Source organism: Sabethes cyaneus, chromosome 2 (genome assembly GCF_943734655.1).
Source record: "Sabethes cyaneus chromosome 2, idSabCyanKW18_F2, whole genome shotgun sequence".
Classification (NCBI taxonomy): Eukaryota; Metazoa; Arthropoda; class Insecta; order Diptera; family Culicidae; genus Sabethes; species Sabethes cyaneus.
In genome coordinates this window covers 639329-695915 of record NC_071354.1, presented here as the reverse complement: position 1 = coordinate 695915, position 56587 = coordinate 639329, and the positions used below count along the sequence as shown (strand labels likewise).

Genomic DNA, 56587 nt, shown 5'->3' with positions numbered 1-56587 from the left:
ACAGTAACAGCAATGGTTAACACAGAATAGAATTAGAAAGGACATTATGTGTCCATGTCCGCCGGTCCGGCAGAACAAAGGGATGAAATCAGAACTGCTGCTTTTACCTGTCACCAGGACAGGTTCTCGTCTACAGCCCGGATGTCGTTGGCTAAGCTCCGACGCCATGAGCCTCTGGGTCTGGGTTTGCATGATAGATTTAGTGAATACTCCAAAAGTTCTTGTACTGATTTGACTAAAACACACTTACCTTCCGATCCGTGAACTTTGAAATCACTGAAAAGCGACTATTAAAGCATATTATTGAAATTACGCAACTGACTTTATTGATAAAATTCGTCGTACCGTTTTAAAATCCGTCCAACAAAATTTTTCATCGACCGAACTAAAAATCACAACAATGTTTACGAAGCTAACGCGCATGTATTTGTGTAGGACGGCATGACAAATGTTATTCTACAAAATTTCTGCAGGTCAGGCAAGTTTTTCTGGCTGTAGAATAACGACAATGCCTTGCGCGAGTTATTTTCATTTATGAATGACGGAAATTAAAACGATTAGTCGACATTGTCTTCTTCGTCGCACGAAAAAACGTAGGAAATTTGGCTGGTAGGACTTCTTTAATGATAAAAAGCATTTAAATAGATCTCAGCTCACTTTGATTGATTGCGTATGATAGACAACTAACTAAAATATTAGGGAATAACTAGTTTTGCATTGTGTGTCATAAAAATGCTGATATTTTTAATAATTTGTGTTGGATAGGACGGGAATAGGCAATTACGACGATGTAGCAACATACCCTAGGTATTTCTCATTTGTTACTTAGATTGCCCGAAAATGTCACCTGTGTAAAAAAAACACGTTTTGAGATCGAGAAAAATCTCAACCTGAAAAGTTCATCGAGAAACGTTAGACACATCGAGAACTAAATCGACATAATCAAGAACTACATAACAATTGAAAAAAATATAAAGAATCTATAAATTATAGGCTATCTTTGTTTTCGAACTTATTAATTTCTATGTCATTGGATCTTTGAAACTTACCGAAACTAATAAAATTGTGTGTCAAGAAATGGGCTTGGAATCAAATAATTACTAAAGCTATCAATAATCAATAAAGCTAAACCTCCACGTGGTATAAAAAATGTTTGTTTAGATTTTCAAAATTGGTTTGCAGTAAATAATTTTCTCTATATTTGATTTTTTATTACGTTATGACTGGATGGGAACATGAAATAATACACCAGAGACAACATTTTCCTCTATACGATTAAGCCAACGATGGCATCATAGTAGACAGAAAATTCAGCGGGAAATTGCAATAGATCATCTTTCGAGTGAAAAAAATTGCTGGGTCGAAGCTTAGAGATGGTTTGCAAATTGATAAACAGCGTAACTTTTTCCGGGACACGCTACATGCGGCAGCCCTATGACCGGAACGGCGATGGCGACTTTAGAATTTTTATGTGCATATGGTTTGGTTTCCTTTCTATGCTTTGGCTTATTTAATAAATTTGGCTGTATAATCGAAATTGATATCAGTAGGCAACAAATTATTTCTGCTTGAAAATATGTATTCTTTAGACTATTTCTTTAGGGAGAAAGATTATAGCTAAATTAGTATTACAAGCACAAGCATCAATGAATACTGGGATATTGTAAGGTAACATTTAACGATAATGTAACATGCGGTAACACATGTAAGGTGATGTAATGTAATTTAACACACACATTAGTATTCCTTAAAAGAGTTTCTTACTCACTGGAAGTGCAATCCTTCGTCATACATAAAGGAAAGTTCTGAGCTTGTGGGAGAAGAGGCTAAGTAGCTTCACTCCCAAGGGTTTTCCTTCTCCTAATGAATAAATAAAAAAAATGCAGGATGTATACTTTTGTTTCAATTATAGTCATTTTAACAGATTAAATCATTCGTTAGCTACGATTGACTTTGTGTTTGATTCTAAAAGTAGAAAACAAAAATGTGTATAAAAGGAAAGTTGGAACTATTTTCATACTTAAATTCTACTATTAATTGCAGCTATTAGTTGAATCATCGAGCAAATTTTGTGTCTGATGCAAATATAATTGTCCATTGACCCAAAATGAGCCACTGCTCTGGCATATTAGTTCGAAGAATGGAGAATTCTAGGTGAAAACCGAAAGATTATATTTTAACAACTGCACAGCATGACCAGCATCTTCCTGGGAAGCAAAATATATTCTAGTATCATGTTTACGAGCTTTCCAGCCCTAATTTCCTTTTCTCCTTTTATCTGTTTTTCGGAAAGATAAAAGATGAAAACGCACTTTTATCGAGACACAAGCATTCCATCATAAGCGGAAAACGCGCAAACAAAATCACCCTCGTTGGGTATCGGTGATTGACGAATAATGAATGAGGATATAACAAACCATTTTAAATTAATACATCTGATTATCTAGTATGGTATAAAACATTAAAGACGGTTCAAGCAATACGAATTTTATTTTGATGATAATATGTACTATTTACGAATACCAAAAAGCTTTCGGTTTTGTTTCATACACAGAATCCATTAATTTTTTTGATAACGTGCCTCGCAAGATTAAAGTTGTTAGCCTACAGAGAGACTGCTATCGATTCACGAATAGAGCAGAGCAATTGTTGTTTAGGACACCAATTTTGCACACACCAAAGGTTTAATATTTGAATACATTTGCTGATGGAAACTGGACGTGTGCCTATCAACATATATCATGACCGTAATTTTAAAATATGTAATAACTAGTCACTCCGATAACTAGTCACTGAAACTTAATTTTTTGAGCATAGAAGTTTATTGTACATTACAACTCGAACACCACTTTTCCAATATACTCTTTCCCATGGTAGTGACCGATTTAATTTGAGCGATAATAAATCACTTTCCGGTTAGTCATACGATAGGGACACACGAACATACTCCCTTTGCAAGCTTTCAAAATATTCCTGCAAGCATTGTTATTTCAAAATGAACTAAAATAGGAAAAGGGAATAGAGAGCATTAGTATTTTAAATCGAAGTAAATCAGACACGACCTGGCCCTTACGATTGTTACTACACGTTATACTTGGAAGTAAAAGTTGTACCTACACGCTCCAGAGGTCCGTTGATAACGTAAGCTCGTTACCAAGAAAAGTTCCACATTTCATTCATTATCAGAGAAACAAGGACAAACTGAACGTTTAAACGGAAACGTGCAACATTTGGTTTAGATTTATTGACTCGTCATGGAATTCATCAGGAAAAACACATAACTACGATTTTGTTATAGTAAATGCATTTACAACACTGGGTAAAACATAAAAAAGAGCATTAATTAAACGATGCATTGAGGTAATTCATCATCAGAAGAGTAAAGGAGGGTGCGAGCGTTCGGCAGCTGTTCTAATTTATTGGACATATTTCATAACAACACGGGATAAAGTTATTCTATTCTATAACAATTTATTTGTCCTATTCTATAATAAAGTGTGTGTGGTAATTTAATGTATAAGCAAATGGGAAGTGATTCCTGGCGAAGGAAACCCTAAAATTGCATCGATGACTTATCATTATTTTTATATCAAATGTGATAAACAATTTCGGGACACACTGACTTGGTGAATTTTTCTCTTCTACGATTTTATATTCTAATAACATGCTCACTGGATTTGAATGGTATAAAATCGACAAAAGGCACTTAATGCGGTAACGGGGTGGACCCACGTGTATGACCGGCGACTTTTCCTCAAACGAAGAGAGCAAGAATGTCGTAAAGCTTCTATTCGGGATACTAAATTTCCTTTATGTTCGATTTTAGCATAAGCACTCTAGAATGAGAATTGGAAACTTGGGTGGTTATAATTCTCTGAATACTAAACATGATTCTGATTTCGACAGAATGCATCAATTACTGTTTTATGTGCTGCATGTTGACAACAAACGGAAATATTAAAAAGCAATATATCTTGTTAGGAAAATATGAAAAATTTGACTATTCGGATGACGGTAAAGTTTGTCATAGATTTTTCCATGCCAACGTTAGTATCACCCTATGGCAATATGGCGATAGCTTGAACCATTGGTGACAGCACTTTCCCCCAAATATTTGGATTGAAACGAAGTGTGGTCGATGAGTGCGGTTTATTTTGTTTTGTTCGATTGCTGATTTTCTCTAGAGTTCGAATGCTGGAGATGGTTGCTTGCTGAATGAAAAAGTAGCCGGAAAAATCTGTTGAGCTTGCAAGAAAATGATAGTGTTACAATTTTATGGTCCACCATTGGTAAAGGAAATTGAACCAACATCATCGTTGATTTTTTTTCACTTGCTATATGCTTCGAAGCTGCTCTGCCCTGGGAAAAGTTATTTTCCACTTTCTCTGCTGGTTGGAGAATTCGTCGAAGCAGGACGGCAAATATATCAGTGATGTGACTTTGAATCTAAGTACCTTTAGCATCCGTTCAGATCTAGTTCCGAACGAGGAAAGGTCTTATCAGTAATCCTTGTGCTATGATTTTTTCCGTTCTTTCAGAGCTTCCATATGACGTTTACTATGTATGAAGTAGCACTGCTTGCTTGAGCTCATCAAAAGTGCATCAACGTTCAGTATTGTACAAATAAAATGCTATGAAGTGAAAGAAATTATATTAACACCGTACATTTCTGACTCACTTTGTTAGTGAGCTTATTTACTTTGTGCATGTGGTGTATAGAACATGAAAAGTAAATATGATTATTTCTTTCAATGGCGTATTTTAGGGGAAGCTTTTACTTATTCAATTGTACCAGTTGGATATCGGCAATTATAATTAACCGATTAACTACCAATACTCTCAACAAAGGATCATTAGTACCTAATTGAAAGGTGTCGTGGTGAAATCATTTATGCTCCGTTTTTCTTTGTGTCTTATATAATCGCGTTACCGTTATTGTCAATGGTTTCCACGATTCCTTCCAGATTAATTCGCCTAACGACCTTTATCTTAACGTGAGGGTTGCTAGGTGAATAATTTAGATTCAGCAGTAAACTCTTTTGTATCTGGTATCCATTCGCAGCATGCGCCCAGCCAACTCTTTTGTATCTATTCGTTGAAGGATTGCTGTACCTGTTTTATTTAGTATGTTAGAAAAAAAATTAAAGCAAAATATCATCGCATATAAAACATCTAAAAATGAAAATTGAATGTAAATTCAAATTACGTAACTAAGTGCAGCTTAGAAATTTTAATATATGATATATTTAAAGGAAAAATGATTAATCTAACAAGGTTATAATTATCACAAATGTGGCCGCTAGAAGTAATGTACAATACAATTCCTTACATTTTTCTTATTTTACAATGTTATGATTTCCGCTTTAAACTTGTCAAAAGTGTTTTGACTGTTTATGGTAAATTAGGGAAATATTGGAACATTTTCAACGTGTTTCTATTAATGAACGTTCCCCTTCTGATATAACCTTCAAGAAATCTTTTCACTACAACCAACATCAAGGAGGTGACAGCTAGATGGAAGATTTATAGGATCAAAGTTCGCTCCACAATCAACCAATGCATATAATAGAAGTTTTCTTTTCACCTATGTCGCCTTATGATCAATTTTATTTCTAACTGTGGCGTACAGCAAGCGTGTCCCTTTTTGGGGAAGCAGTGAAAACGGCTTTCTTAGAATGGTCGTAAATCATGTGATTAAGTATTTGTTATGGCTTTTTATCCTCTCCATGCCATATTGATTGATTTTATTCATATTGTCATATTGAGGGCGATTTCTTTCGGTTATCGCATCATTTGGGGGGCCAAACGCTGATTAATGATAATGATTATGATAACATTCAAATCAATCAGTTTTCCTTTCAATGGATACTGTTTGAATGTTGTATGTAGTTTTCTAAAGATGAGTTTAAATTTTCGTAAAAAGCTATATGCATATTTTCAAATATTATTGCAAATTCAACGGTGCTAAACTAATGTTACCTTTGAATATTACTATTGATAAAACATCAGCCTATAAGATACATGAAATTATCAGTGAAATTGGCAATGAGTCTGTGCAGCTTTGTCCAGTCGAAGCTTTTGTGACAATTATTCCTTCTGCTGTTCTGACTTCATTTTATACCATGGTAAATTTAATTTCCAAAACTGCAGAAGCTATTTTGTTACAGTTACAGTAACTAAAACGAAGCGTACCATCAATAACATTATAGGTACAATAAATTACCTACTTTTCCGTGCTTTCTTAGTTAAACCGCTTGATTGAATCACAATGTTTACTGCGAAACTATCATTTGAAAAAAATGATGGACTGCATGCGAGAACCTTTATAGGAGCGGAAAATTATATTCGTTACCAGTGAGTTGTTAGAGATGGTGCAGTAATATTAATTATATAACCTGGTCAACCAACCTGCGATAGTGTACTACAAAGTATAGTAGGTACGTAACGTATAAATCTATTACGATTTTGGAATTGTAATACCTATATTAGGATGAGTGTTATCTTCAGATACATTGTAACCACTTCTGTTCCCATTCTATTACCGACCACTTCTCTCCGTTCAAGTCTTCCGGATTTAGAGTCATGTGCAAGTAAACTTCAAATTTTCCGCAGAAAACCCATCGTGTAAAGTGGTCGGTACTCCATTCCATTAGAGCTGCTAACTTTATTACTCTCTTGGCACTCTTTGCTTGCTACAGGCAAAGGAAACTCTATCAAGGGCAAAATAAATTTCACTTCCCCTTCCGCCAGACGATTTGAACAAAGCCAACGCATCGTTCTGAGTAATGAAATTATTTACCTTTTCTCTATGGTATTAGCAAGTTGAAGAAAAAAATGTGATGCACATTGAAGTGAAAACAACAAGTCGAACTTTAGTCAACAAGTCATTGTTTACAAATGAGTTTTCACAAGCCGAGTAGGTACTTTGAAATTTGTTCGAGGTGCATCAGGAGCAAAATTTTAATTATAATTCTGTTTTGTAGCCAAAGCGTACTCGAATATTGTAGATGACTTTTTTAAGTTGCGCAAACCTTTTCTCAAGTTTAGAATGGAAAATTTTGTGACTTTTTACGCATTTTAGAATAAGTTTTATGTCTTTTTTATAGTATGACAAAAGTGAATCAATATTACACATCTACCCTGTTGCATAAGTCGAAGGCATATACTCACACATACCTTGTTATAATTCGTAACACATCACTGGTAAAATGCAGTTTCATGGCATGATTATTCCTGGATTCTGAATGTGTTGCAAAACAAGACAGGTGCAGTATGTTTATACACAGCACCGAGAGGCGAATTACTACTTCAAACAATCTTACATAGACTTTGTTTGAATATGAAATGATTCGAGATTCAAATCCATGTTGGTCTTGATAGCAACACTACATTCTCTCTAAGCGAAAATTCCTATTTCAAAGTATCCCCATGATTCGCAGCAGTTGGTTCTCTGTGAATTTAGTATACTGTAGAACACTGAACACAGCACCAACGACAACTTGAATTAATGCTTAATGCCGCCGAAACATGATACATTTAGTGCGTATTTTCCAGAGCGCTCTGGCTACGCTGTAAGGGGTATGTAGTTGCTTCTCATTGTTAATCATAAATTATGCACAGTGAAGTTTGGTTCGATAGGGTTGGCTGGAAATAACTTTCAGCATTCATTCCACTCAAAATAAAATTTATCGAGGGCAATGTAAATTCCATTTCCTCCTCACCACTATCTTTTCAGAATTGACCACATGCCGGCAGCGCATACATAAATTATATGCAAAAAACTGACCTAGAGTTTAATTTTCTGGGTTTAAAGGCGGTAATTTTTAATTTCAGTTATTTTATTATAATAAAACGAAATCATTCCTCTTATTTGTATAATGTCAGGCAAATGAAAGCGTAAGATTTATCTGCTTTTGAAGAAACCGACGAAATGTTTTCTACAGGTTAGAATAACATATTCAGAAGCAATTAACATGATTGAAAATATTGTTTGTGCAGTGAAATAATTGGATTCAATTTCTGTTATATTGTGTAATTCACCGTTTTTATATCGCACAGTAATACAATATAAAAAGAATTAATTTCATTTCCTATGGATAGGGACAACCCTTTCTGTAGTCTTGGAGAAATAGGAGTGCTCTCAGTTGCATTTTCATTACAAAAAAAATGTACGGGTTAACCGTCCTGGTGTTGATATACGTTGCCTTGTTGGGTGTTGACCGAAAAGTAAACGGTTCGTGCCCACTTGAGTTTCCAAGAGAGAACTTGCAGATCGTCGTTACACAAACATTGGCTCGCATGCTGGCATGCCAAGACCAACTTTGCTTCTGTCTGCTGCGAACGCTGTCTGTGGTTTTAATGTTAATGCTGATATCGGTTAGTGTGGTAAACGGAGGGGAAGATTTGAAGGATTTTTGGGATTATGTCACAACAAAGGGAGCACTAGGGGAAACAAACTGGTCGGCTTGAATATCGGTCTCGTCTTGAGTCATGGGGAATTTCTGAAGTTGTATAATGTATAATCTTGTTGACTATTCGGGTTAGAAAGTTCTTGGGCTATTGATTATTGATATTCTGATTCGCGTATTTGAGGTCGCCTAAACTAACTGGAATATTATTAGCAAAAGCAGTTACATTGTGGTCTAGAACCACGGTAGACTTGAAACTTGTTTGTTTGCATCAGACGCCAAATTAATTCATTTAGGTCAGTCGGTAAATCGTTCCCATGAAAGAACCAACTTTTGCCGTTATTTGTTAGTATATATCGTTATAAGGTTTGCTATGTTTGCTTTTTATTGTTTTTTTTATGTGAATTAGTGAACGATCGAAAAGATTTTGGTTAGAAATTCTTTGTTGTCACAACAGTATAACGTATTGATAGGTATTAAAAATGGTTTGAGTAAAAAGTATAATTATGTTTTCTTGGAACATACTGAGAGGCAACCTAACAGTTATACAATTCCGGTAATAATTTCCAAACTAATCGTATTTGGAACATTAAAACATTTTGATTCCATCCTTAAGTAAGTTAGTAAGTAAGTAAATAAAAAGTGAAAAATATTACTAATTATATTTGATTAATTCAGTCAAATATTAGCATAACATGAACTAGTCTAAAGCACATCTTAGAAAAAAGGATTAAATTGCAAGGTGAAACAGCCCTCTATTTATGAGCATTTCACATAAATACATAGATATATACACATTAATCAATTTATCGAGCAGAGGGTTCATAGGACGATTGTAACATAGTGTGTAAGAAATTTATTCGTTCTAATCTTTTGTACAAAAAGAGCTTATCTACTTTTAGCAATATTGCAGATAATAACTTACTCTACAAGTTTTTCAAATTGTGCTTGACTGAAGTGGTATAGTCAATAAAGCAAAAGCGAAGCAAAAATTTCGTGCCAAATCTGAGTATCACCGATAGTCTTTCTTCGTTTAACTTTAACTGACAATATTTTATGAAATTTGCACATTTTTAAAATTTGCACAATTTTTTATATAAGGATTTGAGATTTGTCCATGAGTTTTGATGATTTGAATGTTTTTGTTAATTACATTTTCAACTGTTTATTATATGACATTATTCCTTCTGAAATCCCATTTAATATTAACTAACACGTTCTGAGATTTACAAATACAGTCAACTGTTTTATTCATCCCTCTTTTTGCCGATCATATAGCTGAGTAATCATTCATATTTACATAGTTTCAACTTAAATTCAGATATATTTTGCATGTTTAGTCTCGTTTACGCAGCTTTACCATTATTTCTCTTTTCAGATAATGTTGTTGTTGTAATGGATCTGAAAGCCGGCAAAAATCTCGTGGCACCAGCGATAAATAATATCAGTTGTTCAAGTAACCGTTTCTCTGGTAACTTTTTAGCTCAGATCGGCCCGTTGGATGTGTTGCAGGCACTGTTTATTGTTTTTCTAACATTTCTTGTGATTAGTGCAAACCTAATGGTGATAGTTGTCATTAATAGTCGGCGGTATGCGGCCTACATTCATCCGCAGCCTCGATATCTGCTGACCTCCCTAGCATTGAATGATTTAGCGATCGGACTGCTAATCATTCCTTTCGGGGCACTGCCTGCCTTAGTCCACTGTTGGCCTTACGGTGAAATATTCTGCCAAATCCAGGTGAATTCACTGTTCGCGAACTTGAATTGAGTTCACAGTATCTTTTACTTTCGCCAGGCCTTACTACGCGGAGCTTTATCTCAACAAAGTGCTGTTATTTTAGTATGTATGGCGGTCGATCGCTATTTATGCGTGCTGCATCCTCGGATTTACTATAAGCGATCCAGTAAAAAGGTAAATTCCATCACAATCGCAACTATTTATATTATATAAATTATAAATATATTCTATAAAATACTAAACATATAAACCAGAAAAACTTGTGTTAATTAATAACGATATTTCACAAGTGAATCGTCGAAAAATTTATGTTAAATTATTATTAACACATTATAAAGATTTATTGAATATAATAAATGAAAAATATTATACAATGCAACGAGTGTCATATTCCAATAACATTTTGTAATCAAGTTCAATTTTTATTCTTCGTTCAATTAATAATGTGGTTTTCTATCAATTAGTTATTTTTTGCCCTGTTAGATTCTTCCAACGATAACACTTTGCAAACATTCTTTGCAATTTTTCTACATCTAATGTCTCAGGTGTAAATATCAACAATTTGGAAACTTCTTATCTTCATGCTGATTTTATTTCGCAACCGCCCCCGCGGCTCAAAGAAGAGATTCGAAATAAAATAGAATTATTTACTACTCCCAAATCCTATTTCATCTTCACCAATGTAATCTCTTTATCGAAATTGATGATGAAACAATAATATCACGTCTCGAAGTTTCGCTTCGCTCATTCTTAGGCGATGGGTCGCTCCGGAGCATGGGCCGTTTTACCGCCCCAGCTCGTGTTAGTCAGACAACTCCATTCGATAAAACATTATCGGGGTGAAATTAGATCACTTATCATCATTTTTGGTTACACCACATAACAACTCTGAGATTGGTTTCTGAATGTTGTCTTTCCTCTGCTCTCTTTTCTGTGCTCTAATGTCTGCATTCGTTGTCAAGTGATTCCTTGTACATGGCTCGTTTTTATGGTACATTGTGTGCTGCCATCCACTCGAACATCCTTAGGCTTTTCTTTGTCGCGTCTTCTAGCATATTGAAACTGAGCTTTGCTGCTTCGATTACTGATAAAATAATTTTTTACGGTCGATTAAGTTGTTCTTTTGAGCTGCTGAACTGCTTCACGCTCATAAATGATTGGTATAGCGAGCAAAACTCGAACTGTTATACAACGGTAAATATGATTTCTCTGCTTTGGATGACTTCAGTGCCAAATATTTCGTTTCCATTATATTGGCAGATAAATACTCGTTTGATCTTTGTCACATCATTAAAAAATAATCGCTTTGATGAAGACAGGTTCAGACCGGGTTCAGAAGACATTTCTCGTTTCAAACATATAGGAGTGTAATGTAAACTTAACTTGCTACCATGGTTTGCACGCTCGGTAATTGGAGGAAAGTTATTAAAAATGTGATTTATTGCCAATTTATCTGAATTGAGTAGTTCGTTTCATCATCAAAGACCTACGACGCTTGAACCGCAGACAGGATTATATAACCGTTATAACCAGATTGATATCAGTCAATATAATAACCAGATCTTTGGTTTTAAAATTGGAAAGATATTTTCTTAAAAAGGGATAACAGTTTGTCAAATCTAAAAAATCGAAATTTTTAATTGATTGCTTAAAAAGATTAACATTTTGAGCAAATGTACTTGAAACCGTTTGGATAAATTCCGAAAAATTAACAAATTTACAACTATTTATACCGCGAAAATCGAAACTAGCTTTTATCTCAAGTAATTCACTGGCTTCTTTCGTTTGTTTCAAAGCTTTTAAAATTATTTAGTGCCTCGCTCATCTTTTTTTCGATATTGCAATCTATGTAGTTTTTAGAAATGTTTAAATTAAATTTTTTGGCTTAATTTTCTAATGTCCGCCATTTTGTTGGGGAAAAGCAACTAGCAAGCAGCGTTCAATATAGCTCTGGTTATTCTACGCCTTGGAAATATTCCATTTTGTAATTAAGTAGCCGAGCTGGGATGTGCGGGATCGCATGGTTTTCGACTTCTAATCTTACAACTGTCCTTCCCCTTGATTTTACGGAGTAGAATGAAATTAGCTATCATTTCTGGTCCCTTGGGATTCTCTCTGCGGTACATACTGCGCAGTTGGCCTGGCTGTTGACAAGAAAACTGATAGATTCATGTAACCGCCATTTTCCAGGATGCTTTCATGAATTGGTTGCGTTAGTATGAGATTAGATTAGATGAATGTCCGCCATTTTGTAATGCATTCAAACTAAAAGAAAAAGGATGGATCAAATATGAGATAATTTAGTTTACTTTCATGCAGGGATGGTCCGATCACTTTGACTCAATTTTGATTCATTTGACAGTACCGTCTCAGCTCTAATGCTGTAGTGTCCACGGTATAGGCATGGTGCGGGTCGAATCAGATCTTCTCATTAGATCCGCGGCCCGGAATAATTTCTGACATTAATAAACCCATAGATCCCGTTCACCATCCATCAAATTAGTCCGCGGGTCGCACGGACCATATCCAACAGCCGCATGCGGCCCGCGGGTCACAGTTTAGCCATCACTGCTCTGGTGAGTGATATTATTCAACACGGCCCGAAACGAACCAAAAACATTCGCATAGAGTCTCCGGGGTTCCTCGCATAGCAATCGTTTAGAGAAATTCTGCCGAAGATTTGTACAGAATACCTTGCACACAGATCCACCAAGACACTCACATATAACTTGGATTCTAAAATCAGGTATCCTGGTGTGCTAGCAAGGAGGGTTTTGTGACAATAGTGAATAAAAGTTCACATTAAAATTATGAATATTTACTGTCGTTATATAGTTGACCACGCGTGTCCATCTAACCGCGTCAATGGAGACGCCGAGCAGCGTGTGTTGTGAAGGACATGTATAAGTGCAATGACACATTCCAACGTTACGGGACACTATCCCTACTATGCAGATCGGTTCCTGTTTTATCAAATCCCTGGCATTCTAGTGTAAAATGAAGTACTCTTTAAACAACTATTTTACAAGGTATTTGCTAAAAAATTGGTAAAACAGGAGGCGATTTACAGGGTACCAATGGGTGCTCATTGTGTCCCGTAACGCTGGAATGTGTCCAATGCATATACCTAGTATCCTACATGTTAATGATATATTTGAATACCAATATGTGACAATAATAAAATAATGTAATCTAAATAATAATGATTTCAGGCTGGAAAAAATGGATGGACATGAGTATGAATAAACAATTCGTTTAAAAAGTTTAATAATTAGCTCTTTCCAAAATGTTTCTTGTTTTTGTTCTTCAAAATTAGGTTAACACAAGGTTGACACAAGTTTTAGTAATTTCAAGTTTTACAAGGTGTTAATTAGAATTGATGTTGATGGATAATTATTTGGAAAATAGTCCAGAACAAAAACTAATTCGCTGTAATTGACTAGAATATTCATTTCATATCTGTACTACTGATGGTGCTATAAAATATTGACTATTGTAGACTATCTGCCAGAAATTGGTTTGAATATTTGCTTGTTTTTTTACGTGGATATGTTTTAATGTGTCAATATAGCTGTATTTAATTATGTCCTATTCCTTAGTCAACGATGACCACCAAACTAGTGGCATGTGCTCGAGCTACTACGGCGTCAATGACAAATAAAAACGTTGATGACACACTTCTATATTTATAGTATACCCACGATGTTCGACTCTTCATGTTATATTTTTTATGTCTTTGTTCCTATCTGGTTATCTCTTGATGCCTGTACAGTTGATATCTTGATCATTTAGATTCATCCAATATTGAAAGATTTTTATACGATACAACCAGACCTAATTGCTATTCTAGTTAAAAATATAAATCTGAAAATATTTTAATATAAATCAATGCAGTCATTTTTGCTAATCTTCTCATCGTTTGTACTTATAGATACCTCTGTAAAGTGCAAAACAAAAACGTTGTCTGGTGAGCCTGAAATCTGAAAGCAGTGAGAGGCGGCAACCAATATAGCAAGAAAAAAAAATATACTCAAGGAATGTAGGGACACAGCCATGCGTGAGCCCAGATGATGTTACCGTATGAGTGTTGTCTCCAAGAAGCAATTTATGGTTTAATTAAGCTGAAATGATTATATGGTTTTGTGTTTTTACTACACTGGCCAAGAAGAATCGGAAGCTGGAAATCTTCTGTCAGAGCTTCACTTGGGGAGGAGATTTTTTCCATATTAGTTAGCAGAAACCTATGAGCCCTGTTTATGTTGTACTCTCGTAAGTCACACTGGTTTATATGCTACGCTATAGCATTCTGTAAATTATAGCAAATCATTTATTCACGACCAGGCACACCAAATGATTCTTTATACAGTTTAATTACGGGAATGTGAATCAGTATCAGAAAGTGGTACGCGCTGTAATGAGCATTTATATCATAAAAATTAATAGTCATAAAGATGATGAGTTGAGTAGTCATATTTTGCCATGTTAAAAGTAATGGCATGTTAAAAAAAACATTTCTTTTAAGAATTAAGAGGAAATGTTTTTTCTAGCGTTTTTTTATTGCATCTTCTTCACAAATTTTGCGTTAATTTTTAATTATATGCTATGTTGAATCAACAATATTTTGTTGAACTCTGATATATATATAAAGCAAAGCGTAGGTGCTACATTCTGTTATGAAACTTGACCTTCTGCTTTTAAACGACAGACTTCGCAGCCAGTTGTTAGAGTGCAGGACAATTGCAGGGCCAGTTGCTACGATATATACATATTAAAGATATATACCGGCTATATATTAAATTGGAGGTTTAAACCAGTTATTTAATTTTACATTATAGAAGGATGAGCTGGAGAGGAAGGGCCATCAGGACGCTGGCCGATTATTTGTTCACTATCTAAAGCTTCATTTGATGTGCTTTGACTAGTTTTTATTGGAATAGCATCTGTTGTTGTTGGCCACCTTTTGGTATTCGCCCATAACTTCTGTTTTATAAGGAATTTTGGAAATCTAAATACATCGTAGCAAAGGTCTAAGAATATGGTCTCAAAAATCATGAACTGATTGCTTAAAAAATAATAAAGCTAAGGAATTAATTATAACAGTGGCCGTATCCTAACGACATCATCCTATGTACATTGTGTATGTATCTCAATTTACAAATTTTATAAAGATGCTGTCTAAAAGAGGTTGTAACCGATGTAGTTAACACTTTAACGAGAAAATCTACATATAGAACAAAATAATCGACCATAAATTTTTCTCAGTGAGTAATTGTCAAGCTTCATTCATTCAAATTTAGGATAAATCTGATTTGGAAAAATAAGTGGATAGAACGTTGGTTATAGTAAAAAAAGCTTATAGACTGTTATCTGGGTGTGGCGTAATCAATATGATTCACACTACAATTCATTCATGATAGCATCTTCTCAGCTTTACTGCCAGCCAAATAACCAAAATTCAATTAATATCCATGAAAAATGCAAAAAGTGCCTAACTAGAAAAATTGCTAGAAATATTTCCCATCGATTGGAATTTTGACGTTATAAAGCTGCCGATTTTTTATTTTAAAATCCTAATTCACATTCTAAAATTTCGATGTTAAAATTGCACTCTTTTACCAAAAGATGTAACCCTATATCAATACATATTTCGGGTACGCTTTTAAATAACATTTTATCCGTATAACGTACGAGATTCTGAGCACTTTTTAAACCGAATTTAAGCTTTCAGCGAGGAAGACAAAGTGTAAAATAGCTCAAAAACGTTGCAACAATGACGGAAAACACTGCATAATAGACTATACACTATCTCTTTACAATATCGTATCTGACTACATTGGTTGTATTAATCTGTCAGCCATGTCTCTTGCAGTTGGAGCAGATGTTTGTGGTGAAACTGACAAACGAGACAAGATGAATGAAAGTAAAAGAAATCCTGTCACAGGCCGTTAAACATAGCGTGTGTTTGCTTGATAGTGCTCCGAAGAGACAAACAGAAGGATAACATTATTCCTAGGGTCGTGCCTATATTACCTTAATCCAATGGTGATGTTTACTGAGCGCTAGTATATCCCTTATCACATCTCGATGATATATAGAGTAAAATTATCCAGTCCAGACCGAAAGATACGAGTTCAACGATACTGATGAATGTGTCAGCTGAATAGCATTAGGAACTTAACAGTAAAACAAAAACACTGTGATGAAAGATGTGCGGTTCTCGAGCATAGGTGAAACCAATTTTGGCATTAAGGCGAACAGAGCACTCATATTGATTATTACACACTGTTAAGCGAGGTTTTTGCATTGGTTAGCACTAACGCAGAGTATATTTTCCACTGGAGGAACATACCATTTTATCCAATCTTCTGGTTTTTGAAATGCGTTTTACAACGTTCGCACCTAGCTAAGTTGAATAATATATGATTTTCCTCGGATTGGTATGGCATTTTTTGACCGATTTATTTACCTTTATTATCGTACAACAACGGTAAAACATCCCATGGAATTTTTATAGTGTACACCATCTTTACCGGAAATCAGCGATCCATCTTACAACTTGTTCGGTACACATGAATCCATCGGCCGGAAGTGTGAATGGTAAACAAATTGGAGCAGCTGTGATATGAAATTGCCATGTGACATACTGTGACCTTCGACTTGAAATATTATACATATGAATTATGATAGAAGAGCAGCCCCGGTTTTGCGCCTGAAATTATGTGCAGATTTTTGCTAAGTAAAAAAATAATCAATCACAGTAAAACATATTATGTAGATTGTCTTGGTTGCTATTTATTACTGTGGCACTTTGATAACATAATCAGGGATCTTCGATATTTTAGTCGTCTTAAGTTGCTGTAGTCTTCATTACATTACATTGATGATTGATGAAAAATGATCAATTACAATGCAACAAGTCAATTGCCATGCTTTGAGAAACTTAATTTATCAGTAGGAATAGAATAACCCTAGGAAGAACCTACTTCAGAATTAGGGATAATCTAGTGCTCCTTGACTATCTTGTCGAATTTCAGAAATTTGTGTTGAAAATTCATGTCGAATCTTGTCGATGCCTACGATGTCATTATCATCGGAGCCGGGTTGTCCGGATTGTGTGCCGCCAGATGCATTCGAGACAGATGCCCAGCTGTCAACTTCAAAGTGATGGAACAATCCACAAAAGCGGGTGGTCAACTGGATGGCTTCAAGTCGCGGTGGATTACATCGAATAACTTCCACGCCACTGAGCTATGTCGAGAGCTCGGTGTAGTACTTGTAGAAATGGGACAACTAGTGCCGAAGCATTCCGATTGTGATTTATCTGGACTGCAGGACATAACGCCTTTTCCCGGACATCTATTTGGTACGTTGAGTAAAATTGAAAGTGAACAACTAGTGGCGGAATTCGATTCACTCTGCTCCAGTCGATTCGTCATTGAGGACCCAATGAATATGGATGTATTTTTGGAGAGAAAATTGTTGCTGAATGCCTCAAAGGAGTTCTTTCGATTTTTGATCAAAATAAACTGTGGTTTTAGTGCGGAAGAATTGAGCGTGACGGATTGGATAAAGTTTTGCCGGTCACTGTCGTCAACTAGCAGTGCCTATGAGATGCTTACAAAAAGCGATACTCATCTGATACCCATTGAAGGATGGTCTGAATTAGTGGCAAAGCTGGTCGAAGCAGTGGGAATTGAAAATATAACATTTTCGAATAAAATAACTCGAGTGGAATACAGTAGCGAGGATTTTGCCTTGGTATGGGACGAAAAAGGACGTTGTTCAATGGCTAAGACGGTTATCTGTGCTGTTTCATGTAATGAGCTGATTCGAATCGATTTTATCCCGTTTCGTCCAATATGCTTTAAAGCACCAAATTCAACAAGCAATTTCACACATGTGACCAATTTCAGAACGCAATATCAGTCATGTCTCTGGCGAAATCATCATTATTCTGGTACATTGTTTCGACCATCCTTTCGGATAATATGTTTCGAAAAAGATAACCAAACTCTGGAAGGTTCATTTTTTCACTTGGCAAATTTAAATGATTACGAAATCAAATGTGCTATTCTTAATATCATTAGCTTGAGCTTCGGCTGTCGTAGTCTCTTATATCCGAACACCTTTGAGATGGCTCGCCAAGAATTGCCGTTCCATTTTGAAGTTCCAGTGGTGTATAGTCGGAGATTAATTTTTTCTTCTTCAAACGCAAGCTGTTGGTATCGAGGATTCAATAATGGATCCGTACAGGCAGGTTATGCCTAAATTTCAAATTTTACTTTTTATAACATACTCATCTAAGTTATCATTGCAGGAAATAAAGCTGCCATTTTGGCACTCTTGGAAGTGCGACCACAGAGCGTTTCATACAAGGATGTCACTGACACGCAATGTGTATTATTCAAATACTCACATCAGTTGTCTACAGGCAAACGCTTTTGGAGAACCATCAATTTTTCGAGTGTTAGTCGATTTGCTGCTGCTTTTGCTACATTAGCTGCTTCACTAAAAGTAATACTTCAAATGGGCAAAAACCTCTCTGGATTGAATGAACTCGAAACCGAGTAAAGTAATTGATTGTTAGGCAAGACAACATCAAGCAATTAATAAATTTCTATAGTCAATCACAATTCTGGTTTTACATAAATGTTGTACCCTGTTCAACCTACTGGTCAGCTGATATATATAAATGCATACGAGCATACTTGCATACATCCATAGATGCAAGCATATATACATGCATACACACATACGTACATACAAACATTATCACTTAATTTTTAATCGAACTAAATTTGGTTCATTTATTTGGAAAAGATAGCTTTATTGACCTTATATCTATTGAATTAGTTTATGAAAAGAATTATGTCTTAATAAGCGCAGGTAAGCTCTGGTAATATTCGTGACACTATGTTGAATAAATAACATTACTGCAGTTTCGATCTGTCTATGGCTATATTGCTATATATTAAATTGTCATTAAAACCATTAGCATCGATGATAGCCACCAAGGGAAGTGGCGATTGCGTAACGATAAAAGTCTACCACATCGTCATGGTTCTCATCTAACTAACGGTTAGTAAGTCGACGTTTATAATTATTCCAATTAATTTTCTAGGCATTGCCCTGTATCCTACTTTTCCATTAAATCAATACTTTGATATAGGCACGTATTGCCGGCGTATCGGAGGTAAAAGTATAATGTGCCTCGTAAGTACAGCGATTGTGAAGACCGACGTTAGCGAAAGTGAAATATTATGATCATTATCAAGTACGTTATTATTTACCTCACTTGTTCTATATTGCAATGAAGACTAAGAAATCTATTAAACATTAAAGTATAGATTATTTTCGTAATCGATACTGTCATTTTTGAAGGTATTACTGCTTCAGTTTTACCTATCGATTGACTTCAGCTTGCATTCATAAGCGATGCATGTATAGACGTTTTACACTTTACTAAAGCTGGATACAATCGAGAAATGCTAATATTTGCAGTTCAATATCGATTTTCAATGAAGACCGATGGTCGGTTAACTAATTGACGATACTTTTGCTTGATATAGTACAGAGGGAACTACCAATTTAGGGAATGAGATGCAGTTTTGAATATTTGAAAATAAAGATTATAAATTAAAATTTTGAAATCGGTTGATAGCTCAATCGAATTATACAATGTACAATAAGATTAAATTTTATAACAATTAAATTGTGAAGTTAGGCCATTACAAATATTTTAAAAAGTTTTTGTCCCTCCGATGTTGTGCCACTAAAGGGGGGGGGGGGGCAAAAAAAAAACAAAGAGAATTATCTAATCGAGCAAAAAAAATGGATTTTAGGCATTTTTATTTAAAGTTTAAACGTGAAAACCAAATGTTGTTCTTGCTTTTAATAAATACGTTGTTATTTTTCATGCAAAAATCTACGAACAAACAGACAAAAAGGAAAGAAAATTTTTTTGGCCGAGTTTCGGAAATTCCACTGTTTGAACTTCCATTTCTATTTCGTGCTAGAAGCGTTAACTCAACTCGTACACTCATTTTTCGAGTTTATCAGGCTGTAGAGCCCACAGACAAGTGATTTTATAAAAAAAAATTAACTCATATCCAACAAATTTTTTTTTTGCCCCCCGATTTTTCAAGCCAATTTCCAAGGGGGGGGGGTGACAAAAACTTTGGAAATGATTTGCAATGGCCTTATTTTGATCATAATTAAATTGTGAACGGTGAACGGTGAAAAAACATTGTAGCTCAATTGCCTCACTAGAATTTTATGGCATGTATCCTATGCTATCCTATGAATTTTATGGCATGAATCCTATGCCAATCAAGTCCTAGGTATCAGGTTTCTTAACTAGAGATAGACAATTCACTTCATACCTAATGAGCGAAATGTGAGTAAACTTATTGATTAGTATTATAATTAGTGTTTGTCGCACCACAATACTTAGGTAGCTAAGAGCGTTACTTCATACTATATTTACTACGAGGAACTGCTTTCAATTTGAAAATAAAACTTCTAATCGCAATATCAAACATTGAAGATTTCATAATATCCTGCTATCTCAAATAAAAAAAAAACGGGGCAAGACCTTGGATTATAAACGTCTTTAAGACTTGATCCTTCTTTATCGACAGACTTCGCAATCGATTATTAGAGTATGGGGCAATTACGGGGCTAGTGCAACGGTTCTATTGACTGATTCGAACATACGACGACTGTCTTGTTAGGCCAGTATCGTACCTTGGAGCTAACTAAACTGAATGATGTTCAAAGCTTAAAAGCAATTAGTTTTATGGAGCTTATGTCTTCAGCTTCTCTTCACGTCACGTTAAAAGGTAACGAAAATTAAAAAAGTTTATTCTTTACTTAATTTTCGTCTAAAGATACCCCTTTCAAGTAAACGGATTCAAAAAAAATTTTAATAAGTAATTTTTACAGTTTTTTTTGCAATATCAAACCACAGAATTAAAATTATAAGACTCCTTTTGTGAATAACGCATTTTTTTCATGTAGATAATTTTATCCAGATCCAGAATTACGAAAATTGTCTTTTCAAAACGGCATACTGAATAGTCAAGTGACCAAAATAGTCACAGAGAATATGAATAACCCTCCTGTATTTATTCCTTTTGACCTTTCGTTTTTATTCGATAGACTTCGCCGCTCTATTAGCGTAGAGCCGAGGAGGATTGCGCTGTATCAAGAATTTGTTCCAATGTAATCGTTCCGAGTGTTGAGCGTCCAGAAACCCGCAAATCGGTTTCAACTTGGTCGAGCCATCTAGCACGTTAGACCCCTCTATTTCTAGTGCCGGTAGGTTTCTTGGAGAGAACAAATTTCGCTGCAGTCGTCCGGCATGCTTGCGACGTGTCCGGCCCACCGTAGCCTCCCGACTGTTGCTTGGTGTACTGGTGGAAAACTCTCCAAGTAGTGCCTGCAGATCGTGGTTCATGTGTCTCCGTCATTCTCCGATTTCCGTTTGTACTTCCCAAAAATTGTTCACAACACTTTTCGTTCATTTACACGTATATTTTCCGTAAGCAAAGTTACAGTCTCAACTTCGTAGAGAACTCCCGTTCTGATTAGCGTTTTGTATAACGTCATTGTGCGGCGATTTATGCTCCCCTACCTTGATTGAAACGTCTTGTTGAGGGAAAAACAAACCTGGCTTACAACTTGAATGCGTCGTTGAATCTCCTTACTCGTATTATTGTCGGCAGTAACCAGAGATCCCCGACGTTGTTTGCTACGAAAACTCTTCCTGTCATATTTATTGGGTTTGGATGCATTGATTTGTAGTTCAATTCTCCTAGCGTCTGTTTTTAGTCTAACGTAGATTCCCTCCCCCTTACTAGTAGTGATGTCGAGCATGCCCAACATTCTGGAGGATTTTTCAGAGTGTGAAAATTTAAACCGTAGTAGCACGGCACATCTGGTACTGTCCTATGAAAGCTTTTGCTAGGAATAGATTACTTTAGCTCCCAGTTGGCCTCGAGGTAAGACGCTGGTCTAATAGGCCAGTCGTCGTATATTCGAATCTCGGCTGGGAGAGGGTGTTAGAGTCAATAGGATCGTAGCACTGACCCCACATTGTCCTGTATTCTAACAGCTGGTTGCGAAGTCTGTTGTATAAAAAAAAGCAGAAGGTCAAATTTCGATAACGGAATTAGCACCCAGGCTTTGCTAGATGACTTAACAAGATTTGGGAGCACACTTTGTAGACATCGTTATCGCGGTAATTGTAGCAATCCAACCAATCGCCCTTTTGTAGCTGGGACAAACCAAACCTACCATCTCTCTCCTCCAGTAGTTTCTCTTCCTCTCAAATCCTGGGAATCTTCCCATGAGATACCGTTACAAGTAGTTGCCTACTATGTTTGTAGAGCCGGGAATCAGTCCTTTCTGGCGACTCTGTCAGTCGGATTACCTACGAATGGCCGAAATAACAAATGGCATAATATACCTAATAGCTGAATCACGAATGGCCGAATCACAAAAGGCCGAAACACGAAGGGCCAAACTTCATATTTGGCCGAAAATATTGACGGCCTTCATCCTGCACAAACGTTGGGTACACGCTGTCATTACTCGCTGCCGCTCGTTCGGACTTCACTAAGGGTTAACCCTTACTAGTCAGTAAACCTAGGAAAATGCATGCACCTAAATAGAAGTGGTTTCTGCGGGGGGCTGCCCCCCGCAGTGGCCGGCGCTTCCGACGGCGGGTCGCCGACGCACACTCGCGGCCTGCGGCCGTCTCGTCCTGAATCATCTAGGAAACATTTGCTGCTGACACGGTAAATAGGTCTCGCATTTGCGCTTAGGGGAAGAACGAACTTTCAATCATCTATACCCTATAGTAAATAGTTGTGTTGCTTATTTTGTTTTTTGTTTGATTAAAGTTAGTAATTAACTGTAGGTAGTTAATTCCGAAAAAAATCAGCCTTTCGAGATTCGGCCTTCTGTGACTGTTGTTGAAATTCGGCCATTTGGATTTCGGCCATTCGTGATTCGGCCATTTGTGTTTCGGCCATTCGGTACCAGGTCCTGTCAGTCTTCTGCTCTCCGATCGCTCGCCGAATCTCTACGAGATCGCACTTCCAGGATAACTTCCGTTCCACGTTCTTCTGTTTTGCCACCATTCGATATGCTTATCGAAGATACGTTGCGAATGATTGCCAATCAGTAATAAGATTAAAGCAAATAATGTAGTGACAAATTTTACTCATCTTTCGTGGGATAAATGTATGAAATTGGTTTTTATCTTCTTATACTACTCAGCGCCACTTGGTGTGCTCAGACCTAAACAGAAGGTGGAGCACCGACCATCCGGTTTACATCACAAGGGGTTCCAATTCCATACATTAAAATTTATTAACAAAGGGACACGTGTCGCAACATATCCCAGCCTGGCTGGGTACGCTAACGCTCAGTGCACTTGATAGTAGGTGTTGATTCCCCGTCTTCACCCGTTAGCGGTTATCACCGACTGGTCGATCAGTTTTGTAGAACATATTGACGAGTAGTACGCATTTCCAATTTCAATTTTTGTTCCTTGACACTCTATAATAAACCGGATGGTATCTCACTGAAGTAAAATGATTGTTTTTATCCTTTTACAGGGTTGTGTTGCAATTCTAAGCGTTACTTGGATACTTTGCTTAACTTGTTTTGGATTGCTTGTGCTGCCGAAAGGTAAGAAATGTTTCGATATCATTTGTTTATCGATGTCTTTTTTAGTGTAAGAATATACAGAGGTTAGACATACGACATACGACGACTGGCTTGTTAGACCAGCATCGTACCACGAAGCGGGTGGTAAAACTAATGGCATTCGATGTGGAAATTTTTCCAAAATATTCCGAGATCCGCAGTGCCCAGTGAATACCGGAAATATTCCGAATTATTCGGATGTACGTCAAAAATTAATTTTTTCGTTGAGGTATTTGTTTTTTCTAGTATTAATTTTTTTGTTTAGATTATAGTCACTTTGACCAGTTTTGTGTCATTCGTGACTTCTGCTGGCTTGGGATTTGAACCCGGGTCCTCGGCGAGAGGGGCGTGAATGCTAAACACTACGCCAGGACTGACCCTAGTATTAGAATTTATTTATATTATATTTTTTAATAAACTTGAATTAATTTGCAGTCCTCTGGTGAAAAGTGCACGGAAATCGGTAAGGGTATCCAAAACCCAATATTTTAACACATCAAAACATTTGAGACCAAAATCTAGGTCTTTTGAAATACATATTTTTAATTAATGTATATCGCTAGAATGCAATGGAGACACATGATGTTTTGTTTTTAAAAAAGCATAAATGGCAAAGAGATGGATATTTATAGCTTATCTTTGTGAAATCGCAGTGTTGTTGTTTTTTAAATTAAAGAATTTCGAGTGGTGGGTATAAAACCATACAAATGTAAAAACAAGCATGTGTGCAAGCAAAATGTGTATGACAATATTTCTTAAACAGTTTTCTCTCGTGTATCAGATCAGTTCGTCAGTAGGAAAAGCTTATTTTATTTATACGGGCTATTGTCTAAATGTCTTAGGGCAATGTTAGTATGCCGTCTACAGACTACAGTGGTAAGTATAACTTTGTGTATGTGCCATCACTCTTACCACACACTGACATCATTAGATGACACAGTAGCGGAGAGTCGTCAACAGTAAAACAGCAGGATCACTGAGACAACGTAACTTCGCAATAAAGCATTCATGATCCATGATATTTTCCTGGAAAGTGAAGTTTGTGAACCTACATCACATAATGTAGTTTTAGAAAAATATATTAATTTTTCAATATAGTTTTCAACAAAAGTCATTTTTAGGGGGAGTCAAAGGAAATTTTATTGCAATCATGTTCAGGTGATTTTCAACAATAAGCCGCATATTTAATTCGAATTAAATTTGCTCATGGCATCACATAGTAATGAGACTGTATTTTTTATAAAACATTCTTATTGGAAACAGTGAGACACAGAGCCAATGCTCAGGCCATGCGAATTTTTGTTAACTTTTTTTGTATTAAATTGTACATCAATCTATGTAGATGTGAAAATAGTCGGAATTTTCAATCATACAAAAAAGTAATATATTCTTTATGCACATAATAAACAGCACGGCCTACAAACTAGTTTTAATACCCACAAAATATGCTTTAAATTTAATTCAAATATGTTTCTCAGTATTCAATACTCGTTGTCTAACTCTTCCCACCCGTTAGGGAAGAGAGTGACAAAAGGATACCTTCACATTTGTGGTTGTAAATAATTTAGCTCATAACCAAAACGACTGAAACTTTTTTCAGACAACTAGAAGGATATAGCTTTCAAATGGATTGAAGATCTCGTTGATAGCTATCATCCAAAAAAATTAAAAGTTTTTTTGGAAAAAAGCGTCTCACTGTACTTGTCTCCCCCCTACATCAACAGATGGTGTAAGTCTTATAGAACCTTCTGCTTTGCCTAGTCTTGAGTTCTGTAGGTTTCGGTTAAAGTATTGTTTAAGGCTATGCCAAGACATAATAAAACAAATAGTAACACAGCATTTATTGTACGAGGCCATTATGCGATTTAACGGTCATAATTTTGCATAAATTGTCGTTAAAAAATATTATATGTGAATGTAAATGATTGTATCCAATTGCATTTTAGTGAATTATTTCACTTAACTTGAGAATTGCTTCTAAATGTCAACCAACAGTAACGGGTAGACTTGATAATTATTTCTTTTTTTTTTTCATTTATACGCGAATTCTAAATTTGTTTCTTACTGTAGACATTTGTAGCAAACATCGATACTTATTGAAATTTATTACCCAGTAAAGTTTTAACTTAGTAATAGTAGTTGGAAATATCGTAATCGATGGTTCGGAAATCCTGCGACGACCATATCATATTTTCTTCTTGTTCTTTCTTCTATGTTTCACCCCACCAGGTTACTACTTCAACAAATCTGGTTTACTGGCATGTGAGCCATTCTACAGTAAATCTTCCTACCGGATACTGTCCAGTTGTGCGCTGTACTTTCCCACGACGATGGTGTTGATGTATTGCTACGGGTCAAGTTTCCACGCCAATCGATATAGATCGTCGACGCCAACCGGTGCCGGAGTTACAGGAATAGCCGGAACGTCCACTACCTCTATGCAGGACCAGTCGGCTACTCTTGTAACAACTTCCGCAATGGGTGTGGGCGGGGCGGCGACTGCTACCACGACCGAAATCGGAACGGTCAACAATTCACCGTGTGCTGGTACGCCAACCGGCATCTCCGTTGCGACACCCTCAACCGTTTCGTTCTCGGAAAAGGTATGTGTTTTTGAAAATCCTCCATGCTAGTATAATTTAATCACACACATTGTTAAGCTTCCTGGAACCATATCCGCATATTTTCACCCAGACACATCCAATAGCTATGTTTGCTATTTGGTCGAATTAGCAGAGTGCCACAGCTTTTGAAATTAATACAATTTATTCGCTGTCTCCTGCACACTTTCGGGAAAACTATTTTGTCTCAGCTGTTCCATGCCTTTTGGTCGGCAACGAACGCGGCACAGCAGTAACTATTTCAAATTGCTTTGCAGGTGTACGGGTACAGTGGTAACTACTGTTGAAACAAGATCTAATAGCCAGCTAACTGGCTGCGGTATAACAGCGGGGTTTTTCATGAACGCTATACAAAATTTAGTCCGCACAATATATTACTATTGGAGAGTCGGTACGTTTTGAAGAAGGACATTCGACAGCAGGCAATAATTGCTGTGTAATTTTGAATGTAATTGTAATTATTGCTTTCTGTGTAAGCAAATCTATGCAAATGCAATAGACTTGATAGGGGTTACGGAGGACAAGAAGTGGTCATTGGTATGCCTGCAAAGTATTTTTATTGGCCAAGGAAAAGGCAAATAGGCTGAATTTAGAAACCCGATGAAAATACCCTTCCCGTACCCTAGTACAAGCGTCCAAAATTCGAAGGAATGGTTATGTTTACTCTTGGGTTTGTTAAATCATTAAATCGTCACAGAAAATGTTTCCAGGTAGCCACCGTGTTGGTTAAGCACATCATCATACTACTCATCATAATCACGGCTCACATCTTTGTTCCACATTATAATATAGATTTATAATTTATTACCCCAATTGTTTGTCATATTATGTGTCTCATAATTTTCAGTAAAATTTACTTACAAGCTAATCAGAAACTGGAAATAATCATTTGCAAACTCGGAAAATCGGAGTATTTCAAAACAAGGCAACATCCAATGAAAATGAGGGTATGGGCAAAAAAAAATGAGAATGCAAAACACGGCTTTCTCTATTACGAATTACGAGAAAGGACAAGCAAAACATCACAACAATTCACTTCCCATACAAAATATATTCTCCAAATTCATTCATGTAAGAAATCGTCGCTTTCACGGGGTGCATCCTTGTCCTCAAATGTTGTCTGGCATCGACGAGAGGTCGGTCGCTGTCTCACCGATATCCCCATTACCAACTAAATGACCACTTTTTGTTACCTCGGGGGTGAAATATTTGAATACATGCTCCGCCGCCTGGGACTGCTTTCTGCTCGACACCGTTGGTGGTATAGAAGAACGTATCATCGTATCGTTGTTATCGTTTTTGCATTTTTATGGGTATCCGTTTCCAGACCAACGCTGTTGTTAACACTGTATTTTGGTTTTTAGTCTTTCTATTTTATTTTTCAGCTAGTCCACCCTATGATTGAGAGAATCTTTAGATGTATGCTTAGTGTTTCCATTGTACTGAGCGCTGTTCGCTTAAACCCAGCGATTTTTCACAATAATCGATTTCTAATGGCTGAAATCGTAGTGGGAAAATTTCCAGAAAGTATTGATTGCCTTGAATTGATAACCACAGTCTTGGGTATTAATAAGATTTGTCAGTCTATCATTGCTTGCATAGAGAGGGTTCATCCCATGTATTGTTTTAAGTTTTATGCAAATATGCGTTTATTTGTAAACCATAAACTATAATTTTGCGATATATAGTATTGTTTTTGAGTAGAAAACAGCCTAGGTACATATGTATGTGTAACTTTTTTAAATCATTTGATATACTTTTTGATGCCTTACTTACTGAAAGGTAGAACAAGATTTTTTTATTAGATTGGTTTTCACCGAGAGGGTCAACAAGATTTTTTTAAACTATAGAATAATCAAAAAGTTGCTCTGGGGGTGTCGAAGCAACTACATATGCTATTTAAATTACTCTTTCTATTTTAGCAACTTTTAAGGGCCTTTCTACAAAAAGAAAACCTTAACACAGACAAAAGTATATTCTTCAAACGTTAGGCTCTCCTCTACTCTTTCTACTTCGTCATGATGAGAAGAAGGGTGTGTACGTCATGCCATAAGAAAGGCATGAAAAAATGAAGGATAGTCTTAATAGTGAATTTGTGGGATTACTGCTTAGAGCTGCTATTTTGCACTACTTATTGACATTTTGCCTTTAGAAATCATATTAGGTATTTATAAATCCTCTCCGCAGCACAGGAATGAGGGTTTAATTTAAATGGATATTAAAAACGATAGTCTGCTGACTTCGCAGGCTCTTTTCTGTGCCCTTATTTTGTATACCGACGTATTTTAATTTCATTCGACTTATTTCGAGTTGTTTCGCCCGTTTGATTTTGCCGATTGAATGGAAAACACTATCCACTTTTGTTCGATAAGTCAATCCATCAAAATACGCAAGATATCAGCAATAATTAACAGTGAAGGATTGTTAGGCACATAATTATTTTCTTGTAACGGACTATGTGCATATAAATCTTATTCTGTTCTGATTGTTGTTAAATAGTGCTCAAGATCGTATTGTATGTTTTAATCGGTTTGCAACTTAAACATTTAGTATAATAATTTATATTTAGTAGTCATATTAAGCATTTTAAACTTTTCTGGGCTTTTGATAAGCGAATCAATTATTGGTGAATTCCTAATAATAATAATTATGTATAAAGAAATGCAATATCAATTTCGCTTTTTCATTTACTTCCCAGCTAGTGGAACACGAGCAAAGATTGAATGGATCAACTTCACGCACAATGGCAGCTATATCATTAGGTTTTATAGTAATTGTCACGCCCTGGACTATACAGGAGATTGTGGCAACCTGCACGGGATCAAAGGTAAACTAGTGGCGAATGACGCAAACATTTACATTCGCTGTACGTGACACACTGGTGTTGCAAGTCGATATCCTGACTAGAGCCAAATGTCCCAGTAGCTAATGCTCTCGAGGTTAATTTACATTCATTTGCTGCAAAATATGGCTGACAATATTCGCAATAATGCACACTTGAGTGCACTTTTACTGTATCTACATTTCTGTCTGACTGTCTCGTTGGGTGCAATGGTCTGGTGGATCACTTCTGTGGTATAGTTGGTACGCGATAATAATGCATTAATTTAAAGTTCGTTGAACCGTGAAAGTATCATGACTTAATGGTTGTGAAAAAAGACGTCACGTGGTTTTCGCTTTGTCCTCATTCGCTTGCGTGGAAAATAAATTTTATCAAAGTTCAAATAAGTGTTATGGGTGGGTACAAGGACATTTGCGTATGTCTGTATTTTCCGGGACATTTCGCTCTAGATAATGGTTATTGTTACCACTGAAGATATGTTTCAGAACGATGACTTAGTTATTTCTTTTTATCATTTTTATCTATCACTTCAGATACCACCTTCGATCGATTTCTGCGTTACGTGGATAGCGTTAAGCAGTAGCTTTTGGAACCCATTTCTTTACTGGTTGTTAAATGCCAGGTTCCGTAAAATCTGTAAAGACATGTTCGCGTCAAAGGTATAACTGTTTTGGCAAATTCACAAAAAAAACGTTTTCCATTGGAATTCTAATGCACTTATTTTCATTAATATTCAACAGTGTTTCAGTAGCCGAACTTCGCTGGATGAAAAGTGTAGCATAAACATAGATTATGATTCACATATGACACCACTGCCGCTTCCACCGGGCCCTCCACCAGCGACGATCTGTCGCTCAGCAAATCATACACCTCGGCCGGACATCGAAGGTTCGGAAAAGTACTGGGGTGATATTCTAGAACGGACATTTAGCAGTGGTAGTATTAATAACATTCATCGTAGTACCTCAACGAATTCGGCATTGTACAATTTACATAGACATCAGCTTAGAGCTAATGAGTACCATCATCAGCATCAGCTTCATAATGGAGACAGCAACCATCAAAGTAATAACAGTATTTATAAGTTTCCCCACGAGTATGATAGTGATCCGTACGTTGCTAGTACCAAAGATGGTGAGTTCACTGTGATCTTTCCGACCACCAATTCAGACCCACAGATGACTGGCGAGCACGAACTCCACGACATAAACTGCGCAAAGAACCGGGCTTTTTTTGTCGGTTTCAATCATCATCAAACATTACCTGATATCTAGTATTGTAGGAAAAGGACAAAATTGTGAATAAGTATTTAATTGTTAGTGATTAGCAGTTTTATAGAGCACAATTAATCGTAAATCGGGAAACTTTGCAAACAGCAGAAACAATAATCGTGAAGTGGCGTAATTTGTACATTAGATAAATTCGAAGCGAAGTTAACTAGTGACTGTGTAGTGTGTATGTGTGTGTAAGATAGTTGATTTATTAATTTTAATTATTGTTTCCATTGCATAATAAACAAAATCCAATTCGAAGGCTGGCCCTTCTTATATTTATTTATTCATTTCATCATTCATTATACATCTCACTACATGTTAATTTACATTTTAGTGTAAATTGTGATAGTTAATAGAAATTATGACAGCCAGAAATTATAAAAGTGTTGCCAACATGCAGTTAACACCAGATGAATGAAATAAATTAATTTGAATTTTTAAAAACTGATGTATACTTTTTGCCGTAAAGAACGCCTCCTTGTTGGTACTATTTCTGGCTCGTTTACCGACAGTGGGCCGGTTGCAAATAAGGCTGACAGGTAATACCAGATGACATTTTAAAGCTGACGTTGAAAACAAAACGAATATCTCAATTGATTTCCGACGCATTGTAATAACTCATCAACTACGGAGTTATTTATAATTCATATATATCGAAAAAATATGCAAGCGAAAATTGAAAATTGTCATTACTAGTTTAAAGGCATAATTCAATAAAAAATGATGAGGTAAGTGAGTGAATTTAATCCCTAACACGTACTTATTTTAAATTGTCATTACACGTAAAACATAAAGTAGGATAATTTATCCAACATACAGCCGCGCTTCGTTCTTCAAAGAGCGTGGACGGTAGCCCTATGGTCATTTTGCAGGCAGGAGATAATAGCTATTACAGCCAACAACGAACGGCTATCGGTTATTAATCGTACATGAAATATTTGAATTGGAGGAGATCAGAGCGGTAGCATCTGGTTACAATCTGCTATTGTTGGTTGGACGTGGCAGTAGGATGAAAGATGAATAAAACAAAACAAGCGGTACAAATTAATACAGTGATTAAAGCAGATTGTCTGCGATCTATTTTATTGTATCGAAACTTAAAATACACCGAGGAAATAAACAATGGGAATTGTCAGGTATATCTTTGAAGAGATTTATTTCCTATCAGTTTTAAGATAATCTGTATTGGACCATGAGGAATCATTACAAAATTTACCTCATGTCAATAAACGGACCACCACTGAAAGTTATGAGGCGAAACGTCTGATTGTTTGTATTAAAAATTAAGAATTGAGGAAATTTTAAATTTTTAATTAACCGAACGCATTTTAATCACAATTTCACTGATGTATTGCTAACTTGTCCAAAATTATCACGCAAGCGCTTACATGTTTACTGCAATTTGGTAAGCGCTTGCAATATAATTTAGTGCTTGCCTGTTAGAAATGCTGCAATCAGTGCTCAAAGTAGCGAGATGGTGACTCTCTTCACCAGCCGAAAATAATGTAAGTTTTTGGCAACAATTTTTAATTCATCATTTTCGAAAACACAGTGTGTTTCTCAGAATTGAAAAGTGATTCAAGATGATACTCTTATCAAAAGATTCTCAAAATCTGAACAAAATGCGGTATTTTAAGTTAATTTATTTTAAACTAATTAAAATAGGGAACCCCTGATTAATCGGTTCTTTCCCCTATGATACATCTTTAGTTGAATAATTTAGAATACAGGGCCCTATTACGTAAGTCACATCGAGCAGCTCGATTAGCTTCAGTCACTGTCAAGTGTCAAGTGAGGAAAAAATCGATCAACATTGTGGCTCAATGTATGACCAAACCAAAGCAAGCTCAAGTGGCACTTGCTGACAGTTGAGTAACTAGCTATTTATCGGTCGACTCAGTCGAGCTACTCGACAAAATCATGTTGCATGTGCATGGAGTTGCACTCGGCGTGACTTACATAATAACGACCATAATGTTTCATATATTTGGAATGCGTGTCAGTCGGTTTGACTCGTATGTAATCTAAAAATCTGATGACTGACTGGTAAATTGAATTGTATGGGTTGAAGTTTCATATCTACTTAGTTTTTAAATCCATATGTCCTGGAAAACAATGATATATCCGCTACAATTTAATATTCTGAAAACAATTTGAATTACATTCTTGATGATTGGAAAACCATATTATTTTTCGTTATGAAAACTACGTCTCTCGACAATGTGACCTTTTTTAACATATACTGGTTATTATTACCTGTTAAATAGCTAAATAATTTGGCAAACTCGATATCTAACAGCACGAAATTAAACTTTCAATTATCTTTCGTAAAACGATACAACCATCTGCTCAATGCATGCTTCCTGTTAGCAGTTCTGGAGTGACCCAGAGATAGTTTCCATTCACGTATACTCATCTATGAGTAGGTGAGTAGATGGTCATTATTTTATGTGTAGGTGGTCAGGCATTGCACAGTAGCAGCATATTCAATTCCAGCCACGAAATTGCTCTGAAAACTATGAGCAACTTAATGGCCCGTAAAACCATTCTATCCGGTCTATTTCCACTATTTCCTCCTTTCGCTACAGTCAGAAAAGCTACTCATTTTCTTTCGCACTAATAATCAACGCCAGAAACAAACCCGTGCCAAAAGAAAGATGGTAGTAGAGAAAGTGCACATATACAATGCGTGAATAAGGAAGATTAAGAAAATTTTTCTATGATGGTTTGGTTCTGTTAGCCATTTGAATACTGCTATAATGTTTTCCTTACCAATAATTGGAATAAATAAATAAACAGCTAAAATGATATAACATCTATATAGTATAAAGAAAACAGAATTCCAACGTCTGAAATGTTAAAGTAAACTACAAATGACGAAAAAGTTTAATTATGTTATTTGTCTTCTGATTCGTTTACATTAGAAATTTAAGCTGCTATTTAGATTACATTTGAGAACGCCTTTTGGCTTAGCACTATAGCCTTTTGCACGATTTTATTCATAAGCTTGATTATTTCAGCAAACAGTGTACCTGCTGAAGAAACATATTTTCTAACAAACCTGCTATAAGCTCAGTTTGGCAAAAAAGTTAAAAAAATATATATCATTCTCAGTGTGCATCCAATCCTTTCTGATGGCCATTAGCAATACACTGGTAGCTACTAGAGATCGAGTCATCCACAAGTGTCAGTGCTGTTGTTAATGGGAACAAAAGAGTCGATCTTGGTGCTCATCTGAACATGAACGTTATTGGAGAAATCTTAAAGTGTGTTCGTTGGACGTTTCATCGTTAAGGCTTGTGGCATGGTGGCAATTTCTTTTGTAACAGTTTAAGTTAACGGAAAACTAGCAGTCATTAACTTTTCGTCGGAGAGCCCAATTTCGGAAGCAGTTATTTGGCTCAAAAGCGGGCTCTGTGTATAGAAATGAATTCACCGCCTTCTTCTTGCCAATCTGAACACATCGAATATATTTCCATGAACATAATTTTTGTTTCAAACAAAAAAACTGCTTTTGAAATTGGTAGAATCGATGACGATTAATTTCACCTTAAATTGCAGTATTTTTGTCAGATCCCCAACTGGTGACGCAGACTTAATTATCATATCGTTACAAATCAGCGGGCTGAATCTTTTCATTGATATTTATGTGAATGACATGCGACATTCTAATGTTTCTTACCGAACGGGGTATAGAGCTATAAGCTCTTATTTATCATGTACACCTCCTATGGGGTGTACTATTGATAATAATTTAACTACCAAGGGTTACAGTTACAGTATCCCCTCAGGGATACAGAAATAACGCGGTATATATTTGTTTGTGTTATTAAAATTCCTTATCCACCGCTTCCTATTCGCGGTGACGGAATTCTACGATTTTACTCTCATGAACTTCCCGTATGGCGTATGTGTGCAAATCTGTGCATTTTTTATTCTGTCTTTTGCACTCTTTAACAAATTTCTATCCCAGCTTCGCTCATATCGTAAACTTTTATAGGTGGCAATACCGTAACTCCGTCAACGCGAATTCCTTCAGTTTTCCTTCCCGTTTTCATCGGCAAAATGATGACACGGGTACGATGGGCAAGGCAAAAATGTTCCACATGATTGTGAGAAACATGCTGCTCGAGCCACATTTGTTGATCCTTGACACCTGATACGTGTCGGGGATAAAAGGTACATATTGTAAACCCGAAGTATCGATATCGAACAGTCATACATTTAATTTATATTGAAAAATACTATTCCGATATAATGCTAGTGGCTCAAAAACCATGTGACAAACTTGCATTCATGATCTGAAAGTAATCCATATGTTTATAAGCATTTCCTCTTACCAACGCTAATATGCAGAGATACATGTTTATTTTGTACACTAAATAGTTAATAGACTTTCGAGCGAAAACTGTTATTCTTAAAATTTCGATTTCAAACTTGAATATTTCTGATTTGATAAATGAGATAAAATGGATTCGCTCCTACCCTGTAATTCCTTAATAAGATTTACAAATGTAAAATTTGTACTTTTCTTTCTGTACTTTCAACTATTCTTGGCTACAAAGGAACGGTAATGCAGTTAAGTTTTCACTGCTAACTGATTCATTTTCACGAGTTAATGGAGCTCTTATGAATGCGTCATGGTAGCTGATGTAATGAGTTGCGTTTTTCCTTAATTTCACAAAGTACTAGTGCTTTAGTATTAGTGCGCAAATACAGCTTACCCGTGGGAACAAGATGTTTCACATCAGCAAGGTCAGAGCGCAAAAGTTAGGTGCAATTTACAGGAATTTTAACTTCAAATCAATATCAATGAGTTCAGAGCAGAGAAACAGAAACTAAAGTACGTTATATTATATTTCTCTGATAATCGATCGATTTAATTGTACGTTTGGACAAAATGAAAACAATTTCGGTTTATTCGGTATAAAACAACAAGGAAATTAAAATCGTAATTTGAAGAAGTATTCAATACTTAGTACTCCTATCATAGCAGAGATAGATTCCTTTAGAAAAGCATATGATGATAGAAATCATTGCTAGCAGCTCAGCAAGAGAGCTGTAAGCATGTTTCGAGTTATTTCGCTAGATCCGCAAGTCATACGTCAGTAAAATAGTAGAAATATCGCAAGCCCAAATCCGGTTCAAAAATAGGGCAAACGATGGCATCAGTCGTCGTTGCCACTACGGGGAGGAAACTATGGAAATGACTTTTCCCCGCATCGGCTCCATCTTGCCTCGAGCGGGCGACCTGCTCTGAACCACATCGCGCGGATACTATTACTGTTTCTACGTCCGGCGAAGAGAGAGAAGAAAAAAATGCGATTTGCTCGCCAGCTGATGGTTACGAAGCTCGAAGGCAATCCAAAATGACACAGCCAACATTTCCCTGGACCCGGCTTCACTCTACTGAGACCGACGATAACCGACAAGTGCTTGGATAAGCCATTTTATCAACGGGTACAGATTTGCTAAGAAGGACAGCTCTTCTCCAGTTTCTATCCTTAAACAGGATGTAATTAGTTTACTTTAACGCAATCATGGACTGGTGAAATGTACTTTCTCTGCTTCTAAGATAACCATTGGTAAACGGATGGTAATCGTCACCTGTGTGAATGTTTGAGTGTTTTTTCCTTCCCCCTCAGTCAGCGGTAAAGCTGTTTAGGTCATTCGATGGTAGTCAGCAATTTGAAATCCGTCCGGCGCCCGGTGGTAGGCGGAGTAATACTGAACGATGTTGAAAAAGCACCGCATAATCGTTCTTTAATGAGATTGCTTGGGAGCGGTATGATTGCAGGAAGACTGCACCTTTAGTGTACAAGCGAAAATTAAATAAACACCCTCAGATGTAATCTATAAACATCTTATGAATAAGTTGATTAGTCCATATAAATTGTAATTCTATTTCCTTGATAATACCGCTCGTCCGCGATGATGATAAAACGGTCCTTCAGATTAAATCAATTATTTGTACAAATAAAATAAAATTCCAATGTTAGGTTAATTTACACATAAACATATAGAATTCATACGTGGAAACCCGTAGAAATAGTGTGGATATGTTGGATCCGAATGGCTGTTTGTAATATAGGAATATTGTTACGATTTTCGTAAGCATTCTAAATCTTCCCTATTGCAATATTTTATGGTCTGCAGGCAGCGATGCTGAAGTGTAAAGTTTGCAAAAAAATGGGATAGAGAAAAATTTCCATTTGGAAAAAATCAATTTATTTTTAACCAATTACGATTAGTAAAAATTGTGACGGTACGTACGTTTTTCTGTCGGGACCGATATTATACTCGTGCGGATAGTTGATTCACATGCAACGATGTTAGAATAAATTTTATTCCGAACGGACGGATATTAGTAAAAATTTCATTCGGAACTCGCAGTTTCTTCGGTTTTATTTTGTCAGAAATGGTGTTCGAAGTCTTTGTTTACTATCAATATTTATATTTTAGTTGCAAAGTACCCCGGGATCATATCAGTCATTTCCACATATTGCAGTCATCGGAATCTCCAAATTAGTTGTCAATTGATCTAGTATAAAACAAATCTTACAGTACCAGTAATCTTACATTAAGCAATGTAAAAGTAAAGTTACAGTAAAGGCACAAATCTACCACATGATTGTGGGGAACGTGTTGCTCGAGCCACAGATGCTGAACAGTAATCTTGCAGTAGGATAAAAAAAAGTCAATTTCAATATTCATAGAAAACTGTTTCGGCTCCGATTAAAGTTTTATAGTCGAATCAAAGTAAGAAGATTACACCTTCAGTGTACTAGGGTAAATTAAACAAACACTCTCCAATATAAACTATAACAGTTGAACAATCCATAATAATCCATATAAATTGTAATTCTATTTCCTTGCTAATACTGTTCGTCCTCGATAATAAAAAGGATATTCGGAATAATTAAATTATTTGTACGAATGAATACTCCAATGTGAAGTTCATTTTCGCTTATAAACACAAGAAAAGAATAAATGAAACATATCAGTGCTAAAATTCATAGGCAGCAACCATTAGAAATAGCCTAGCTATGTTGGATCCGAATGGTTGTCCATCCTTGAATATTACCATGCTTAGTTCGAGCTCAATGTCCTGTGGTCCTTCTATACTCTTGACCAAATTCAAGAGCACTTCGTTCGACATTTTGTTCAAGCTGAAAAATAGGACCAATAACGTGTAGAAAAATAAATACCGCATGATTTTCTATCGTACCTAAAATATCGGTGATCGACTGAGCGCACAGATGGCAGAGCATCCACTGATACCACTTTCAGATCGAAATCAATCGACTCGTACCAATCGGGACCACGCAAGTTAAACAGAGCCCGGCCAGTAGGTGGTACAGGCATTTTCGAAACTAGGGTTATAAAATTATACGAGTAGGATGACGGTTTTCGTAGGCACTCTAAATCTCCCCTATTGCAATACTTTATAGTTCGTAAGCAGCGACTGATGGAGTGAAAAATTGCAAAAACAGAAGAGAGAGTAATTTCCGTTCGGAAAAAAATAATTAATGTTGAGCTATTATGATTAGTCAAAAATGTGATGGTACGTACGTTTTCCTGTCGGGATCGATTTCATATTCGTGCGGGCAGTTGATTCGCGTGCAACGATAGCTACCACGGATATTAGTACAAATTTCATTCCGACCACTGCAAACATCTCTGGTTTCGCATTCGTCAATATCTGCAACGAAAGGATCCAAAGCGGGAGAAGTAATGGCCGTAATAACAATTACGATTGTAAGTGTGTATAATTACCGATACAACTTCGTGCATCATGGCCTAGTGTATACCCTGACGGGCATCGGCATCCATATGAACCGGGTGTGTTTTCGCAGAATCCAACGCAAAGGTTATTTGATTTGTATTCTTCGCATTCGTTAACATCTTCGCAAGTTCGATTATTGACAGCCAGTTTGTATCCAGCGTCACAACCACACCGGTACGAACCCCAATAGTTGATGCATCTTTGGTGGCAAAGGCCAGGAATATCTGTACATTCGTCAACGTCGGTACAAGTAAGGTCCTCGGGTCGATCCTTTTTGAAACCAACCTTACAGTCGCACTGGTACGATCCGACCGTGTTGACACAGTCTGAGTTCTGTGGGCATACCTTACCTTTGTGTAAATCACATTCGTTTATATCCTCACACCGTTGGTTTCTACCGATGATGTGTCCCGGTGGACAAAGGCACACGTATCCTCCTCGTTTATTCTTGCAGACTTGGTCTGGGCCGCACTTCGCTTCGCCATTAGCGCACTCGTCGATATCTTTGAAAGTGGAGGAAATATGTTTTCATTTTCAAAATTAGAGTTCATATTTAGTGACATGCAACGTTTCTGTTTGGAATACGTTAAATTAGGTATTTTTGAAAGGTGGTTTCTAGGTTGGTAAACAAATTATAGAATTGCGAATTGAGATGTCGTTTTATGTCCCTATTAATTCTGGGAAGGACGAAAAAATATAGACAGTTCTTCAAATAATCCTCAGGAATTGTGCAGGAATGTTATATAAGCGTAATATTTGAATTTAGTCGGTTATTGTCTTTTCTTATCTTTTTGCATTGCCAAAGGCAACGTTATAATTGAGTCACTACTTTACTTACCCACACATTCAGTTCCATCGTTAGTAGCCATGAAGCCATTCGGACAAACTAAGAGATCGTAGCACCTGTATGATCCATTACTATTAACGCATCGCTGATTTTGCCGGCAAGTATTTGGCCGGGTGCATTCATCAATATCTAATTACAAAAAAAAATCAAATGCATAAAGAAGCTTAAGTTGCGCTGGCTTGTAGCTGTAGGACTAAGGATTAATTGCTTACGATTTCCAGGAAGCATGTTAAAAGCATTTTAATTTTCGATTAGTTCAATCGGAAAATGCATTATTTCAGATTATTAACTTGAATGAGAAATCTTACCAACGCAAGCTCCAAGAGAGTTACGCTCGAATCCTATTCCACATGAACCTATGTAGCGATTATACTCTTCATCACGATGCGATCGTTGATACTGCGGAGGATATCCTCCTGGCCTGGGTGATTGCGTGTAATAGACAGAACGAGGTGTGGTTGTAGTGGTGCTAGTAGTACTTGTGCTAGTGCTACTGCGAATATTATTGCTACTAGCATCAATCGCTGGAGAATACCTTGACCTTTGCCGGCAGCGGAACGATCCCTTCGTATTGAAACATTCGTACGGATGCACACAATTATGACGTCCCAAGGCGCATTCGTCATCATCTAACGGCGAAAAGAGGTATGATAAAGCAAACAAGGTTGTTAAAACGAATATTACATTCCCTTCGCGACATGTTTTTCGTTACTCACCATCGCAGTTTCCGCTTTCAGCATTTAATGTGTAGCCGGTGCCACAGCTTTGCAAACGGATACACGTGTAAGATCCAATTGTGTTGTCGCATCTTTGACTTTCCAAGCATTCATGAGCATTAATTTGGCATTCATTTATATCTGTAAAAAAATAAAGTTACTTTTTCCTAATGATTGCATACATTTTTTTTTCTTTTAAAACAGTTTCTGCGATCAGGTTGATAATTACTCTTATAAACGTTTATTTACAAAGATACGAGCTTCTAGTGTTTGGATTTGCAGATTTTTCAGATTGACATTTTATTCGCTAAAATCGGTGTTCGAAATCGCTGTTTCTAAAATTAATTATAGATCAACCTTACGATTTGTTGTCTTGACTTTTATAATAAGGTCAGGTATTAGGTAATTTTTTATAACGGTAGTCTTTTCGAATAGACGGGGGGAACATTAGAAGGAAAAAAATGAAATCAAATGTATTCATGGTATCCGAATAGAGTGGAATAAGGCGTGAAGGGAGCGAAAAAATTAGGTAAGAGAGCTTACACTTACAAAATTTGTATAAGTTCGCCCAAACTGGGAGATTCGCAAAACGAATGAAAATAATTTTGAAACCTAACTTTTCCCCCAGGCGCCCCCGCCAGTGTTGGTGGAGTTTGAAATACGTCGCGCGCTTGATAAGAGGATTGTAGAGTTTCCTATTTACCCAGTTCGCCGGTTCAAAAGTTCACCAATATCTGAGAAAAACAGGGCCCGGGGCGAAAAGTTGGGTACGAATCCGGTTATAGTTGGCTGCTTGGGTAAATAGAAACTTGGCAACGTCACACCTTATCCACTTTGTTTGTTTACCATAAACACCTTTGATTTCATTACTTTCTTTTACGGTTCCCGCCGTCTATAGGAAAGACTACCGTTATATAAAAAAAATATAACAAAGACACGGAAGAGGTGGAAGGGAGAATAGGAGCAAAGGGGAGGAACATCTAGCCCTGTTCCTCATCTATCCTCAATACGCCGACTCGTAGTGAGTCGAACGACGAGATGGCTCCAACTCTGAAGGGTGAGCTGGAACTATAGGAGAGCCGAACAGCCATGGCCAATTGGATGGCCGTACAATCGCTCAAACAATCTAACCATCTATAACGTCGAGTATTAAGGTACTCAAAAGTTGCTGAGTCTCAATAAGAGAGATATCAGCACGCTTACCGGTCTTGTGACAGGACATTGTCAGAGTAAATATCATGTTCGGAATCTTGGTTTCGTACAGGAATATTTGACCACGGAACATTTACTCTGCAATTGCGGAGCACAAAGAGCACGCAGACTGCAATATCTCAAAAAGGGCAGATATGGTCTGCGTCGCCGATCAGGGTAACAAGGTTCAAACCAAGTCACCTCTGATTGGCACCTGCATCGCTTCAGTACCAGGCTATTACTTCCTTAATAAGTAATAGCCCAAGCAACAATGTGAGTTTTATTGTACTCTTATGGTGGTCTTCAAGACCAATTTTGGACTTAAATGCCATCATAAGAGTGTAATAAAACCCAAATTGTTACTTGGGAGGTCAGCTTGAAGCGTACAGAAAAAGTAATAAACGGGGCATACCACAATAGTTCAAAATAATGGACGCCGTGGTAAGGGTACCCAACAGAAGAAGAAGTCGCATAGTATTCTGGAATTGTGGGTCATTCCGAATTTGTAAATTTATTGAAATAACAAAATAAGTTGCCTCACCTACGCAAGCATTAGTTACTTGGTCCAGTATAAAACCAATCTTACAATCACATCGGAAACCTCCGATTTCATTTGTACAAACTTGGTTGCTGTCACATGCATTCTTATCGGCAGCGCATTCGTCAATATCTGTAAGAAGAAAAAAAATGAAGTCAACATTTTTGGAAAACTAATTTTTCAGAAAATCCCAAACTGTTTCGACTTCGGTCAAGCTTTTTCAAGTGTAACCAGTCTAACTTACCTACGCACTGGTCGTTGTGCCGCCGGAAACCCGGAGCACAGGATTCAACCTTTTTCTTTGGCGGTGTTCTGCTGGAATGAAAAGCGATATTTGATGAAAAGTTCATCAATTAAATTAGCACAGCTGATCGGGTTTCTAAGCACACCGGGTCAGTAGTCAGTGCTGTACGGAAATTACTTACAGTGGATAGTTTTTTACCACTGCTATACAGTCGTAGGATCCTTTTATGTTAACACATTGAAAGCCCTCGTCACAGGCCGCTTCGTCTTCGCACTCGTTGATGTCTATGCAAAAAAGATAAATGAATATGTTTTGAATAACCACACCATCACCATATTCGTTGAATGCCAGTGAAGTGTACACATTATTTTCAACAGGTTTCGAAATGTAACGAACGATTGTGCAGGTAACAGCTGGCAGTGGTCGAGCTTTGATTCAAAAAAGTTATAAAGCATTTTGGCTCGAAAATAATAAGATCTAAGAGAAGTATTAGAGCTATGTGGTATTACAGTTAATATCATTCTATTTATTAATGTTTAGGTTCAAATCTTTATCACTACCTTCTCCAGCAGGTGAGTTTGCATGTCCATTTCAACAATGTCGCATGTGTGAGTCTAACTTTTATCTACATGTAGTGATCCTAATAGTGACGAGTGACAATGTTTTAAAAAAGTAGATCGTAATTAAAACATCATTTTCAATTAACGAAATACACGAACGACCAGCATTCATAGCGACAGTAAGTACATAGTCGGTTTTCCATATAGCCATTTGTATACGTACCTTCACATTTGCCACTTTTGCGATCAAACCGGAAACCGGCGTCGCATTTCACGTCTTGTATGTCCAAACAGCGATAGTCACCTTCAGTGTTCATACAAACCTGGCGCTCCATATCGCAGGCCGCTTCGCCTGTTTCGCATTCGTCGACGTCCACACATTCACCTGTCCGATGATCTTTCTCGTATCCTCGGCGACAACTGAAGGTGAGAAACGCACTTCAATAGTAGGTAAATTTGTTTGAAGAATGTGCCCCAAATATTCTTCAGTTTTTTTTTAAATATGAGACTAGCGTATTATACGGAATGAAAATTCTTCTGTTTCACACAGATAACAGTATATGAAATATTACTTTTATCCTCCAAAATTTATTTAAAATTATGAAATTGGTGGATGATTGATGGAGATTTGGAATACGAAATTGGTATATGAATTTATCTTTTCGTCTCATTTTGCCCTCACTTTCTTTCGTTTGAAACTTAAAGTGTGGATACTTACTCCGACACAATTTTTTCTGTCGAAATTTCATTTTCATCTTCCGAAGTTATTTGAACGCACGTTTTTCTGTCATCCAGAAGTATATAACCTTGATGGCATTTGCACATATACGAACCAGCTTCCGTGTTCTCGCAAATTTGTGAGCAAAGATTGTCAAAACGACCGCATAAATTGTCTGTGAGAAATGAAACAAATAGCTTAAAGCTTCGAAAGCAACTAAAGAATATCTATAGTAGTGCATTACATGCGCAGCTTATTTATGACATAAATGGACCAACAAGGCGCACTTACTTTCGTCCTCTTCGTTTAAAATGAATGTACCTTCGCCTTGTTTTATGTCCTTACAGCAGCCATCGTATACCTCATCCCAAGGACTTCCGAAGGCGAATGGTTCGACCGAACACTTACTAGCACTAGATCCCACTACAAGTCCTATTTTACAGGCTTCACAGCAGTCCTAACAGTTAGCTAAAATCGGTTATCTTGGATAGAAACTAGACTCTCCACAACAATACTTACCGTGTAAAACTCAGATCCAGAGTGATCGCCTTTCAATGAGCAACTCAGACCCTGCCGAGCAGCAATCTGTCCGGCAGTACACTGATAAATCTTGTGTTGCTTAGAGCAGCAGATTTCGATCGTTGATAGACACAACCCTCGCAGCTCTCCTGGGACTAACTCGAGCGATTTGTTAAAACTCGAGCATAACCTATGCTGTGTTCCCCATTCTTCGCCTTCTTGACAGCACAACGATAGAATCTGCTCGATGGCAATTGCTAAAGAAAATCAGAGAAAAAATGAAATCACCATGAAAATTGCATTGTTATTAGCACTTCTCAATCTAAATTGCTACTCCTTAAAGGTTCCCGGGCACAAAGCTTCCCACAACGGCTAATTTATGCGACGGACACGGATTACAGCAACCGAGGATATCTCACAATGAAAACTTCCTTAGCAAAGAAGAACCGCTTTTCTTACTTTCGGTCAAAGGCGTAGCCAGCCAAGGGTTTTAGTTTTCCTTAGAATATAGCTGTACATTACGTTTCCTCATGGCTACGTCTGTATTTTTTGCAAAAGTTTTAGTGTCAAAGGAAGCGGAAGCCTTTAACATTGCACTAGGTTCAACTTAACCGGTCGCACTCGCGAAAACGAGTACGGACAAATGGAAGACCGTGATGGTCGAAATATATCTTTTCTCAAAACACACCCATTTCCAACACTAACCCTCATTAGCATAACTTTGTTTTTCTGGAGTAGCGAGCAACAGCGAATGCAGTGCCTTGCGTTAAATGGAAAACCACAGTACAGTAGAGATTCGTCTAGAAAGGATAATTTGCGGTGACGGTTTCTGTCCACTAGCCACTATTCAAACTGTAACTTTTCTACATACATTATATGAATGCAAAAGCGAAAGGAATAGAAAATTTCACTTCTTAGTGATACATGGTTTCCGTTTAGCGTTAAGACCGAGTGGGTGACTGCTACTCTGCAGCTGAGACTGCTAATGGCAGTTGAGAATGCCAATTTTGTGTTTGTAATATTTTACGTTACATATAATAGATATATTTAAACCAATTGACGAAATCAGCAAACGAATAGAAAGGTTTGTAGCAAAGAATTATGCATTAGAAGCATTTTTGGTAGCTATGAAATGTTTCTTTTAATATGCGGTTGCTGCAGTTTTAATCAAAATATTTTGAAGAGAACAAAATTTAGTTTTAAAATGTCTTCTCCAAAACTTAACTATCACAGTAATTATTATTTGTTGAATTTATAGAACTAAATCTATTTGTTGGTCATAGCCATCGATTTAAATAACACAGGGAGTAATGAAACTGCAGTAATCAACTTGTTTGGATAGAATTTTCGGCGTGAATAATAAGTACTGCGTCACTTCATTGTGGCGCGGATCAATCAATTTATTCGACCAATAAGTATATAGTAGCATTTAGTTTCACCAGCATCACACCCGGAGTCAGTTCCGTTATTGTCAATAAATTTTGCACAATTCGGGTCACTTTACACGTAAATTCGCTTCCCTCTCATCACACACTAAGTGTATGTACCAGTCGTACGATAGGTAATTTATAACGGAAATTTCGACGGCAACCACATTTAGGTGGTTAAAAATACCATCTGCGTTACTGAAACAACTGCTCATTTCTAGTGTGCAAGCAAGGTTGAACTGCTAACAGTAAAAATTACGCTCCCATCTGGTTTCCCAACCAAGAAATATGAAATGTTCATCAAACCATAGAAATATATTGAGGTCCAGTGAACGATTCTACTAGGCAGAAAAGAAACTCCATAGAATCACTATTTTATGTTCGTATGTTCATTCGAAAGTCATAATAATGCTTTTATTGTGAAATGAAACTATTTTACAACCACGACATCAGCTAGAAACCGCCAGGAGGATTCGCAGCAATAGATGCTTTCGAAACTGTAAAATACGCCCCAATAAAAGTGTCGCTTGCGCTTAGAGTGTTCAGCACAGGAATTCTTGGAAAACAATTTTAGCACAAGCCGATACATTCCCTGTTTTCGCTATTCTCTCATATCATAAGCTAGAAGAATTTATAAAGTGCATAGAAGAAAATTGAAAAATGTTTTATTGCAATCCAATTTCCACCAAATTCGTTGTCAAGAACTGAACGAAAATGGTGACGTCTGCTGCTTGCAGAATTGCAGTTATTTTAGTACCTCTAATTCAACTAAGAAGAGTTTTACCTTGTAGCGAAATTACGCTCTTCGAAAAAAATATCCAGTCTGCTACACTTAGTCTATTTAAAGCAAATTCAATAGAAAATGTAACTGGAAAGATAAAGAGCTCAGAAAAGGTAATTAATTGATAATTCAAGTAATAGAACATCTTAGCACGTATGAATAACCGTAAAGAACATCGTCCAATCAATTATGTATGTGTGCGAATTTGGTTGTGTTATAAGCGAGTTTTGTATGTCTAAATCTATTCAAATGTTTCAAAACTACAGGAACGGCATAGCTTTCTAAATATTATATTTGATTTTAATACGGAAGAGTTAGTAAGTAACGATATCAATTCTAATTTATCCAATTAGCAATAATTTGTTTACGAGCTCTCACACAAGCAAATAAATTGCAGTCCAGTTAGTTAAACAAACAATGATTACTGCAATATTGAACATTTATCCGCAGAAAAAATAATTATTATTTTGTCATAAATCGGGGCAGTCTGTAGCATATACATCTCCGCTCAGAAATTTCAAAACTAACGATGTCAGTGTTCTGTTATTTACACCACTGCTAAATGAGCGGCAATGTAAAGTTTCCCAGATCACCTTTAGAAGAATTGACTTTAATTTTATGGTAACATTGTTGAAATTTTGTCACTGGCCTTCCATGTAAGTATCATTAAACCTGACTGGCCGTTAGAAACATTTGTCGAACTGCCGTGTTCTCTCACCACTACGCAGCTTTTATCCTTGTTTGCCAAACCATAATTATGTCTCGACATATCGCCGGCTGGGACCCGTATGGACACACTCACACCTCTGGAGCACAATCGTTTGGAAACTGAAATTCAAGCGTTCATGAATAATTTAACACGGTCATAAATAATTACTGAACTAGATTCTGGAAATTACAATTCATTATACCCCTTGTCTGAGTTGATTTGAAACAAGACAATTTCGGCGACGATTTTCATACCGCAAAAGTTGTGCATTGACTTCAAAAATGAGAATTGATTAAGATTCGGTAAGCACATGTCGAATACGAATTTACTCAGTTTCAGATTTGTTTCATTAGGTGGATTGACCATTAGGTGGATTGAGGCTGACAATAGATCATTAAACTCTGTCAGGAAGCTATTATTTTCACTCATTATTTTTCATTATCCATTACGTCACAATAACAAAATGCCTATCTAATGCGAGAACGTAATATTTATTACCATGAATACTATTTTATTCTATTTAATGTCACTATAGGAATATTGAGCATTATCTCACCTTCAGATCGCACTAATCCAAAACAGCAGAAAAAGAGTATCAAAACCGGAACTTTCCATCCCATCATAGTATTCGCTTGCTTTTTGAATCCCAATTTGAAAAATCCACTCTAATAATGAAAATATGGTTTATCACTGCAAAACACATGCACTAATAGCTACAGTTACATAACACTTTTGGTTAGTCAATAACATCTATCGAGTTTTTCACAGCCTTCTTTCGAATTAATTAACGGTGATCAAATAAGCAGTAGCTCTTAGATAAGTATTCCCACTTAGAACACGTCTTCCCATGTCCCATTGACCGAGAAACCACAATTCAATTCCTTAACTTTTGCTGTTGGTGGACGTCTATAATCGAATAAAATCTCTCCTTTCATTGCAAAGTTGGAATATGAGGAAAATGTAAAATACGCGCGATCCGAAAATCATGTCCTAAGCCATTCATTACCAACCGCAATCTGAGGGTTTAATTTTTCATTCGAACCTGCTTGTGATGCATTTTAACATCGCATGTTTGGCTACAGTCAACTTTCCCTACACCTCGTGGTAAGGCACAAACATCATTTCCACTAGCTCATGACCGCTGACTAAAAACTTGGTCAAGGTCCTGACAAAAAGTATTTTTCGCTCGATTTTCCCCTTTGTAGCACGTGGACTTGTAGATTATTCAGGTTAAAGGAATCGATACGCATCAACACTAAGATTTCATTTGAGGCGCAATTTTTGCATCATTTGTGAATTATACTATTTAAATTTTCGTTCTAAATGAATGTTTTGCAGATGAGTGGGACACGATTTTCACAGTATACAAGCACTTTTTTGATTAACTAGCGATGTTTTAACAAAATATTGACTAGGTTTAAAAACTGAAAGAATTATTTTTTGATGAAAGGAATAAAGATTAAATTTCATATTTAGATTACTCGATGTTACGATAAATTTTGTATGTGGTAATTTTTGCTCAGATTTTTTCCAATTATTAGAACCAAACAATATTTTATCACTTATGTAAATCTTTTACATTGATTTTCTTTTCATGAAAAAGTTTTCAAACAGTATTACACACGGTATTCTGATCAAGTAAACAGAATTGTTATATTCGGTAAGGTAGTCTAAATATTTCCTCGTAGATCGCCAGCTTTATATCATTAGCAGAACTGGCGCACCGTTTTTTTACAAAATTTAAAAATTGCACCGTTCTTTCTAGGCGGATTTTCTACTGGTTTAGTCTTCCCTAGTTCCACTAATGCCTTTTATGCTTAATTTCGTTTTTTGGAATCCGAATAGCTGCACAATATTAATAATTATGGTGCGTATCAGGCGAATCACAAGATCTAATGAAACAGAAAAAATTTGAACACGTGGCGTAAACTCGATATCATACTATAATCATATTCAATTTCTTGCAAAAAAAACTTTGTTAGGAGTGTTTCTGTCTAAAAGTACGGTTTAATTTTACTTTTAAAATACAATTCAAATGTACTTCATATAAAACACTATTGGCACTAGCACGAACTGACTCCGATGAACGAAGTTCTAGAAATGGACGATTCCGACTACGACACTGCTACGATATTCGGCCAGCAGAGACCGATATATAGCAGTTGTTTGCTTTATGATAATTAAAACCCGCTTGGAAGATAACTTTCAAATATGTACATAATTCTTTCTGTCCTCACGGGATACATAGCTCGATTTAGAAGCGAATCGTTTATCTCCGTTGACTGCTGCTTTACTCGGGTCGAATCTACTGCAATGTATAAGAATCCTGTGACCTAACAAAGAACATATTGTGCAATCACCTAGCATAATACACACATAACTTTCTGGAAAAGTTCCAATTGACCCTCCGAAATGTTTAAGGTAAATGAATTTGTTTTTGACTTACTGATGCGTAATATTGACGATTTTTGATGTAATTTATAAGAATTACTTCCAAAGTATTTTTGGCGAATCGATTGAATACCAGATTTAGGCCATCCATTGAACTTGACTTTCGGGCAATGCACGAAACTGTTCTGAAATTTGTTTTTTGAGGTTATAGGACCAAAAAAGCTTGCTAATAAACCACTTGTAATTGAAAAACTTAGCATTATTATTTATTCAAAACAAACATACTTTCATGAGGAAACGGTGTTGCTAGCTTTTCAATGTAAGGACGACCGAACTTTTTTGTAACGGAAAAGTTCTTATATTTTTGAAATGCTTTCGTTCTAAATTTCTTGTCCTTAAAATAAAAATTACTGCTTTAGTATCGCCAAATAAAAAGCAAAGCCATGGGTATACCCGTCCTTCAGAACATAACCCTTCTTTATCGATAGACTTCGCAACCGGTTATTAGAGTGCAGGAAAATTACAGGGCTAGTGCAAAGATCCTATTAACTCTGTAGCGGCACCGTTCAGTCGAGATTCGAACATACGACGACTGGCTTGTTAGGCCAGCATCATATCACGGAGCTACCTAGGCGGGCAATATTAGCAAATATGGAACAATAAACACCAAGCGTAAAGTTGATTCTAAAAAAACTACGATCAATCTGTCAACAGAAGTTGGCGTAAAGTCATTCCAATAGATAAAAGAGATTCAATGAAAATATCCGCGTATTAATCCCATTAAAAATTACTGTGTTGAGAAAAAACGATTAAAAGTATCCCAGATAACACAAGATCGTAATAGAAAGTCCACATTAGGTCGTATGCATGTCATTTTTACATTAGAATTGCATAATGATTAGAGTCTGTCAAAGTGAAGTGTACAATAAGTTGTCGTGCGTGTCGTCATATGCAACTTATGACTGTGAATTATAAAGCAGTATTGATGATTGTAACATTTAGTTATATCTTAATCGTATATTGAGGAGTATTAAGTTGTGTGCTCCAAAAACTCTTGTAAAGAATACAAGATAGAATTACAAATGATTATCTAAATTATCGCACGTATATTGCCTCCACTTTGGTACTTAGATGTTCTTATGTGGCGTGAAATATAACTTTTTAATGCGCATTTTTTCGTATCTCTCAGGTGCAACCGAGATATACAAACCAATTTGTTTGCTGGGATTGAAATTATGTGCTACCTAATTTATAAATAATATTATATCTTATTATATCTTTCTATAGCTTTCTATTATAAATTAATTACTGCACCTTAAATTTAAATAAAGTTCTAGTATAGTTAAGCAGAAAATATATGCTTCATATTCGAGTACTTTTCCATCAAATTCAAAATATACTTGCATACCAGTCCCTTTCATCGCAATTTTAAGAGAAAAATTTTATCTTGTAAAAACCTACTCTATTTTTATTATTGGTTCGAGCATTTTTAGCGAACAAAAACCTGAAAAATATCTATGGTGGAAAACAAATTTTAATTCTATAGCTTGTATTAAATTTTTTTGAGAACCTAAAATCAAATAATAAGAAGAAAACTTATCCAATTTAATTCTACTATGTATATTTTATTCACGACAAATACGTATTTCGCCTACGACTTACAGGTTTCCTTAGTGTCTGTTTTTGAGAAAACAAAAAAAAATCGGTGTGTATTTTTATTATGAAGTCTACATGATTATCTACAACATGTTCTCAGGCACCATTCCCCTACAATCAACAATTTTTGAGTTATGATCTTTCTTAAATTACATATGTGAAAACTAATGTGTCGGTTCACGAAACAATTTAATAGTACTAATACATGTGCTAGAAAATCATACCTTTCAAATAAAAGGCTTAGCCATATCTGAGAAACAGGCTTTCTATCGCGCACAGGTCTGTATCAAAAACTGCATAGAATTTTTCTACTGATTCTTATACATTTTTGTTCACTGAATTGAGAAAAAATAAGAAAAATATTCCATCACGTATTCATGCAATACTTGTTAAATAATCTTGAAAGTTGGTTTTAGACAAAAAGCAACAGGAATATCCCAGATATAATCTATACCTATAAAGAAGGATTTCTGTCTGTCTGTCTGTTTGTATGTTCCTTATAGAATCGAAAACTACTTTTTGGGGCCAGGAAAGGTTTTAGTGATGGTTAGAAACCCCTCCCCCCACTAAGAGGGGGGGCTCCCATACAAATGAAACACAAATTTCTGCATAACTCGACAACTAATCAAGCAAATAGAACAAAATTTGGCATGTGGGTGTTTTCGGTGACAAGAATTTATTCTATGGTAAATTGAGACCCCTCCTCTCTTTATATGGGGAATTATAACTCCTCTCCTCTTTAAAAAGGCGGGCTTCCATACAAATTTCCTCATAACTCGAGAACTAATCAAGCAAATGGAACCAAATTTGGCATGTGGGTGTTTTTGGAGACAAAATTTTTTTCTATGATGAATTGAGACCCCTCCCCGTTTTAGGAGGGGGGGATCCTATACACATGAAATACAAATTTCCTCATAACTGAAGAACTAATCAAGCAAATGGAACAAAATTTGGCATGTGAAAGTTTTCGAGAGCAAGAATATTTTCTATGGTAAATAAGGACCCCTCCCCACTTTAAGAGGGGGGGCTCCTATACAAACGAAATACAAATTTCCTCATAACTCGAGAACTAATCAAGCAAATGGAACAAAATTTGGCACGTGGGTGTTTTTGGAGACAACATTTTTTTCTATGATGAATTGGGACCCCTCCCCACTTTAGGAGGGGGGGCTCCTATACAAACGAAATGCAAATTTCCTCATAACTCGAGAATTAATCAAGCGAATGGAACCAAATTTGGCATGTGAAAGTTTTCTAGGGCATAAATATTTTCTATGGTAAATAAGGACCCCTCCCCACTTTAAGAGGGGGGGCTCCTATACAAACGAAATACAAATTTCCTCATAACTCGAGAACTAATCAAGCAAATGGAACAAAATTTGGCACGTGGGTGTTTTTGGAGACAAAAATTTTTTCTATGATGAACTGGGACCCCTCCTCACTTTAGGAGGGGGGGCTCCTATACAAATGAAATACAAATTTCCTCATAACTCGAGAGCTAATCAAGCAAATGAAACCAAATTTGGCATGTGAAAGTTTTCGAGGGCAAGAATATTTTCTATGGTGAATTAGAACCCCTCCCCACTTTAAGAGGGGGGGCTCCTATACAAACGAAATACAAATTTCCTCATAACTCGAGAACTAATCCAGCAAATGGAACAAAATTTGGCACGTGGGTGTTTTTGGAGACAACATTTTTTTCTATGATGAATTGGGACCCCTCCCCACTTTAGGAAGGGGGGCTCCTATACAAATGAAATGCAAATTTCCTCATAACTCGAGAATTAATCAAGCGAATGGAACCAAATTTGGCATGTGAAAGTTTTCTAGGGCATAAATATTTTTTATGGTGAATTAGAACCCCTCCCCACTTTAAGAGGGGGGGCTCCTATACAAACGAAATACAAATTTCCTCATAACTCGAGAACTAATCAAGCAAATGGAACCAAATTTTGCACGTGGGTGTTTTTGGAGACAAAAATTTTTTCTATGATGAATTGGGACCCCTACTCACTTTAGGAGGGGGGGCTCCTTTACAAATGAAATTCAAATTTCCTCATAACTCGAGAACTAATTAAGCAAATAGAACCAAATTTGGCATGTGGAGGTTTCTGGAGGCAAAAATATTTTCTATGGTGAATTAGGACCCCTCCCAACTTTAAGAGGGGGTGCTTCTACACAAATGAAATACAAATTTCCTCATAATTCTAGAACTAATCAAGCAAATGGAACCATATTTGGCATGTGGGTGTTTTTGGAGGCAACCATTTTTTCTATGATGAATTAGGACCCCTTACCTTTTTAAGAGGGGGGGCTCTCATACAAACGAAATACAAATTTCCTCATATCTCTAGAACTAATCAAGCAAATCGAACCAAATTTATCATTTGGGTGTTTTTGCAGGCAAGAATATTTTCTATGGTATATTTTCTATGGATTTCTCCAATTTAAGAGGGGGGGGGGCTCCTATACAAATGAAAAACACATTTCCTCATAACTCGAGAACTAATCTAGCAAATGGAACCAAATTTGGCATGTGGGAGTTTTAGATGGCAGAAATTTTTCTATGGTGAATTACGACCCCTTCTCCTTTTAAGAGGGGAGCTCCCATACAAATGAAATTCAAATTTCCTTATAACTTGAGAACTAATCAAGCAAATGGAACCAAATTTGGCATGTGGGAGATTTTGGAGTCTTGAATTTATTTTACGATAGTTAGAGACCTCTCACCCCTGTGGTAGGGGGATGGACTCTCATACAAATAAAACAGAAATTTTTGCGAAACTCAAAAACTAATCGAACTCGAGAAATTCGAGACTCTTCCATAAAACATTAGTCAATACAAGACCACAAAAACTATCTATAGTAACACTAGATGATTCAGGACGAGACGATCGCGAGTGTTGCCGGTGACCCGCCGTCGGAAGCGCCGTCCACTGGGGGGCTTGCAAAACTCGAGATTGTGACAAAGATCATCCGAGATTCATGATTATGTACAACACAGGTTAATTTGTGGCAATACGAAGTTTGTCGGGTCAGCTAGTTTACTATAAATAATAAATTTTTATATCAGAATTGTATTTATTAATGTAAACCCTTCCATGTTTTAGAAGAAAACCACATGATGGAGAAAATATGGAGAATATCATTTTAAAGCAGATTTGGTGCGCTCATATACGCCCACTTGCGCTCAGCCGACTGTATTGCCTTATAGAAGCAAATCCGGTAAAAAACTTGTATGAAACATGCGTAGAGTTGAATGCAACCTACAATTTTTCTGAATTAAGTACTCCATTATTTTTTGTATACATAAACATAATGCCCTACTCTAGGGTATGAAAGGTGGAAGGCAATGAAGATGCGTCCAACATAGCTCTAGCCATCCCAAGTTCCTACCTAGCGCCTCCACGTGGTCATACCCGGTAATGCTCTTTCCTTAAGATTGAGTAGCTAATCTAGGAGGTGCGATGCTGCGTGGATCCCGGCTGCCTGATATCAAAATTCTTGGCAGATGGCTGATCCACCCGGCCCCGTTGATAGGTAAGAAAAAGAATAGGTAAGAAAAGAAAAGAATCTCTTTTGGTCCTTCTTTTAGCATTAGTGTGAAATGCATTTGACAATCAAATTTGGATCTACTGTAAGTCTACTCACATCGCTACCCACACTGGTAGGACCTTGAACTGATAGTGGATTCCCTCCATGCATACCATACAATGCCCTACAGAAATATACAGAAAAATTGTGGAATACATTCAGCTCTGCAATGCTTCATGTATGCTTTTTACAGATTTTGCTTCTGTGAGGCACTGCAGTTGAATGTGCGTAAGTGAGTGTACCTGAGTACAGTAACTCTGTATTGAAGGTGACCCCACAGTTTTTGCCGTAACTTTTCAACGAGAACAGTTATCAAAAAATCCTTTAGGTATGACATTTCCGAAGATATAAGACTATCGAAAATGCAAAAAAATAAAATTCGATTTTTTAGACTTTCCAGAGCTAGGTCCCCCCTTAGATAGTAAATCAATTAATATGAAATGATTGTAAATGAATTTTGAAGTGTAAGTTGAAAGTCATATGACCAGGATTGGTCCTTTATCTATACCTATAAAAATGAATTTCTGTCTGTCTGTCTGTCCGTATGTTTCTCGTCTAGACTCGGAAACTACTGAATCGATCGGCGTGAAAATGTGCATGCAGGGTTTTTTGAGGCCGGGAAAGGTTCTTATGATAGTTAGAGACCCCTCCCCACTAAGAGGCGTAGCTCCCATACAAATGGAACACAAATTTCCTCATAACTCAAGAACTAATCAAGCAAATGGAGCCAAATTTGGCTTGTGGGGGATTTTGGAGGCATAAATTTATTTTATAATGGTTTGATATCCCTCACCCCGATGGTAGGGGGATATGGACTCTCATACAAATAAAATAGAAATTTTTGCGTAACTCAAAAACTGATCGAACTCGAGAAATTTTAGACTCTTTCATAAAACATTAGTTAATAACAAGACCACCAAAAACTATCTATAGTAACACTAGATGATTCAGGGCGAGACGACCGCGGGCTGCGAGTGTTGCCGGCGACCCACCATCGGAAGCGCCAGCCACTGCGGGGGCAGACCCACGCAGAAATCACCACTGTCTAGGCTTATTTGTTTTCCTAGGTCTACTGACCTTTATTACTTTCCTTCAGTTGGTTCCGAACGAGCGACAACGACTAAGGAGAGAATCACCCCTGCGAAATGGTACATTCCACAAAAAGGTTGAAATGGTACATTCCGCATAAGGTTTTCCGCGAAGTAGTTTTCGGCGGAATGTTATACAATCACTCCGAAAATGCTATCCGCTTTATTTTATCTGGCTACCCATGCTTCCCTAGTTACGGAACTGTTAAAATATACCATCTAAAGTTGAACTGCTCAGAAGCTTGCAAAACTCGAGATTGTGACAAAGGTCATACGAGTTTCACGATTTATGTACATTACAGTTTAATTTGTGGCAATACGAAGTTTATGAATATAAATGTAGATGTATTTTACATCGGAATTTTCAAGTTTAGGAATATAAATGTAGATGTATTCTACATCGGAATTTTCGATAATGCACAACAATAAGGCCATTACAAATATTTTATAAAGTTTTTGTCCTTCCGGTGTTCGGCCACTGAAGGGGGGGGGCGAAAAAAAAACAAAGTGAATTTTTTATCGAGCAAAAAAAAACATGGGTTTTAAGCATTTTTATTTAAAGTTTAAACATGTAAACCGAATCTATTCTTGCTTATAATACATACACTTTTGTTTTTTATGCAAAAATCTACGAAAAAAAGACAAAAATTAAGAAAAAAAATTTTGGACGATTTTCGGAAATTCCATTGTTCGAATTTCCATTTCTGTTTCGTGCTAGAAGCGTTAACTCAACTTGTACACTCATTTTTCGAGTTTTTCAGACTGTAGAGCCTACAAACAATTGATTTTATATTTTTTTGAAACGATGGTTCTACAATTGATGAAGGGACGGTAGGGGAAAGAAATGAAAATTTTTGGTGAAGGAGGGGAAGAGCGGAAAGGAAGGGGGGGGTATTGGTAGCTATGCTTGACAAGTAGTCATTTTGACTCCTACCTTTTGTCCAATGCTGGAAGGTGCATGAGTCGAACCAAGCTGTAATCTGAGATTATAACCGGATTCGAACCCACAACACCCGCCAGGGCATGTGGTTCGCTGGTACTTGTACCTTTGTTTTTGTTTTCCCCCAGTTATACCCCGGTACAAAAACATACGTTTGAGTGATAAACGATAAGTTTTTGTAGCCTTTTGCACTGGGCTTAGCAAGCTCTATTGATTTTACTCGTTTGTTTTTGTTTTCCCCCAGTTATACCCCGGTTCAAAACATACGTTTGAGTGATAAA

At 36.6% G+C, this 56587-nt stretch overlaps 3 protein-coding genes across 4 annotated transcripts; 2 read left to right on the top strand and 1 right to left on the bottom strand.

The window, feature by feature from the left end:
- The first annotated feature begins 9803 nt into the window (after nt 1-9803).
- On the top strand, nt 9804-30601 carry LOC128737734 (5-hydroxytryptamine receptor 1D). Its single transcript, XM_053832432.1, has 7 exons — nt 9804-10148; nt 10206-10322; nt 23774-23846; nt 26094-26467; nt 29184-29312; nt 29861-29986; nt 30068-30601. Exons 1-7 carry the CDS (start codon nt 9804-9806, stop codon nt 30599-30601), a joined length of 1698 nt encoding a protein of 565 aa, XP_053688407.1.
- LOC128737735 (probable flavin-containing monoamine oxidase B) lies at nt 17202-18719 on the top strand. The gene is made up of 2 exons (XM_053832433.1): nt 17202-18405; nt 18466-18719. Exons 1-2 carry the CDS (start codon nt 17202-17204, stop codon nt 18717-18719), a joined length of 1458 nt encoding a protein of 485 aa, XP_053688408.1.
- A 6968-nt stretch (nt 30602-37569) lies between the features above and the next one.
- Nucleotides 37570-48737, bottom strand: LOC128737557 (fibulin-1). 2 transcript variants are annotated; one of them, XM_053832227.1, is made up of 16 exons: nt 48679-48737; nt 47194-47302; nt 43721-43977; nt 43493-43658; nt 43202-43376; nt 42707-42903; nt 42105-42207; nt 41924-41991; nt 41683-41811; nt 39951-40091; nt 39543-39863; nt 39226-39363; nt 38378-38890; nt 38174-38303; nt 37830-38066; nt 37570-37770 (listed from the first exon to the last, which is right to left on the bottom strand). In XM_053832227.1, the coding sequence occupies exons 2-16, from the start codon at nt 47258-47260 to the stop codon at nt 37608-37610; spliced, it is 2805 nt and encodes a 934-aa protein (XP_053688202.1). In that variant the 5' UTR covers nt 47261-47302; nt 48679-48737; the 3' UTR covers nt 37570-37607. The 2 variants fall into 2 exon arrangements, with proteins under 2 accessions (XP_053688202.1, XP_053688201.1); XM_053832226.1 differs by having other exon boundaries at nt 48655-48723.
- Nucleotides 48738-56587: the final 7850 nt, after the last annotated feature.

Excerpts from the sequence above, each read along its gene's own strand:
- LOC128737734 (XM_053832432.1), top strand. The coding sequence starts at position 9,804 with ATGGATCTGAAAGCCGGCAAAAATCTCGTGGCACCAGCGATAAATAAT. Across the intron at positions 10,149-10,205 it reads AAATATTCTGCCAAATCCAG|GCCTTACTACGCGGAGCTTT; the intron begins GTGAATTCACTG and ends TACTTTCGCCAG. Across the intron at positions 29,313-29,860 it reads CAACCTGCACGGGATCAAAG|ATACCACCTTCGATCGATTT; the intron begins GTAAACTAGTGG and ends CTATCACTTCAG.
- LOC128737735 (XM_053832433.1), top strand. The coding sequence starts at position 17,202 with ATGTCGAATCTTGTCGATGCCTACGATGTCATTATCATCGGAGCCGGG. Across the intron at positions 18,406-18,465 it reads TAATGGATCCGTACAGGCAG|GAAATAAAGCTGCCATTTTG; the intron begins GTTATGCCTAAA and ends TTATCATTGCAG.
- LOC128737557 (XM_053832227.1), bottom strand. The coding sequence starts at position 47,260 with ATGATGGGATGGAAAGTTCCGGTTTTGATACTCTTTTTCTGCTGTTTT. Across the intron at positions 42,208-42,706 it reads CAAAAGTGGCAAATGTGAAG|ACATCAACGAGTGCGAAGAC; the intron begins GTACGTATACAA and ends TTTTTTGCATAG. Across the intron at positions 38,304-38,377 it reads TGATGCACGAAGTTGTATCG|ATATTGACGAATGCGAAACC; the intron begins GTAATTATACAC and ends CTTTCGTTGCAG.